Source organism: Humulus lupulus, chromosome 8 (assembly GCF_963169125.1).
Source record: "Humulus lupulus chromosome 8, drHumLupu1.1, whole genome shotgun sequence".
In the NCBI taxonomy this organism is placed as follows: domain Eukaryota; kingdom Viridiplantae; phylum Streptophyta; class Magnoliopsida; order Rosales; family Cannabaceae; genus Humulus; species Humulus lupulus.
The window spans coordinates 146,160,381-146,232,469 of NC_084800.1; the positions used below are offsets into that span (position 1 = coordinate 146,160,381).

The window sequence follows — 72,089 nt, forward strand, 5'->3', positions numbered from 1 at the left end:
AATTGTTCTTAATATTTCTAGATGAAAAATGTAAGTCATTTTTAGGGTATAGAAATTGTTGTAATTGGATTCAACAGAGTTTTGAACAAAAATCGAGACGACATCACCACCACCGATGACACCATGGCACGCACCCCGAAGCCCCCCCCCCCCCCGCCATTTCATCCGTACAGACACCGTACGGATCTGTACGACCTGATCGTACGACTCTGCCCCGCCGCCACTCGTGTGCTTGCCACCATCGTGGCCGACCGAGCTCCTCCTTGCCGTCAGACCCCCTTATCGCCGCCCTTTATTGATGACACACCTAGGGTTTGTGTCATGCAAACCCTAATGTGTTGTTACCTAAAATATTTTTAATTATTTAATTAATTAAAAATTTGAAATTGAATCAAAATTGTTTTTATTTCGTAATTTCTATAATTAAAATAGGTATGATTATTTTCCTTAATTAAAAATATTTTAATTATTCTCTTCCATAATTAAAATATCCAAAATTAAAATAATTTTTACTTTTAATTTAATTTTATTTTTTGAATTCAATAACCCAATTTCAAATTGGGCCTTAGAAACTATTTGAGTGTTAATACCCAAAGTTTAATTATTTTAAAAGGTTGTTTAAAATAATTCAAAGTTGTATAATTTAAAGAGAAATTGGTGAAAATGATATGGAAAAGGGCGGCATTGGCTCAACAAGATTACAGCTATGCTCGAGATCAAGGCGTTCTTCATCACGCCTTAACTAGTCTAGGTTGCATTTTCATGTATATTTTACAAGTGCTGTATTTTTTTCTAGAAATACCCAAAAGTTACCAACACGCATTTATTTATTTATTATTGATGTTTGAATATGATTAAAGTGTTTGATGTTTTGTCATACATTATGTAATGTCATTCATATACCCACACAGTATGCAATTATCATATATTATATTCTTGTAGAAACATGCTATAAGTAAGGTTCTATGTTTTATTATATGTTTATTTATAATAACTCATATAAAAATAAATTTATTCTTAATTGGTTAAAATGGTAAATTAAAATTAAATTTATTTAATTTATTATTTCAATGAAAAAAAAAGTTTTATTAAAATAAAAATGATATTCTTTTAAGAAAAACCAAATTAAAATTAGAATTAAGGGCGCTATTTATTCTTTTTTATTTTTTGCTTAATTAGATTAGTAATTATTAGAATATCATTTGATAAAAATAATTAAATTTAATTTTACAACTAAATTAAAAAATATTGATTTTATGAAAAACACAATTTTTCAAAATAGTAAATGGGGAGGGAGTTATGACAATAAGTCTCATTGTCTCCCTTATTGTTTACCCAAAAACGACTGTTGATGACATGGCAAGGATTTCTCACACGTGGCAGAGTCGAAATAAGGCGGTGTTGTTCAATTATCAACCAGCTACACATTGCTTCGTCAAGCCTGGCTATTAGATATGACCAGGCTAGTCGTATGATTCGATTTATTTCCTTAAAATATTATAATCTTGTAATAACTACGTTGATTATTTCCTCTTTATTGCCTTGATACACAGATATTAAGGATAATTAAGGCCCTTGTAACCCCCCTTGAGCCTATAAATATGAATGAAATAGCTCAAGGAGGGGACTTTTGACCTTTGAATCTTTTTCCTGAATATTGAGAGAGAGAGCATATAGTGCGATTATCCGTCATCTTGTTGTAATTCTCCCAAGGTTTGTGAAACTCAAGAACCCTAGTTCTTTAATCATGGCATTGGAATTTAATATTAATAATAACACTAAGTGGACGTAGGTCATTACCATTCATTGGGGCCGAACCACTATAAATCGTCTGTGTTTATTATTTACCATTAGATTAAACTCTTGGTTATTATCTCATTTCTTGTCGTATTCTTGACTCCGTGTCGTTGGATAAATCGAGGGTCAACATTCTGGTGCTTTCATTGAGATATTGATCAAAAAGCTGTAAGAAAATCTAATGGCAAAGACATCTAAGAAAGTTGGACCAGCTGTTGGCGCTGCATCATCTCAACCTCCTCCTCCAAATGTGGTAGAGAATGAATCACATTTATAGTTTGAAGAGGAGGAGTTGGATACGGAAACACTGAGGGCAACACTGGGGGTGTTGCAAGATGAGTTGGTCAATCTGAGGGCCAATCAGGAGAACGCAGCGGAGACAATGGCACTACAATAGAGAGAAATTGAACGTCAGCGCTAGGAGTTGAGTGAGTGACAGGCGGACATGGACTGTCGGCAGAGGGATGCCATGGCCGCTCTCGAAGTAGCCATTCAATTGGCTTGAGGACAGGCTGCGCCGTCCTCTCAGCCGGATCAGCCACCGAGCGCGCCACCTCAGCGGGCTCCCAATCCAAGTCCTCCGCTCCAGCCAGAAAGCCCCCAAAGGCTGGAGCAGCCACCTGTGGCTCAGGATGATGGCCTAAATCGCGATCCTGAGCAGTAGCCTCAATCTTAAGCTGGTCGAGGCAATCCCCAGCGCCAGAGGCAGAATAGGGTCGTGCAACCGCCCCGCAGCCCTAGACGCTTGGGGGATGAAGAGCCAAATCCATTGAGCAGGGGACAGCATCCTTCTGCCAACGACCAGCGCGGGCCAAATCAACTAAGGAACAATGAGTCAGGCTCTGCGATCAGGGGGCCCCCACGGCCTAATAATGCACGGGGACCCAACGACCAGTGTAGGCCTCCCCCTGACACTCGGGAAATTCCAGCCTGAGGAGGAAATAGAGTGAATAGTCGGTCACGCCGTAGTCGCCCCCAGTTTAGAGACGACTACGATTATAATGAAGCTGACTCTGGCAGAAGGAATGCTGGTTAGAGGAATGAGGAAAGAGGTGGAGGCAAAAGCCCCCCACCTAGAGAAAATAGGCCAACTATCCATAACACTGAGGGGAAACCCAGGAAACAAAACATCTTTGATCGGCTAGGAGTTAACAAGCAGAGATGTAGGGATGATGATTAAAGGGTCGTACTCAATGACTGTCGTGAGAGGCACGATGAGTACGCTCCCCAGCACCGGTCGCCCCAGCAGTCCCAGAAGCGGTTTAGGCTCAGATTGATGCATTGAACCAAGTAGTGCAACAGCTGGTCGGGGGACGAATGTCCCACATAGAGTATGATCAGAGGAGAGGCACTCCGTTTGTGCAAAGAATTGCTGTGGCTGAAAACCCCAGTAAATTCAAGATGCCGACACTGCCAAACTTTGATGGGTACGAAGACACAGTATCTCACGTTAACAAATTTGAGATACAAATGGATATACAGTAAGTGTCAGAAGATGCCCGCTGTAGGATCTTCCCCGTGACACTATCTGACACTGCCCAGGAGTGGTTCTTTAAGTTCCCTCCTGCTAGTATAGTATCCTGGGAGATGTTCGTGAAGGAATTTTACGGACAATTCTATGTGGGTCGCGTACACCCCACAGAAGCGAACCAGCTGGTCAAGATACGCCAAAAGGAGATAGAGCCCTTGAAGGAGTATGTTCAGCGCTTTATGTGAGTAGCGACTGAAGGCAAGATGATGGCCCTAACTGCTGGGGTTAGGCGACACTCCCCTCTCTGGAGTAGGCTAAGAAAGAATGGAGTAAGAAGTACCCAGGAGTTTTTGGATCGAGTTGATTGATATATCAAGCTCGAGGACGTGATTGCCAATGAGGGGAAATTGACAACGAAGGAAAAGGGGCCAAAGGAAGAACCCGCCAAGGCCGCCAATCGGTCGGAGAAACCCAATGGCAACGACGAGGGTAACAGGAATGGCAATGGTAGGAATGGTGGAAAACGGGCGAGCAATGAACCCTCAGCTTCTGAGAATAAATGCCCCAAAGGCAATCGATACGAGCCAAGAATCACCAACTACATGGCCCTTGTCGAAAGTCGAGCGGAAGTCTACCAGGCGATCAGCTCTAATGTGCCTTATAAACGACTCGCACCTATAAGGAAGGATATCTCAAAGAGAGATACGACGAAATTCTGTCATTTTCACAATGACTACGGGCACGACACTAATTAATGCAACTAGTTGAAAGACAAAATTGAGTTCCTGATTAGGCAGGGACATCTAAGGAGATATGTGCGAGTCGCAGGAGGGTCTCAGCAAGAGGCTCAAGGTGGCAACGAGCAGTCGCCTGCACGCCAGCGCTTGCCACCTTTAAAGCCAGCTCCTGTGGCAAGCACTTTACTCACCATCTGCGGTGGCCCACACCTTGCAGGGGAAAGTGGGAAGGCAAGGGAACGATACGCTCGAACCCTACGCCATGACCAGGACATCAAGATGATGAATGTGGAGGATAGAGCACCAAAGAAGGCTCGAATAGAGGAGGAACTTATAACCTTTTTTGAAGATGATGCCCAACACGTACGATTCCCACACTCCGATCCGCTGGTCATGGACATGCAAATTTCCAACATGATGGTGAAGAGGGTGTCAGTGGACACGGGAAGCTCGGTCAACATCCTATACAAGTCTTCGCTGGAGAGAATGAAGCTGTCCGTCAAGGACCTAGAGCCATGCAACCAAACCATCTATGGTTTTTTCGGCAGAGGGCTTGCCCCAACTGGGTCGATTAGGCTTCCAATTACAGCAGGTACTGCACCTGCTAACAGGGCATTACTCACTACTTTCATAGTAGTTGATTGTCCTTCAGCATATAATGCTGTAATTGGGAGGCAAATTCTGGTCGACCTGCAAGCCGTCACTATGGCACCTTGCCATGATATTCCCAACAGACGCAGGGGTAGGATGCGTGTTGGGAAATCATCAGGAAGCAAGGGAGTGCTACAATGCCTCGATAACTAAGGCAAAGAAAGGTGTGTCGAGGGAGGTTCACGGAAAAGAGTTGCAAATGGAAATTGATGTACAAACCCAATCAGGTGATAATGTCACCAAATAGGGCGTTGCCCAGAGTGAGGATAGAGACATAGATCCTCACTTTGGGGATTTTGAGGAAGAGATAGGACCCATCGAGGACCTTGAAGAGGTCCAACTCGATAAAGAAAATCCGACCAGGTTGTGAAAGTCGGTAAAAACTTAGAGACAACAACAAAACAAGCACTGGTGGAATTTTTGAAGGAAAACCAGGAGGTCTTTGCCTAGTGGCATAAAGATATGGTTGGAATAGACCCTGTAGTCATTAGCCATGTCCTTAATATAGACAAAAGTTTTCCACCGGTACAACAAAAAAGGAGGCTACTCGACAAAGATAGATCAAAGGCCTTGACAGAAGAAGTCAAGAATCTTAAGGAGAATCGATTCATCAGGGTAGCATTTTATCCATCATGGGTCTCTAATCCCGTGCTAGTTCCTAAGCCGAACAACAAATGGCGAACCGTGGATTTCACAGACCTCAATAAAGCCTACCCTAAGGATTGTTTCCCACTCCTCAGGATCGACCAACTAGTCGATGCCACTGCAGGGCGCGAAATTCTCTCTTTCATGGATGCATACTCCAAGTATAATCAGATTAGTATGCATCCTCCTGATGAGGATCACACTAGATTTCAGAGTGACACAGGGCTTTACTGATACAAAGTAATGCCCTTCGGTTTGAAAAATGCCGGTGCGACTTACCAGCAACTGGTCAGCCACATGTTTAGGGGATTGATGGGCACAAACATGGAGGTCTATGTCGATGACATGAAGGTTAAGTCGATGAAGGCAGAAAAGCATATAGAGGACTTGCAAGAGTGCTTCAACGTCTTGAAAAAATACCAGATGAAGCTGAATCCCCTCAAGTGCTCCTTTGGTGTAGGATCAGGGAAGTTCTTGGGATTTATAGTTAACTCGAGAGGAATTGAGGCCAATCCTGAGAAGATCAAAGCCCTGGTCAATATGGAATCGCCAACAAATATCAAGGATGTTTAAAGTTTTACCGGAAGAATTGCTGCTCTGGGTAGATTTATTTCCAAATCAACGGACAAGTGCGTCCCATTTTTTAATCAACTTAGAGGCAACAAGAAATTCGAATGGACGGAGGAGTGCGAGCAGGCTTTCCAAGCATTGAAAACTCACATGGTGCAACGACCCATTCTATTAAAGTCGATCGATAAGGAAACGTTATTTGTCTACTTGGTGATCACAGAATATGCTGCTAGTGCTGTCTTAGTAAGAGAAGAAGAAGGCGTGCAGAAGGTTGTTTATTATGTAAGCAAAAGGCTAATTGGAGTGGAGCTGCTGTATCCACCTATTTAAAAGTTAGCCTATTGCTTAATTTTAGCCTCTAGGAAGTTGCGGCCTTACTTTCAAGCTCATCCAATCACGGTTCTGACTGATCAGCCTCTACAGCAAGCTCTTCAAAAGCCAGAAGCCACAGGAAGATTATTGAAATGGATGATCGAACTTGGGCAGTTAGATATCTCTTACTTTCCACGAGCAGCAATAAAAGGGCAAGCCCTAGTTGACTTCATCGCAGAGTTCACTAGGTTCCCAGATAACGAACAATCAGAAACACCTAAAGAACCTGAAGAGCCTGAGCCTCAAAACCGAGCTCCCTCATGGAAGTTATTTACAGATGGTTCTTCTAATGAGTGTCGCGAAGGAGCATGAGTTATTTTGATAATGCCTGAAGGGCATCAATTTCATTGCGCAATCAGGTTTGACTTTACTGCTTCTAACAACAAAGCATAATATGAAGCATTGCTCACTGGGTTAAGATTGGCTAGAGACATGAACATAAAGGCACTTGACATCTACAATGACTCTCAGCTAGTGGTAAATCATATCATGGGAGAATACCAGGCCCGAGGTTTAAAGATGGTTGCTTACTTAAACAAAACTAAGGATCTATTAGCACAGTTTGACAAGTACACCCTTCAGCAAGTATCTCGCGACCAGAATTCAAACGCTGATGCTTTGCCCAAGTTAGCAAGTGCGAAGGATGCTGATACTTTGAACATAGTGCCAGTTGAACGGCTGGCTGTGCCAAGCATCCAAGCAGAGGAGACTACGCTGGTGATCCAGGTGGTGGATACATGGATGGCACCATATATAGAGTATCTGACGCAAGGCGTATTGTCGCGGATAGAAACAAAGCCAGGATCCTTCAGCAGCAGGCTGCTAGGTATATCCTGGTTGATGGAATCTTGTACCGAATGGGATACTCAATGCCACTCCTCAGATGTATTTCGAAAGAGAAGGCCAAAGAATTGATGAAAGAGGTACACGAAGGATTTTGTGGGGACCACGCTGGGGGGCAAAGCTTATCAAGAAAGATTTTGAGGCAAGGGTATTTCTGGCCAACAATGAATGAAGACTTGATGGAATTTTTACGGAGGTTCGACAAGTGCCAGAGGTTCTCCAAAATCCCACGAGCAGCCCCTAATGAGCTGAAACAGATGCAAAGTCTGTGGCTATTTGAAGTTTGGGGTATAGATTAAATCAGATCTCTTGGCGTAGGAAAGGGCGGCATCAAGTATGATGTGGTTGTCGTCGATTACTTCACTAAATGGGCCGAATCTGAGCCACTCGCAACCATAACGACCAAGAAAGTGCTGGATTTTGTAGCCAAAAACATTGTATGTCGCTATGGGTTGCCAAGGAAAATTGCCCCAGACAACGGCATGCAGTTTGATAGTGATCTGTTCACGGATTTTTCCGAACGACATGGAATTATCAAGAGCTTTTCTTTAGTTAATCATCCCCAAGAAAATGGACAAGTCAAAGCAGTCAATAAAATGCTAAAGGATACTCTAAAGAAAAGACTGGAAGAAGCTAAGGGGGCATGGCCGGAGCAATTGCCTAAAGTCCTTTGGTCGTACAGAACTTCCCACCGAACAACTTTAGGCCATACTCCATTTTCCTTGGCTTATGGTTATGATCTTATGTTTCCTGTTCAGTTAGATCCACCTTCACATCGCAGAATAATGTACGATCAAGGCTCTAACAGCCAAGTATTGATGGAATCCCTGGACTTAATCGATGAGAAGCGTGAGCAAGCCCAACTCCGAGTAACTGCCTACCAGCAAAAAGTCGCACGATATTTCAATTCTAAAGTGCGTGAAAGGAAATTCAATGTCGAAGATCTAGTACTGCGAAGATTTTTCTTAAACACCCGACCAGGCTGCTGGAGTACTCGTACCTAATTGGGAAGGACCATACCAAATTGAAGAAGTCCTCCATCCAGGCACCTATAAACTTGCTCGTTTAAATGGAAATCTCATTCCTCGTTAATGGAATGGAGAACACCTGCGCAAGTACTATCAATAAACAATTTGTCTTAAAGAATTGGCTTGTATTAATTTTACTTTTTACAAGTTATGATAAAAGGTTGGTCATTTTATGTGACTAATCGTTATAAGTGTATGATCTTATTGATCACTCATACAGACACATTTTGTCCATTTATTACGAGAAATATAAGGGACTGTGCGCAGCCAGTCATTCTTGCCAATTATTGTATTTATTACAAGTATTTGCTCATTACGTGTGTTGTTTTTCTATATTGTTGTTTTAATTCCTTCACTCCGAGCAGTAATGTTTGAACAGGTTTTGGTCAAGGCAGGTGACTAAGGACCTAAAGCTCCTCAATCACTTGGGGGGCATATAAGGCATCTAGTAAGCAAAGCATATCGAAAGGTATGTAAACACATGAGCAAAATCAGTGAAAGCATGCTAAGGTACTTAGAGTATTTTTTAAAATTTTGTTAAATCAGTCCAAAGTACTATGCTAAGTTCGGTCATGCGAATAGATATTATATTAACATAAAAATATTATAATATCAAAATGAATTCTTTTACACCGCGAGCAATGACTACTCGGATGTAATTGTTTAATAAAAAGAGAAAAGTTGCCCGTGCAGCAATATAAGATTAAAACATAAAATTGTTTTTACAGCATGACCCGTAGGTCATGTAATTCAAAAATAAAAAGATAAAACTATGAAGTAGTCGGGGGGTCCTGTGGCGATTTATGTTGCTGCTGATCGACTGCATCTCCAGCCTCTTCTCGGGCACCCTCAATACCGATTGCTAAAGAAATCTCTGAAGACCATGGAATTGTTTCTTCTTCCAGACGAGCAACACACCTAGCTAGCTCCACCTCCCTGATATGGTCTAGAAGATAGGAGAAGATAGGAGAAATTAGAACAAGTAAAAACACTCGAACGCCGCCCCTTCGTAGTCTTCAAGATTGCGGGCATTCTCTTCCTCCAGTTCAGTGACTTCTTTACGACTTATCTCCAGCTTAGCTTGAAGCTTATGGGCCTCCCGATAATTTATGAGCGAGGTCTCCTTGTACTGCTCCTTAGATGCAGAGATCTTGGCAATACTCGCCTCCTTCTTTTCAGCTCTTCTTCAAGAGAAGCGATTTTGGCCTCAGTCACTTGCAGCGCCTCGAGGTGCTTCACCTCAGCTTCCTTAAAGGCCTCAATGTGCTTCGCCTCGGCCTCCTTAAGTGCCTCAGAATGCTTCACCTCGACTACCTTCAGCTACTCGACATGAGTAGCTGCAGTCACCTTGAGTTGCTCAGCATATTGAGCCTCAGCAGCACTAAGCGGATCGCTAAGTCTCTTTTCGAATTGGGCAGTCAGCGTCCTCGAGCATCGCCAACCAGAAGTCATGGTAAGAACTCCCTGCGATCAGAAAGAGATAAGGCTGTTAGTAGGAGCGAATTGGCAAGAAAATTCATAAAGTACAATAAAGAAAACAACTTACACCAAGCACTTTGTTCAGTGCGCAGTTGAAGACTTGGTCAACTGCCATAGAGCCAGTCTCCTGAATCGCCTCCCGACTGCGACAGTGCTTTGTTATTCTGGAAAACCTATCTTTGGCTGAACTGAGCACCACGCCCATGAGGTCGTCTCCCGAGGCTTCTTCTCGGCGACCAGCCGACTGCTGGACGATGGATGTTGGAGGTGTAAGGTCGGCTAGAGCTAGAGGAGGAGTTTGTCCAACCGGAGATGAGGGATCTAGATTTACAGGAGGCAGCAGGGTTGCATCTCTGGTAGGAGTTGTCTCCTTTGTTGGAGTAGGCACAGGAGGATCATCTGTTCGAGATTTCTTCGCAGGGGGATTGTTGCAGCCCTCCCTAGATTGGCGCTTGTGGGACTTTTTCTTGCTCGCTGATTTGGCGTACAAGTCAAAGGCTCATTCGGCAAGCATGTCTGCAAGAAGAAACAAGCAAATAGTCACGCAATATAATAAAAGGAACTTGCTAAGTTTAGGAAACAAGGGCAGATAAATTAAAAGTATAATACCCGAGCTATAATTACTGGTCTCTACACTATTTACATTACTAGTGCTACACTCACTCTCTGGCCTGAAGAAGTCTGAATTTAAAGCATGTGGGTATTTAAAGTTGTCATCCCGGTCGAAAAGGTGACAGGGAATAGGCAGACTATCTAAAAACAAAAAATCAGTACCGTTCCCGTCCGACGACTCAAGAATAGGCTCTGAGGCCTTCTTCTTGCCCTTCCCTGGAGAGGCCGGTGCAGCAGCAGGTCGCGGGGCACTGGTTGGTTCATTGATGGTCGCCCTGTTGCCCTCCTTGGTGGAGGTTGTGACACGTCTTTTTGTTGCTCGGGGACTTCAGTGCCGGTGGCACTCCCCGCGATAGATTACCTCACATCCTGGTGAGGTGCAAGAAGGCTGACCAGCTTCAGATTGGCCTCTGTGACCATCTGTTTGACGTTTTTCTCTATGTCGCTCATGCTAGCCAAGAGGGCTGGTCGGACTTCCATGTCTGGAGTAGGGGTTGGTCGCATCCATGGGCCTGAAATGCACTAAATCTCTAAGGAAAATAATAAACGACTAGGGGTGCAAAGATATTACCTCCTTGTGTGAAGGCCAAGTTGTTGGCGACCATGTCAGTAGTTAGAAAGTACTCCAGATGGTACTTCCCCACATTGGATATGAAAGTAGTATCACTCAGGAAAGTGTGGGTTGTTTCCTGGTGGCATAAATGGAAGAACCCCGTGTTTTCTTGGTCGGGGTTGGATTTTAGGTCGAACAGGTAGTTGACCTCATGTGGCGTGGGGACCGGCCACTTCTTATGACTATAAAGGATATAGAGTGCAGAGTGCATTCTATATCCATTTGGAGTTATTTGAAAGGGAGCAACCCCAAAATAATTGGCTATTCCTTGGAAGAAAGGATGAAGAGGCAGGATCGCTCCTGCCTCGATGTGATACCTCGACTAGGCGCTATACGCGCCTCCAGGAAAATTCGCTCATTGGTCTCTGGTGGGTTGGACTAGGGTCACCCCAGGAAGCCCGTATTTCTTCATATTGTTGGCAATCATCCTAATTGTTACTCGAATAGGAGGGGCGATGTACCATTCGACATCTGGTCTAATGACGTTTCTAAGTTGGGCTTGAGCTTGGATTCCTGGCTCGGGAGTGCTCTCAGCTCTACCGCTGGTCGAGGGAATTTCCGCATGAGGGGCAGGCTGGTTTTCAGAAGGTTTTGACGTTTTCTTTCTCTGGGCAGTGGATTTTACTCTACCCATGGCTAAAGGGTTTGTGTGAGGTCTGTTAGGTGGAACTCGAGAAAAAGGGATGTCCGGAATGAGTAATGACGGCTGTTCTTCATCCATGAGCAGTTGAGCGAGAAAGTCTTCATCAATTGCTCTCTCACCTCCCCATGGATCTTGCATGAAAATTTGTGAACAGAAAAGGGGAGATGAGAACTTGGAGCCTAAAAGCTTGTGTTGAAAGTGGGAATAACGTTGCTCGCGTATAGAAGTTAAGATTTTATACGACTAGTAGCATTCTAGCAAAAACACTAAGTTTCTTACGAGCAGTTTGAGAAATGGATTAAAAAGCGGAAGTAAAAATCTTTTCAGGAAAAAATAATTTCGACTCCGAGAGGGCGGGAAAAACCCAGTTTTTCAACTAGCTTAAAAATCAAATTTTTACTTTGATTTTATGCCCTAAATCTACAATCTCGACTACCAAACTGACTCCTAACTCCCATGAAACTTTATTTCACTACCCTATCAAACATCGATCAATATGCCCATTTATCCCAAGACAGTTTCGGTCAAGAACATTCAAGAGCTCAGATACGAAACAGATCAAAAACGATTTTGCCTGGCAACTCAAACGACTGAAAGGTTCGTAAAACTTACTTGGATAAAAGGTGGAGTATGAACATGAAAGTTTTGAGCTTCAGAATGGAAGTTCCTTAGATCAGCAGCGAAATTTTCTGGATTGTTTGGCTCGGTTCTTCAGAGTTCTTGAAGAAGAAAAGAGAAGATAGACGAAAAGTAAAAAGTAAAAAGTGAAAATGGGATTTTGGGGTATTATTTATAGTGATTGTGACGGGATAAAAGAGGTAATCATGAGTTACTTTTTCAAAGTATGGGGAAGTGTAATAGCCGTCAGACAAGTTTTTGGGAAACTGAGAAGACTTGATTGGACATGATTGGTTACTTTTTTCGAGAAGGCGTGAGCGGCTCTGACAGATCTGGTGGGGTAAGCGAAGGGCCAGTTTCCTAAGTTTACTTTATGCTGGTCGCAGTAAAGTAAACTTGGGGGGCAAATGTTTACCCAAAAACGGCTGCTGATGACGTGGCAAGGATTTCTCACACGTGGCAGAGTCGAAATAAAGCAGTTCTATTCGATTATCGACTAGCTACACATTTCTTCGTCAAGCCTGGCTATTGGATACGACCAGGCTAGTTGTATGATTCAATTTATTTCCTTAAAAGATTGTAATATTGTAATAACTACTTTGATTATTTCCTCTTTATTTCCTTGATACACAGATATTAAGGATATTTAAAGCCCTTGTAACCCCCCTTGAGCCTATAAATATGCATGAAATAGCTCAAGGAGAGGACTTTTGACCTTTGAATATTTTTCCTGAATATTGAGAGAGAGCATGTAGTGCGATTATCCATCGTCTTGTTGTAATTCTCCCATGGTTTGTGAAACTCAAGAACCCAAGTTCTTTGATCACAACATTAGAATTCAATATTAATAATAGCACTAAGTGGACGTAAGTCATTACCATTCATTGGGGTCGAACTACTATAAATCGTCTGTGTTTATTATTTACCATTAGATTAAACACTTGGTTATTATCTCATTTCTTGTCGTATTCTTGACTCCGTGTCGTTGGCTAAATCGAGGGTCAACACTTATTAATACCTATTCATCTAAATAAATTTTTGCAATTGTCTTGCTGAAGCTGTTGTTCTATTACAACATTGCAATGGATAAATCAGATGAAATGAAAAGAACACTAGGGAAGTTTGCTGGAAGTGTTGGTCTTCAACTGCCTGATGTTTATTGATAGACTTTTCTTAGATTAGAATTAGACCAAATAGAAAATACTCAAGAATAGATTAATTCCCTCACAGATTTCTTATTTAAATCAACAAAGTATACAAATCCTAAGTTTTCGAGAGATTTTTTCTCTCCTACTCCAAAGTTTCGAGAGGTTTGGTCTCTCCAAATGAGAAATCTCGCAATACTTTTGTTGGAAAAAATTGAGTGAATGAGAAATTGATGCCTAAAATGGTAATGATATTATCTAAATATTGTGTGATTTTTTCTTATTGATTTTGGCAAATCACTTTGGTCAAAATTAAAATATCAGAGTAGTGTGTAATTAATTCTGATTGACTGTCAGAAAATTACTTTGGGTAATAACTGATATTACCATAATAAGTGTGATTAATTCTGATTCGTCATCAGAAAATCACTTTGGGTTACTGCTGATATTACCATAATAAGGGTAATTAATTCTTATTGATTTTCAGATATTAAGATACCAGATTTGTTGGATATTTGGGCATTCATGCACTTGATTCACCCACTTTTTCAACTCTCCATGGAGCCTAGAAAAAGAGGCTTCTCCTCTCATTCTAGGACACACTGATACAGAATATCACACAGAGATACAAAATATCACACACTTAGACTTTTTCTCTCTTTAGTCTCTGTAGTATTTTCTGGTGATAGAGGGAAGGTTGTTTCGAGTTCGCCTAAGCAGACTCAGTGGTGCATTCATCCTGCTTGATAGCTATTGTATCCTGGGAAGTGATTGCTCACGAATTCTCTAGCACCATTCAGGTAGAGGGGGCAAATCTGCTTTAAGGAAAGCGTGTTTCTCGTGCCTCGGCTTTGGTTTATTCTTTCTATTGTATTTTTTTTTCATTTATGTTCTTCAATTAAATATATTAATATATATTTCGTTCTTCTCCGCTATATTATTTCTAACAATCTTAAAGCAAATTTTAGACTCCTTTGGAGAAGACAAAAAGATTGAAGGGTGGAAACCATTTCTGTTTTTTTCTTAATATTTATTCGGTGTTGATAAATTTTCTTTTTTTTTTTCTATTCTCACAATTCTTTCTTTGGCTTGACAATTCTGTAGATCAATATTTATGCTATTTGTTTCTCTCACGTGATTCATGTATATTTTATATTCATATAACTATATATATTCTGCAGGTGCATAATTATATATATATAATATGCTTATATATGGAAAAGATCATTTACGATCGTTTAAGCATATATATGATGGTAATAATATATATGCATAATCATATATATATATATGTCTATATATATGATAAATTAATAGATTAATAAATAATACATGCATATATATTACAAAAGTGATATGCACAACATTTCATTATAAATTGATCTATTTATAATGTATGTTTTTTTTACTATGCTAATAATGTAGTTTTAATGCATGTTTTAATTTTTTTTTCTAAATATATGTATATATATTTGTACGTTGGTTTTTATATTGCCATATCAATGTATTTAAATTTACTTATGTATTAAATATATTATTTATATTATATATACATAATGGATATTTACTTTTCATGTGCAAATTTATATTATTTTAAAATATAAATGTATATGTACTTATTTCTTTAAGTATTATAGCACCGTTCAGATATGGCTGAAAATATGGATGTTATTCCTACTGAAAGCACTGAGGGATCTCCCCGTACTCCGACTTTGACCACAAAGAACCAATCCTCAAGGGACCAGCCTGTGCAAGTTTCGGTTCCAACAGTTCTGTGAACCATAATGAGAAACCTGAAAAATTCACTGGTGTGAATTTTAAGACCTGTCAGCAGAAAATGCTATTCTACTTAACAACATTGAATCTTGTGATATTCTTGAAAGAGGATCCTCCCACTGTTGGTGTAACGACCCAAAATTACTAATAAGGCTTAAGGGCCTTGATTAGTGTACCGGGAGGGCATAATTGGAGGTTAAGAGAATTAATGGTAAGAAAGTATGGATATGGTTACTGGATAAGCAGGCGGGCCCTATTTGGCTGGTAAGGGCTTAATCGTAATTTTGGCCCGTTAGGGCATAAATGTGAATGTGTGTGATAAATTGTTGAGACCACATTATTATGTGGATAGATAGATAAATGTATATATGCGTGTACATGTGTGTGCATTTGTAGCTATCGGCACGAGGCGATCTTAGGGAGCAAGTAGCAGGTAAGTCACAACGGGGCTTGATAGCTGACTTTGGATAAGTCAGGGGTATTATAGGTATCGGGTAGTTATTTAGACTATCGGGTTGTGAAAATAGATATACGGAGATATATTTGAGGTTAGGAAGTCTAGGTGGGAATGTTGGGGAAATTTACCATCTTGCCCTCGGGGACGTTTCCGGCACCCCGAGGCTCAGGATTGACTTAACGGTATAAAGGATAGACTTGATTAAGACAGAAGTTAGTGGAAGGAAGATTAGACCGACTCTCATTTTCTCTCCCTCTTCTCTCTCAAGAAAACTAGGGCAAAAACACAAGGAAAACAGAGGAAACTTGGAGGATTTAGACTGGGATTTCAAAGGGTTTCAGTGGGGATTCAAGAGCTTAGCTCAAGGATTATCCAAGGAACACTTAATCAAAATCAAGGTGAGAATCAAACTGTGTTTTTGAGGTTAGAAGCTCTGAGCAGTAAGATAATTATAATTTTGGTGTTTAAGGTTGAATTGAAGCTAGAAACATGGGAACTAGCTGGGATTCTGCTTAGAGAAGGGGTTCAACTGAAAAGGTAAACTGTAATTTATGATTTAGAAGTTTAAATTTGAGTTTTGTATGGTTGGTTTTGGTGTTTGATGTTCTTGAGTTTTAGAGATTGAAACATGGATTGCAATGAGTCTTAGATTGGGTTTCCTGTTATATTATGATGTTAAAGTTGTCTTAAAAGTGTTGGGAATGATTGATATTGAAATAGGGAGTTTTGGGATGATTTTGGGTAAGGTTTGGAGGTTGGAAATGGTGGAAATTCTGGGCTCAAAGGGAAGGATCGCGACTCTGTTCTAGAGCACTACGGCCCTAGGATGAAGATGAGCTAGGAGGGCTCGGCCAAGGGGGGGCGTCGCGGTGCCCAAGGCAAGGGCCGCGGTGCGTGTCTTCTTTTAGGGAGGGCCTTGGTTTTGTTTTAAGGGTAGGGCCGCGACTAAGCTTTAGGGGTTGCAGCCCTTAGACGCATACTTGAACGTTCAAGGTTTTAGAGTACGGGGATCGAGCCTAGGGTGCTCGGGATCAATCTTACCACCGTGCTTTGTGGGATTCGACTTCCTGGAAGCTAGTTTTGTATACAAAAACCTATATTTGAATATTAGTGGAATCCATTATCTTGGTTTTGACTAGGTGATAAGCTAGGGCTCAGGAAGTGGATCGTGCTCGGGGGTCGTCCTTTCTAATTAAAACACTTGGAATCAAGGTAAGAAAACTGCACCTATGTAGGTGGATAGGTTGGGACTAAGTGTTCCCTATATTTGTTTGTATTGCTATGTGAATATGTTGGGACTAAGAGTTCCCTATAATTACATGAATGTCATGAGGTGGTATTATGCCACTGGGACATGTGATAAGCGGCCTAAGGGTGCCGAAATCAACACTTGCGCACATGGCGCAGTTCGGACACTAGTATCCGAGGATAGCTTATTAATCACTGAGCTCGGTTAAGCTGGCCTGAGTCAGTGGGTATGTCACTGGGATTGGCCTAAGTGAGCCAAAGACAGTGAATTAAATAGAGGGTGTGGCATGTGGGCATTAACCCTAGTTATTGCTTGACATATGTTCTATTGTTGATTGTTGTGTATGACTTGATGGGTATCTGGAGTTGAATTATTGGTTATTGGCCAGTGTGCTGCCCTGAATGTACCTTATGGTGTGCTGGTAACTGATTAATGCCTTGTGACTACTTGGATTATGCTCAACAAACTGTTTAGCTGCTATTACTGTTATATTATGATGTTATGTTTTCTTGCTGGGCCTCGACTCACGGGTGCTACGTGGTACAGGTAACGCTAGTTGGCCATGGGTTGGAGAGCTCTGGGGGCGAGGTGTACATTGTCAGCTGCTCGGCCACCACGGTCGGGGGATTGTACAGGGATGAGAACCTAAACTATGAATTTTGCCATTAGAGTGGCTTGGTTGCTTATTTGTTAACAAGAATTTTATATTTATGTTATTTAAACCTTGTTTTGGGATCCCATGTATCAAACATGTATTTTAGTAAAACTTAAACGTTTATAACCAAAATTATTTTTAACCTAACTTGTTATGCCATTAGTTACACATTATGATTTAAATGACTTGATTAGCAAGTCTTGCACTATTTCAAACACACAGTGAAACGGTCTTGGTTATCCAGGGCGTTACAGTTGGAGAGGATGAAGTAGATGTGCAAACTCAACATGCAGTTGAGGCATGGAAGCATGCTGAATTCCTTTGTAGGAATTACATTCTGAATGGCTTGTCTGACTCGCTGTATAGTGTGTACAGTGTAAAGAAAACGGCTAAGGAATTGTGGGAGTCTTTGGACCACAAGTACAAAGCCGAAGATGCTAGAGCCAAGAAATTCTTGGTTTGCCAATTCTTGAACTTCAAGATGGTGGATTCCAAAAATGTGATAAGCCAAGTGCAAGATCTTCAGTTGATTATCCATGGAATACATGCTAAAGGAATGGTCTTGAGTGAGTCTTTCTAAGTAGCTGCTATTATAGAGAAGCTACCCCCTGCATGGCTAGACTTCAAAAATTATTTGAAGCACAAGCGAAAGGAAATGAGTGTTGAAGACATCATTCGTAGACTTCGTATTGAAGAGGATAACAAAAGTGCTGAGAAGCGATCCTCAAATCCCAATGCTGCCAAGGCTAATATGGTGGAGCATGACAAAGGATCCAAGGGGAAGAAGCCTAAAGCCAAGCCATGGTCCAAACTAGGACCAAAAGGTGGAGTTTCAAAGAAGCCAAAATTCCAAGGGAAGTGCTTTAACTGCAACAAGACGGGACATAAATCGTCAGATTGTAGACTACCGAAAAAGAAAGGAAATGAGGCTAATGCTGTGGAAGCCATGTCCCAAGAGATCGCTGACCTAGACCTATGTGTTGTGGTCTCTAAAATAAAAAAGGTTGATGCTAATCCGAAAGAATGGTGGCTCGATACTGGAGCTACTCGTAATGTTTGTGCGAACAAGTCTGCCTTCTCCGATCTTACTTTGGTAGAAAATAGGGATAAGATCTACATGGGCAACTCGGCAACCTCTGAGATAAAGGGGCAGGGTACTGTGTACTTGAAGATGACGTCTGGAAAGAGTGTCAAGCTACAAAATGTGATGTATGTGCCTGACATTCGCAGGAATCTGATCTCTGGAACGCTGCTGAGCGTACATGGGTTCCAGATGGTTTTTGAGTCCCAGAAAATTGTACTGACTAAAGATGGTGTTCCTATTGGGAGGGGTTATGTGAAAGAGGGAATGTGGAAGATGAATGTAATGGCTGTTAAGCCAATGACGATTAATAATAATAATACTACTACTTCTTCCGTTTACTTGCTTGAGTCTTCAAATTTATGGCATGGTAGACTAGGTCATGTTAATTATGATACTTTCCGTAGACTGATTAACTCAAATCACATACCCACATTTAATATTGATTCCAAACATAAGTGTGAAACATGTGTAGAGGTAAAACTAACCATGTCATCATTCCAAACGGTTGAAAGAAATACTGAACCCCTTAATTTAATTCACAGTGACATTTGTGATTTAAAGTTTTCTCAAACAAGAGGAGGTAACAAGCACTTTATTACTTTCATTAATGATAGTACAAAGTATTGTTATGTATACTTGCTAAAAAGCAAGGATGAAGCTATAGAGAAATTTACTCTCTATAAGAGAGAGGTTGAAAATCAACTTAGTAAGAAAATTAAGATGATAAGAAGTGACCGTGGTGGTGAATATGTACAACCTTTTGGTGAATTCTGTGCACAACACGAAACTATTCAGGAAGTCACACCACCTTATTCTCCTCAATCCATTGGAGTAGCAGAATAGAAAAATCGCACTCTAAAGGACATGATGAATGCTATGTTAATAAGTTCTGGATTGCCACAGAACATGTGGGGTGAAGCCGTTTTGTCGGCCAACTATCTTTAAAATAAGATTCCAAAAAGGAAAGAACAAAAGACGCCTTATGAACTTTGGAAAGGTAGGCTACCTTCTTACAAGTACTTAAAAGTGTGGGGGTGTCTTTCAAAGGTTGTAGTACCATTGCCAAAGAAGATGAAAATAGGTCCTAAAACAGTTGACTGTATTTTCATTGGCTATGCGCAAAATAGCAAAGCATATCGATTCCTTGTACACGAGTCTAAAAACCCTGACATCCACAAGAATACGATAATGGAATCCAAAAATGCATCATTCTTTGAACATATATTTCCTTGTAAACCTGATGGGGATGAACCAAGCTCTTCTAAACAAACATTTGAGATCATTGATGAGAATATCCATGAGCAAGAAATAGAAGAGGAGAGTGAAGAAGTCCTAGTAGAGCCAAGACGAAGAAAAAGGGCAAGGATAGAAAATTCTTATGGACCAGATTTTCTAACTTATATGGTAGAGGCAGAACCTCATACATATAAAGAAGCTGTGAGCTCTACTGAGGGTCCTTTATGGAAGAAAGGCGTAAAAAGCGAAATTGATTCCATCATGCAAAATCACACTTGGGAACTTGTTGACCTCCCTCCCGGATGTAAACCTCTAGGGTCCAAGTGGATTTTCAAACGAAAAATGAAAACAAATGGAACAATTGATAAGTATAAGGCTAGACTTTTAATAAAAGGTTACAAACAAAAAGAAGGCCATGACTACTTTGACACGTATTCTCCTGTGACGAGAATAAATTCCATTAGGATGATTTTGGCAATTGCCGCATTATGAAATCTTGAAGTCCACCAAATGGACGTAAAAACTGCCTTTCTAAATGGGGATCTTGATGAAAAAATCTACATGGAACAACCCGAGGGTTTTGTAGCTTCAGGAAAAGAAAGGAAAGTGTGCAAATTGTTAAAATCCTTATATGGACTTAAACAAGCTCCAAAACAATGGCATGAAAAATTTGATAGTATCATGATGACTAGTGGCTTCAAAATCAATGAGTGTGACAAATGTGTTTATATCAAAAATACAAATGATGGATATATTATTCTTTGTTTGTATGTAGATGATATACTCATTTTCGGAAGCAACCAACGAATGGTAAAATCTACCAAAAATATGTTGAACTCAAGGTTTGATATGAAGGACATGGGACTGGCTGATGTAATTCTAGGAATAAAGATTACAAGGACGCCAGTTGGACTTAGTTTAAGTCAGTCACACTATGTTGACAAGATTCTTGACAAATTTGGTAAAAATGATTCTGGTGTGTCCAGAACTCCAATTGACATAAGTCATCATCTGTCCAAGAATTAAGGCGACAGTGTCTCTCAAGCAGAGTATGCTAGAGTGATAGGTAGTCTAATGTACTTGATGAGTTGTACAAGACCAGATATTGCTTACAATGTAAGTACTTTAAGTCGATTCACGAGTAATCCAAGTATTGAACACTGGAAGGCAATTACAAGAGTACTTAGGTACCTGCAGTATACTCGTAACTATGGGTTGAACTATACTAGAGAACCAGCTGTTCTTGAAGGATACACTGACGCAAGCAGGATATCTGACATCCAAGATTCAAAAGGTACTAGTGGATATGTGTTTACTCTAGGTGGCGCAACTGTTTCATGGAAATCATCAAAACAAACTGTAATCACTAGATCCACGATGGAATCCGAGTTTGTAGCTCTGGATAAATGTAGTGAAGAAGTAGAATGGCTGCGTAATTTTTTGGAGGATATTCCAAAATAGCCTAAACATGTGCCCGCAATATGCATATATTGTGATAACCAAGCAACAATTGGTCGGGCACAAAATGTTTTGTATAATGGTAAGTCTAGACACATACGTCGATGACATAATTCCGTTAGACAACTGATCTCAACTGGAGTTATCTCGATTGATTATGTGAAATCAAAAGATAACATTGCAGATCCGCTAACCAAAGGGTTAGACAGAGATCAAGTTGAAAAGACATCAGAAGGAATGGGACTTAAGCCCAAAGGAAATTAAGGTCGATATAAAGGAAACCCAACCTAGTTGACTGGAGATCCCAAGATCTAGGTTCAATGGGACAACCTAGTTATTGAGACTGAGTAGGATCATTTGTGGGGGATTACCCCTACCCATTCCAATGCTAAAATAGTGATGCCCGTTGAAAAAGAGGTTAAGCTCAAGCTTTTAATGACCCTTACACATCGGAAGTCTGAGCAGGGTAATGCGGAATTGCTCTTAGATAAGAGGTCACCTATGTGAGAGAGAAGTGGGGCCGCTTCGAACGAGAATTGTGGGGGCTCAATTCTCTAAAACCTCTCACAGAACGAGGAAGATGTTCACGGCCAAAATGAACATAACCATGAGAACCGAAACTATGCCAGAAAGATATCTGTGTGAGATATATCATCAATTACACAAATGACAGAACAGTTCAAAGACATCGCGTCTACTGATCAGTTAGTAAAGTAAATATATTCTCACAAGGGAAGGTTCAAAGGCTAACACCCACCTATCCTATGCAGGTATCAATCAGAGAACTCTTTCACCTTGTTGTGTCGAGTCTTTATTTCTTAACGATCAATTTCATTCATGTGGGGGATTTTTGGAAAAAATTGAGTGAATGAGAAATTGATCCCTAAAATGATAATGATATTATCTAAATATTGTGTGATTTATTCTGATTGATTTTGGCAAATCACTTTGGTCAAAATTAAGATATCAGAATAGTGTGTAATTAATTCTGATTGACTGTCAGAAAATCACTTTGGGTAACAACTGATATTACCATAATAAGTGTGATTAATTCTGATTGGTCATCAGAAAATCACTTTGGGTAACTGCTAATATTACCAGAATAAGGGTAATTAATTCTGATTGATTTTCAGATATTAAGATACCAGATTTGTTGGATATTTGGGCATTATTGCACTTGATTCACCCACTTTTTCAACTCTCCATGCCTATAAAAAGAGGCTTCTCCTCTCATTCTAGGACACAGTGATACAAAATATCACACACTGACACTACACCAAACACCTATTACCATAACACAAGAAGATAAGACTATTTAAAAAATATTATAGTAAGTATGGTTAAAAAGTGGTAAAGTCAGAAACCAAATGAAAAAAAGGCGGCACTGAACTCCCGCTAAATTGAAATAGCAAGCTTTTGGTCTGACTATAATATAGTCTCTCTACTTTTTTCACCTGTAAAATAAAATAAAATAAAGAAGAAAGAAACTTTTCTCCCACCCGATCTTTCCTTTCTCCCTCTCTCTATATCCTCTCTCTATAGCAAGGTTTGGGTTTTCAGGGAAGGAGATACCAGATCTTCTTTCCCTGTTTTAATACATATTTTCTTTGCTATAAACCCTCGTATAAGGTCATTTCTTTTTCCACTGAACTGAAAATTTTATTTATTTATTTTTCTGGTTTGCTTATTATTTTATTTTTTTGTTGGAGTTTCGCTGTATGCGAGATCGATATTTGATTTTTTTTTCTTTTATTTTATTTTTAATTTTTTTGGTTGGTTCCCTTCAGGTTCAAGAAACAAGATGTGCATTTGTTTGTGAAGGCTAGGCGCTGGCTCTGGGAGATTTTTGGGACTTTGGGGCAGTTGAAAATGGAGGGCTGACATTGGCTCTTTGTTTGGGTGAATCAGGGTTCGATTTCTTTTGGGTTTTTCTTTTTGGGTAGGAGGGTTTGGTTGAGATGGGAAGTGCTGGTGAGACCAGTAACAAGGGCATTGACCCGTCGGTAGGCGGGTTGGTTTAGGTCCGCCGCAGAAACGGGTCATGGTGGCCCAGTAGGATAATGGGTCTCGATGAGTTGTCTGAGAGTTGCTTAGTTTCGCCGAGATCGAGTACCCCTGTAAAGCTTCTGGGTCGCGAGGACGCAAGCATGTAAGTGTTCTCATCTTTTTTTTTTACTTGGGTTCGTTTTCTCTCATTTATTTTTGGATGAGAACTTAGTTTTGATTGTTTATTGACTTGCTTCATTGATATAAACTTATATTCGGCTTATTTGATAATATGCTATTGTGAAATTAAAAATGTCGTTGTTTGTGTGTTTAAGAGATTTGTATATATATGTGATATGTACCAGGTTTTACTTGTTCATTCTCTTGGACTGTTCCAAGTTCCACTCAAGTCACTTGCCTTGGTCTTTGTTTTACTGTGGTTATGTTGCTTTTCAGCACAAGTTAAAAGAACATAATTAATTTATAAACTTGCTTCCAAAGACGGTTGCGAAGCCTTTACAAAATGCTTTCATTCTCGTTGCTTTTCCTCTCGTTGGGGTAAAATTATTTATAGTTGAACTTATAACATGCTTGTATTGGCATTATTTTGTTGATTGTTGACACAATTTTTGTGTTGGTCTTGCATAATTATATAACTTGTAACGCTTATATCAACTGGGATTTTCATTTGACTGTTGTCTTTACAGAATCCATTGCAATGTTGTTATAAATTGAAATTTAATCGGTGGCAATATGCTATACAATCTGAGGTTTTCTCACAGTAGAATGCCAACTGATTTTGAGATAACCTGTCTTTGTAGAAACAGTTGTATTTTTAAGTGGAAAACACTATGTATGTTTATATATGAGTTTGATTGTTTTCCTAGTTTGTAAGAATATAAGATTATAGTAGCAATTAGTTACGATATACTCAACTTTGGATGTAGGTCTCTGCAGCACTTGATGCTCTTATTGACATTAGTGGTGGAAAAGTTAACATCCATGTATTAATGGCTCTAGCGACATTTGCTTCAGTATTTATGGGGAATGCCTTAGAAGGAGGGTTACTTCTTGCCATGTTTAATTTGGCTCATATAGGTAAGCCATGCACAATCACGTTTAAGAATAGCTTATTGTTTTGGAAAAAAAAATTGATTATATAACACTGGAAGGACTGCAGCTGAAGAGTACTTCACCAGCCGCTCAATGATTGATGTTAAAAGAGTTGAAGGAAAATCATCCTGAATCTGCTCTTGTACTGGATATGAATGAAGATAGACTTCCTAACATAACCGATTTGGCATACAAAAGGGTTCCTGTACATAATATAGAAGTGGGATCCTATGTTTTGGTTGGACCTGGTGAGGTATGTGATGTTAATTTTATTCATTTCAGTTTTGTTTGTTGGAATAGTAAGCTAGAATGTTCAAATTCTGAGGTGAAAGGAGTATAATATAGAATTGATTGTTGTTTTCTTAGGATTTATATTCTCTAAACTTAGTGAAAGTCTAGTTGTTGATCAATTAACTTTAAATGCATGTTATGTTCTGAAACTTTTCACATTAATGTGAGTTCTTGACTTGCACTACTCTGTCTCTTAACACTAAAAAATCTATCCATGTACCTGGACTATCATGTGGATGGCTTTTTGCTGCTTGAATGATGGTCTGAAAACAATTTCAAGACTGAAAATGTTGCCAATGTGATGGACTATCAAATGAATGGGTTTATCTATCTTTAAGAATTATGGTGTGAAAACATTAATCCTCTGTTGTAATAGATATCAAGTGGTTACTCATCAATATTGTGATTTTTTGATGATGTTATTGAAAAAGAAAGAAAAATACACAAACACACATACGTATATAAATATATATATACATATTTGTAGCTTTCTGAATTCATTTAGCGATGATCTAGCTCTGTCTATGTTCTTTTCATTTCACTTAATTTAATCATTTCTTTTAGTTTGCCATTGTAAGTTACAAAGCGTTTTTTTTTAACTCATCATGTTAATTAGTAGATAACAGGGATCTTATATGGAAACTGTGATTAACTGATACTTGGAATGAAAGCAACTTAATAGAAGCTATTATTGTGATTAGTCAGTGCCTGTAGACTGTGAAGTTTTTTTCAAGGCAATGCAACCATTACTATCGAACACTTGACGGGTGAAGTCAAACCTTTAGAGATTAAAGTTGGAGACAGGATTCCTGGTGGAGCAAGAAATTTGGATGGTAGGATAATTGTGAAGGTATGTTTATGGACTTTCTCATAGATATATAACACAATGAAGGGAGAATTGGTGTCAATGTTTATGTGAGTGTTTTCCTCTGATAATTGGATTTGTAAATCATAGCTTAAACCGATTGTTTTTCATTATACAATGTCTTATTCTATAATCTTTAGTGAAATTTACTGATTTGCCAATACCTCATGAAAATGAATGGAAGCATGATGTTTGATAGGAATATAGGAGGATTTGGTAATTTTATGAAATTTATAAAGATTATGGTGCTAGTAGTCTGTTTGTTTATGATGAAGGTGCTTGGGTGCTGAAAGAAATGAGATGGTGATATTTTTAAAAAAAATCCTTTTGTTGTTCTTTAATTTGTTAAAATCGTTTCTGATTCAGGCAACAAAAACGTGGAAAGAGTCAACACTCAGCAAGATGATACAATTGACTGAAGAAGTACGCTTGAATAAACCAAAGATTCAAAGGTGGCTTGACCAATTTGGGGAGCAATACAGCAAGGTTGTCGTAGTCTTGTCTGTAGCTATTGCTCTCATTGGTCCATTTCTCTTCAAGTGGCCATTCTTCGGAACATCAAGTAGTATTTAGTTTATACAGTGCCCTCATTAACTCTAATACTATCTATTACATTCTCTTGACGTACCCCATTATGGGATTTAAAATTTAATGAAACACCTACTCTTACCTTAAAATGGTCCTTTTTTATTTGTTGGTTTCAATCAGAGCTCAGCTTTAACTTTTTTTTTAAAAAAAAAAAATTGTAACATCTCTAATTTTTAGTACTTTCAAAAAATTGCTTCTTGTTGTTCATATATAATACATATTACATGCATATATATACTGTAAGGAAATGTTGAGTTGGTCTTCCAACTAGAAGGTGTCAAGATAAAAAATATTCAAATACTTGATCTGTTACATGTATATTCTTTCTTTTTCTTGTTTTTTAATGGTTGACTTTCGAGTTAACTTGTGAATTCCTATTCATGCAACACTTTTTTTTTCCTTCCTAATTTGCACTGTCAGGGAAATTTTCATCTTCTGTTTTTTAATGGTTGACTTTCGAGTTAACTTGTGAATTCCTATTCATGCAGCTCTTTTTTTTCCTTCCTAATTTGCACTGTCAGGGAAACTAGCATTCAAAGCAATTGAACTAATTTATGGACATCAGGCTGGAAACAATAACTCAAATTTGACTACCTGCTGTATCCCGAACTGTGAGAAAGAAGCTCTTGCAGTCGCAGCTGCCATGGAGAAGGGTACCACTCATCCTATCGGAAGGTAGCGTCACTGGACCATAGAATTTACTCATATTGGCTATATCACTACTGCCTTATCATTTATTATCTCGATTTTTTGATCCATGCTCTGTGGGGTTGCATTGGTTGAGAGAAATGAATAAACAAGATCTCCATAATGCATGATCTCAACAAGAATCCATAGAGAATTTTCATATTCTATGGCTAAAAGTGAATTAGGCTTATTGAGGCAAAGTCATACAGTCTCCGGTCTGAGGTATTTTCTAATTCAGAGCTCAATAACTTTATTTTTATTCTTTTTTCTTGAATAAATATATAGTATAAGATATGAATGGGTTTTGCTCAAACATTTTGGATCCTTTTCTTTCAATTAGGGAAGGGTTCTCTAGACTGGATAATTCTGTTTGTGCTCAAGCAAGCAGCAGTCTTTCTGATACATCTAACGAGGATAATATTTCAAATCGAAATGGAGAACCTCAAGAAAATAACTTATATGCATCAACGATTTGGAATGGTATGTGTATGTCTCTTCGACACTTCTTGGATTTTGGTTCTTTTACATATGATGTTTATGTTGCTAATCTTTTTTTCCTATATAGGAGTGGGAAATCATCAATGACATGAGGATTGACATGGCTAGACTACAGCAGAGGATGAATAACTTGCAAAGAATGATGGAAACTTGCATGGACATGCAACTTGAGTTGCAGCGCTCAATAAGGCAAGAAGTCTCTGCTGCCCTGAATAGGCCAGCTTGTTCACAAGGTACACCAACAAATTTAGATCCAATTTTTCTTATAATTAATTTGGAAATAAGATTTTTTTCCATTAAGATTAACATATAATTTGAAAGGACCATAATCATATAAATTGTTCGCAGCTGCTCCAGCATAGTTGTGTGAGGGTGGTTTGGCCGAGGATGACACCAAGTGGGATCATGTTAGAAAAGGAATGTGATGTATATGTTCTAATACCAATATTGACTCTTTACTGTACAGGTTGGTAGAGATCTCATACTTTTTTTTTTTGATAATTATATAGCTTGTTCTAATCAAAGGCTATAATGGATTGAATTTTTAGTACCTGGAAATGATTGTCTTTGAAGATACAGATATTTTGATGATGTCTTTTAGTTTTCTATTTGTATTTTCCAGAGTTTGTCTAGATATGTTGTTTAAATTATTTTCTATTTTTTTCTTTCTTATTTTGTTTCTGGTACTAAGATGTGATTAGTTTCCTCTGCTTATAAGGTTTTTTTAATGTTGTTCTGCATTTGTTTGGACCCAAGCATGTGCTTTGTAGTAGGTTAGCTTAAATTGGCTTCATCTGCTTTTATGATTTTTTTTTTTTAAGAAATCTTCAATGTCAGTGATATGTGCAATTAGAGTTGTTTTGTTTAAACATGATATTAGACTTGTTTTACTGTTCTTGTAGGTATTACTGTTCATTCTATCCAATAAGGTAGTTGGATGCCTAATTGCCGAACCAATAGAGAAGGCATTCAAAGTCATCTCAAATTCAGCAAACAATGATGCTATTAACACAAAAGAACAAAGAACCAAACCAACCATCCTCCAATTTGGGAATATTAGTTTTCAGAGGGAGACAGTGAAAAGATCTCATTCTTCTAGTAATACTAACCTGTTGGATGGAGACCTTGGTAGTGCAGTTGTTTGCGAGGAGGTAGCAGTGCCGGCTGTCTGTGGCATTAGAGCAATTTTGGTGTCTCCTGTCAACAGAAGAAAATGAATAGCCACTCAGTTGCTGGATGAAGTGAGGTAATTCTCTTATGTTTAAGATATTCACTTTGGCAAGTGATGACCAATATATGATTTTTTGTAATTTTTATTTGTACGAGTGCCAAATCCTTGTTTGAGAGAGAGAGAGAGAGAGCGATAGAGAGAGAAACTTTACTTTTGATGTTCTTCAACTTGTGTCATTTTGATGTTCTGAAGTTTGCACTTACATTATCTTGTGTATAGTTTTCCTTGTATTGAATTTCTTCTGCTAGAGCAACCTAATGAGCAGCAGTTTCTAAATGCTAATACAGTACTTGTCTAAGAGTTTTTAGCTGTTGAAATGCAGCTATCACCCAATACCAGTTGTGTTCTCTGAGGCAAAGGGATCATGTATATGGGATCCTGAAGGCAAATGGTATCTAGACTTTCTCTCTGCTTATTCTGCAGTTAATCAGGTAGAAAATGTTGGGAAATTGTGTTTTCATATATATATATATTTGTTACTTGATGACTGAATTTGTTTCTATCTGAGCCACTGCTGCAACTTTTTATCTATTCATATTTCAATGTTCTTTCTTTTTTTCTTTTCAATGATTTTCAATTTTCCAAATTGCTTATTACTGTGACGATTGCTCTTTTTTCTCTATCTCAAGGAAATGCAAATTCATAGAAGATGTAAGGCAGGAAATTTACTGATATTCATTAACAATTGGTATTTTGAACTCCTACACAAGTACTTTTTAATGAACATGCATTATTTATTTCTCATTTTCAGTGCTGCTGCCTCTTCAATGTTTGCACTAAAGCAGCCAACCGTTCCAGTTCAAGCTATCATTGCTAAAGGTGTACCGAGTCAAATGCTAAGCAATTGATTGTGGCTATCATTGCATTATTTTCTTATGATCGAGTTATGGCTATCATTGCATTATTTGCTTCTGAAAATTTGAGAAACTTCATGTTGCAGAAACTATTAGTACTAAAGAATTATGTCAACATGTAATAAGAAGAATCACTATAACATATCTGTTGTGTATGTCTCACAATGTGGTTATCTAGGCTATCAAAAAGTGGTTAAAACAGCTAGTAACCATAACTGTTTTAACAAGATTCCTCAAGTTCACTTTGGTTCAGCTGCAGAGTTAGTTATGTTGATTTTTTAGTTTTGTTTTCGGGTTGGTTCTTTTGTATTTTGGTGCACGTATATAAGTGAACCTTGCATCATTATTTATGTACACAGATTTAGAGAGCACTAAGAGAAAAAGAAGAGAGAAAGAGAGAGTTCAGTGAGTTGTAGTGGTTGGAGTTAAAGAGAGAGCATTATTTGTGTACACTGTTGTTGATGACAGTGTTCAATGTTTTAAACTAATTTGTAGATTGTTAATACAATGTTGAATGTTCTTACTTTTTGTTATTTGAAAATCAAGTTCGTTTGATGATGCTAGTATATATTAGAAAGTTAATTTTAATTATATAAAAAAAATTAAAATATAATATAATAAATTAGTGATATATAAATAAAATATATAATGAGAATTTAAACATATCTAAATATAACAATAATACGAAAATTGAGTTATAATATTTATTACAATAACACTTTTTATGCAAAGAATTATATTATGCAAACTTCATTATATAACACAAATAATGTGTTATACTAAAGTGTAGTATAACACAAAAAATATGTTATACTAAAGTATAGTATAACACAAAAAAATTGTTATATAATCAACTATAAATAACATAATTAAACACTTATCTATATATTAAAATAACACAGAAATTGTGTTATCGTTGACAGTACAATAACACATCTGTATAACGCTGATAAAGTGTTATGTAAAGTACCCTGACCTACGATAACATAGTCGGTCTTAACACATCAGAAAGTGTTATTGTATGTTTTGATAACACATTTTCGGTGTTATTAAAAGCATTTTTTCTTGTAGTGTGATACAGAATATCATACAGAGATACAAAATATCACACACTTAGTCTTTTTCTTTCTTTAGTCTCTGTAGTATTTTATGGTGATAGAAGGAAGGTTTGTTTCGAGTTCGCCTAAGCAGACTCAGTGGTGCATTCGTCCTGCTTGATAGCTGTTGTATCCTGGGAAGTGGTTGCTCACGAATTCTCTAGCACCGTTCAGGTAGAGGGGGCAAATCTGCTTTAAAAAAAGCGTGTTTCGCGCGCCTCGACTTTGGTTTATTCATTCTATTGTATTTTTTTTTTCATTTCTGTTCTTCAATTAAATATATTAATATATATTTCGTTCTTCTCCGCTATATTATTTCTAACAACTTTTTCCGAACCCCCAAATGAGATTCCATTCCCTCTATTTAAAGGCATCAGTCTTTAAAAGACTTAAGCCACTTAGGATTACAACAAATAAGAAAACAAGTATCCTAATTACAAGTCAGACTAAAGTCTTATTGCCTAGCTGTCCAACAGACTATTTTACTCTTATGTGAGAAACCTGATAAGTCCTAGGCCTATCATTAATAAACCTTGAGAGTTTGCTCTTCATTGACATATTGTCTCCAAAGAAACCGTTTTGCATTTAAGAGATTATAATTATCAGATATTAAAAGAAGAAAAAGAAGTAGAAGTCCACAACAGCAGTTCTCTTTTCCTTTCCTTTTCCTTTTCCTTTGCATTTGGGAACCAAGATGATAATAAGCTCCCAATTTGAGCCATCTTTACCGGAGTAATTACATAATAATTGAAAGGAATTTCTGTTAATATATCTGACTCTCTGATCTGGCTATTCTGATATTTGCAAGCCGTTTTGCATGGAAGTTAGTGACCAACATCCTTATCCATGTGAAGCGAAAACCCAAACTACAAGTAATCGTGGCTCTCACTGGAGTGTTTGTCATGTTCTGTACTATGTTGATGGAACTTTCTAATTGGTTAGATCATGCAGGTGTCAGGAAATGCAATGCAGGCTAGCGGGTCCGTGATAATATAAAAATCTTATTGCAGAGAATCGTAAATGAATGTTGACTATCATCTTGTACACGTGTAACATTTTCCGCCTACGTGGCACCAAAAGGTTTATCTAACTGACACCTGTTTTGACTAGATCTTTTTTATCATCCTTCTTTATAATATTCCAAGTTCTGCTATGCTCAATAGATCTTCACATCATACAACTCTTCTGCTTCAAGTTTAGCTCAAATAATTTTCTCCACTTCACCACCACCATGGGCTCAGAAACTTTGATTGAAGTGATATTGGCAATACTCCTTCCTCCAGTGGGTGTCTTCCTACGCTATGGTTGTGCGGTAATAATCTTATACCAAATTGTCTAATGTCTATATATACACATAAACATATTACATATATCTATTCTTTACTTTAGAGGCCTCTTTTTTTTGCAAAGGTTGACTGAATCATTTTAGAATTGGATTGAATATACAGGTGGAGTTCTGGATATGTTTGGTTCTGACAATCCTAGGATACATACCTGGAATAATATATGCACTCTATGTTCTTGTGGGGTAGTTGATATGAGCTTTGTTGTCTAAACAAACAAGACAGTATAAAACAATGTAAAATGTTATGTTTTCATATCATGATTAACTGGTACTGTTTCATCTGTTTTCCTTTTAACTTGTTATTATTTGTCTTCATTATTTTCCTCTTGTCTGATAATGAAGGAAAAAGTGAATAATAAACCCATGTTCCAGAGTTTGGATCATTAGAAAACACTGGAGGATTGATTGAGTTGAAGAGGTGCATCTTTTGTAAATTGTGACTATGCTGTCTAAGATGTTCCTTGTATGATGCAGACTTTTATTTAAATTTCTAAACATAAATATCAACAGATGGATGCATTCGACAACGATCCTGTGAAGAAGTAATCGAGGATTAGGGTAACGAGTCTACATATTTTATTATTTTGAATAACACACTACATACACTTGTGTATTATAGAGATATCTTACAAACAAGTATCTACTTACTAAGAATACATACTCGATAAAATCTACAAAAGGAACAAGAAGGTTATATGTCAATGCCCAGAGTCTCATTCAAAATTTAGGTCTCCGTCATTGAATTGGATGATTTTAATTTAACAACCTAAATAATTTTATTCTATTAAAAACTTTAGGATAGTTTTATATTATCTAAAGGGAATTTACCACCGTTACTACATTTTGCATTTTTTTTTTCATTTTTACTATCCCTAACAAAACTAATAACTTTTATAAAGAATTTTTATCATTAATTTTACTTAAGTTTATATTTTCAGTTTTACCTTTTAGTCATTAATTTTTCTCCCTCTTCTTTCACACTAACCCACCACGCCAACTCTATCTCTCTCTCTTTCATTCTCAAATATTATATTATGATTCAATTGTCGTTTTGACTATCAATTCATTTAATAGAATTTTTTGAACGTAAAATGTCATTTGATTATTTTCTTTTTCTCCTTTAGTTATTAAAGATAAAGAGGAAGACAAATGTGGAAAAGAATGACATATATGGGTAAAATGTAATGCTAATCCTATAAGAGAATATGCCCATTTAATGGGTCAAAATAATTGAGAGATTTTACACAAAGTCATGCACTGCAATTTGTAGAGTGTTTATTTAATTTAACTTTATTGGAATAGGTTTCATAAAAATTTAGTCTAATAAAAGCATTTTCTTTATCAATAATATAATTTTAAGGAAGGTTTTATTATTAATTATTTACTACTATGAAGAAGATTACTTAATTTTTTAATAATAATCAAGTTGTTTTTTAGGATTTTGAGATTTTATATTAGGTTGCAAATGTTGCAATAGTAGTTGCATCTCAAGTTGCAAATATGGTAATGGAGGTTGCAAATGTTCCAAATGAGGTTGTAAATGTTACAGTAATGGTTACAGATATTGCCAATAAGGTTGTAACTTAGGTTACAAATATAGGTTACAAATAAGGATATATTTTGCAACCTCCTTAGGTTGCAAAGGTTATAATAAATGTTGCAAATGTTGCATGGTTGTCAAAAAGGTTTGCTCATGTTACCAAAGAGGTTCTCATATAACCCGATACAACTCATGGCAACTTAAAAACTTATATGTTATTTCATCCTTATGCAACTCACTACAACTTCAAATACAATCTCATGCAACACAATGCAACCTAATACAAATAATAACAACTTAAAAATTTATATGCTAATTTCATTTTTATGATGCATCTAATCTCAAATGCAAATTACAATATTGTAAGCAACATCCTATGCAACCTATAGCTTGTTTTTTTTTCATCATTTTTTAATTATTGTTGCCCATTTTAGCATATAGCTTTATTGCATGTATAATATTTGTTTATACTATAGAGTTTTCTTATGAAAAGTATGTCATTCAGTCAAAAATTACATATTTTACATTCTACTCTCTATAAATGCTGCCAAAACTAAAATATTGGAGAAATGGTAGTCTTCAGTATAGTTCATATAGACTATCCCACAATATATTTATATATATATATATATTTATATAACTGGCTTAGTGAGACCACCATGTTAGTGTGTTAGTTGTTTTCTCACATCTCAATCATATGGGATCTTACAAGAGAAGATAGACCAAGAATGGAGTATAGTAGTTCAAATCGTAATTTTGAAAAAAAAAATTAAGTTATATATTTATGAAATAAATCTTTAGCTACAGTAAAAATGAAATAATTTTTTTTATAAATGTATTAATAAAAGTGTCCCTTATCTAAATTTATATGTTACCAAATAATTTTTTTTGACGAGAAATTTTGTATTTGTCAATAAAATATTTATAATAAAAGAGTGTGCAGGTGTATTGTAAATATTTTTAATATAAAACCATTAAATATTAAATCAAACATAGATAAAGTGTATTCGCTGTCTTCTAGTAAATTATAACAAACATCTAATTTTTGTCAAAGATCTACAGTATCTTGAGTAGGAGAAAGGATAAGAAAGTATATCATTCTTTTCATATTTCTCTAAAATCATAATAATGTATCTCTCTTCGAGGATACATTAATTAAATTTTTATAAACATAAAAAATATATCAATACTCAGTTATTAGCCACATAACACCGTAGCGGTTACCAATTTTTTCTTATTTATTTAATTAATGAGATAAAACATCTGTATATTAAAATCATATATTATTTTAATAAATGCATAAAACGTATAGATAACAAAAATATTTGGTTTGTCTTTTTTTTTAAAAAAATATTTAATGGAATATACATTTAAAATTAATTAAAAATATATATTTATTAATTATATTAATATATATTCAAATATTATAAAATATAATTATATTAATATAAATTCAAATTCAAATATTATAAAATATTATTATTAAAATAATATGTAATACAAAATTAGATATTTAATAATTATATTGATATAAATTTGAATATTATAAAATATTATTATGATAATAATTTATAATCATAATTTTTTATTAATTATATTAATATGAATTTAAATATTATAAAATATTATTATATAGAAGACTAGATATTTAATACGTATATTAATATAAATTTAAATATTATAAAATATCATTATAACAATAATATATAATACATGATTTTTATTTTTATTAAAAATTATCATTTAAAATTTTAAAAATTATCATATTATATATATTCATAAACAATGTTTTCTTTAATTTTTTTTTTAAATTTAATAAAAATAATTAATAAATTATATAAATAAAACTAAACAACGGGCAATACTATCTTAATATTAATTAACGTATAAGATCAATTAATAATATTATCAGCTAATATATATATATATATAGTTTTCAAATAAAAGATATTAGTTAAATTAATTAATTAATTGCTACATATAATTATACTTGGGCTCTTGAAAAATTAATACATTGCAATTTTAGTCATTTCTCAATTTATTTTGTAAATATCACTCACATCCTATACAATATAATAAAGATGTAACTTAGGGACCATTGACCTATAATATTAAGTTCTAATATGTAACGACCCAAATTCACTAATAAGGCTTAAGGGCCTTGATTAGTGTGCCAGGAGGGCATTACTGGAATAATTATGATTTAATGAGTTATTATATGTTTAATGATGCTTATATGATATGTGATATATGCGAGAACCACATTATGATGTGGATAAATCTGTAGCCGGCGACTCGAGGCGATCCTAGGGCTAGATAGCGGGAAAAGTCATAATGGGGTATTATAATTAACTTTGGGCAAGTCAGGGGTATTTTAGGTATCATGTAGTGATTTAGACTATCGGGTGATGAAAATAAATAATTGGAGATATATTTGAGGTTAGGGTGTCTAGGCAGGAATATTGGAAGATTTTACCATTTTGGCCTCGGGGATGGTTCCGGTACCCCGAGCCTCGGGATTAACTTAATGGATAAGTTAGAATTAAGGAAGCCTTTAGAAGAAAAACACAAACCGACTAAGCATTTTCTCTCAGCTCACTTACACGCTCAAAGGAAACCAAGGAGAGAAAAACACAGAAAACTTAAGGGAGAAGCAAGTTGGAATTCTGAGATTTGTAGAGTGGATTTGGGAGTCTAGCTCAAGGGTTTAATCAAGGAACTGGAGCAAGATTTAAGGTAAGCATCTAACTCTGTTTTCTATGGTTGAATTATGAGTTTTAGCTGGGTTTTAGTTAAGTGCTGAAGCAAGTTTAGTTGTGATGTTCTAAGGCAGAATTAAGAAGGGAACTTGGGGACCTAGCTTGGCCACAACTTGGTGAAGTGATTCTACAGCAAAGGTGAGTTCTAACTCCAAGTTTAGAGGTTCTAGATTGTGTTTGAGTGGCTGGTTTGGGTGTTTGTAGCACTTGGGTTTCAGAAATGGAAAGGAGAGGATTAGAGTGTGATAGACTGTGTTTTCTTGGGAATTATGTTGCTTAGATCATGCTAAAGAAATTGGGATTTTATTGGTTTTGAGTTGGGGTCTTTGGGATACCTTAAGGTGAGGTTTAGAGATTGAAAATGGTGGTTTTTTCTGGGTTCGAAGGGTCGGGCCGCGGCATGGTTCTTGGTGAGCCGCGGCCCTTCAAGGTTGTTGCATGCTGAGGAAGGAGGGCGGGCCGCGGCATGGTCCAATCAATGCCGCGGCCCTTACCTGTTTTTATGCCTTGGATGGCTCTGTTTGGGGGCCATGCGGCGGCATGAGTGGCCTATGCTGCGGCGCTTAAGGGATTTTGGAATTTTAAGATTTTAGGCTTGGGAATTTAACCTAGGGTGCTCGGGGTTGAGTCTTTTACCATATTTGGTGAAGTTCAATGTTCCGAGTAGGTGTTAATCTCATTTAAGGTTGTTAATGGTGTCTTTCTTCATGGTTGTGACTAGGTGTTAAGCTAGGGCTCGAGGATCGGATCGCGCTCAAGGAGTATCGCCCGTAACTAACTCATCTGAAAGCTAAAGGTAAGAAAACTGCACCTGGTTGATTATATGAGACGGGACTAAGGGCCCCCTATTGTAAAAGCTTGAAAGGATGGTATTATGTCATGCAAGCCATTTAGTGAACCGAACGGCCTAAGGGTGCCAAGGGTCTCACTAGCGCACAGGGCGCGGCTCAGCCACTGGTAGCCGAGGACAGCTTATTATGCACTGAGCTTGGTTTAAGCGGGCCAGAGTCAGTGGGTTAAACAGAGAGCGCGGCCTAAGTCGTCGGCCCTGATTAATATGTGATATGAGCAGTATATGTGGTAGAATGTATCTTGTATTGGATTGTATGTGCTGATTATCTGTTGTGGACTATCTAGTGAGTATACATGCATACTGAGCTATTTGTCTGTTATTATTGTTTGAGTTATCTGTGATGTTTTCTTGTTGGGCCTTGGCTCACGGGTGCTACATGGTGCAGGTAAAGGCAAGGGCAAGTTAGATCAGCCCTGACTGGAGAGCTCGGCGAGCGGAATGTACATAGCCAGGTGCTCGGCCGCCACGGTTGAGGTCTAGGAAAGGACATGGAACCTAAAGACTGTCTGTTTTGCCTTAGTATGGCTAGTGGATACTTATGTACTTTTGGAAGTCTGTAAACTTATTTTAACTTTGTGTTTATGGGATCCCTTGTTAGTTACAGTTTAAATATATGAAATGAGTCTTTTGAGACCGAAACCTTTTTAACCTTAGATCTTACATGTCTAGTGACACGTTTTCGAATTAATGACTTGACTAGCGAGTCCTGCACCTTTATAAGTACACAGTGTAGCGGTCTTGGCTATCCAGGGCGTTACATAATATCCAAGACTATTAATTAGACTCTCTGGGAAAATCTTATGTGTTGTTGATGAAAACAACATTAGGGTGGTGACGTTTTCATTGTATTTCGTTAAAGCCCAAACACACGACGGAGGGTGCACTGCAATCTCCAACTAGGCGCAAGTGTCTGCTATGTGCGAGTGAGGGAGAGTGTGAATGGACATGACAATGTAGGGCTAGGTGCAGAGGAAGATTGATTTAAAAATGCATGTATCCTATTGTCATTTTCTTTAAACGCATAAGCATTTATCTTTAGTATTAGCTATAAGGTGACTTGTGTATTAAAAAGAAAAAATAAGAAAGAGAGCGAACTACATTAAAAATGGGACAACTTCGAAATTTGACTATTTTTTATGACTTATGGTAAACTTTATGCAAGAATCAAAGCAAAGTATATATATGCAACAATTTTAAATAATCAATTCATGAAATTGTAAAGTATGCATTTTTTTAAACTAAGTCCATACCTTTATTTTTATTCTGTAAATTGCAATAAATTAAATAGAGATAATGTAAATTATGAAAAAAGACATCGTTGCCAAGCATATAATAAATAATTTACAAAATAAACACTAAAAAAAGAGGTATTTAGCTTAAGAGATTTAATCAATAAACCATTAATTTTTCTCAAAACTTTTTTTTATTATTATTGTTGTTTTTTTTTTTTTTGATCAAGAAAAGGATAGTATATTGATCAACCAACAAGTACAAACAAAGGCCGGAGCAGATAACTCCCCCTCAATTACATATTAGAGAAAAAATTTAACATTAACTTCTCCCTCAAATTCAGATTCTTCCTCATACAGCAAAGATTGATTACTCTAGCCTGTACTGAATTCCTAATAAGATCATTAACTTGAGCTACTGAAGAGCAGCAGCTATTCACCCAGCAATTGTTCCTATTTTTCCATATAAAGTACACTGATGCAGCCAAAATAGCTGCCACAAACCGAGCAAGACCAACTGTACTTGGTTCTTCCAGCCAGCAACGCCATTCCTGGAACTGCCAAGGCCAAATAAGATTACCCAGCCACTTCTCAACTGCCTGAAGCACTTTCCTTGAAAAAAGACAGTCAAAAAATAGATGAGCATGGCTCTCCATTTCAATTTCAAAGACCGGGCAGCTATGAGATGAAATTGTTATATTGCAATGATGAAGAAGATCTCTGGTTAGAAACTTCTGGTGATAAGCTTGCCAAAGTATGAACCTGTGTTTAGGCATTGAAAGCATGCACCAAATAAATTTCAGACCTTTGCTAGGGGAACCAGAAATTAAATTCAGATAAAGTGAATTCAGCCTTAATTTTCCCTTGCAAACAGCTGTAGTTAACTCAGTTTCAGACAGTAATTTGCTAACCTTAATTAGCTTTTTCCAATACCAGCTTGTGTCTTGATGAATTTCATAATCCCAGATTCGGATCCCTTTTAGATAAATGCAATTAACCCATTTGACCCACAAGCTATCTTGCTTAGAAGAGATCGCCCAAACGTATCTCGCAAGATTAATCTTATTCCAAAGAACACTCTCTTTAAATCCTAAGCCTCCATAAGATTTTGGCCTGCAAACAAGATCCCAAGATGCTAAATGAAAATTGCTACGAACTCCATTGCCACCCCATAAGAAACCTCTGCATATACGGTCTATTTCTTTGATAACTTTCTGAGGAAGGAGAAATATGCTCATCCAAAAGTTCCTTATCCCCAAGAGAACCGACTGAATTAACTGCACACGCCCAGCATAAGACAGGTTTCGACTAGCCCAACCATGAAGCCTTTGACGAATTTTCGAAATTATTATATCGCAATCCATAGCTTTCCACTTAGTAGGCCTCAAAGGAACTCCTAAATACTTAAGAGGAAACTGCCCTTCTCTCAACTTAGATAAACACAACAGCTTCTCCTTCTCAGCTAAAGTAATACCTCCAAAGTAAATGCTTGACTTAGCTTGATTAATGTTCAGGCCAAACGCTGATGAAAACTCCTGGAACGCCTGTTGCATTATCTGAATTGAACTGAGATGAGCTTTGCACATTATCAACAAATCATCCGCGAAACAAAGATTAGTAATATTTAAAGTTTTACAGAGCAGATGAAATCTGAATTGTTTATCTTTTGCAGCCCCATGAAGAGCTCGGGTGAGATAATCCATAACAAGGACAAATAGAAGGGGGGAAATAGGGTCACCTTGTCGCAGCCCCTTACCACCCTTAAAATCACCATAAAGCTGACCATTCATAAGAATACTATATGAAGAACCTCTCAAGCAGACCATTACCCATTTGATAAACTTGCCAGGGAACTTATAAGCATTTAACAGACTTTCAAGGAAATTCCAATCAATAGAGTCTTAGGCTTTGCTCAGGTCGATTTTCATTAAGCACCTAGGAGACACTCTTTTCCTGTTATAGCCTTTGAGGAGGTCTTGGAGAATTAGAATATTATGGGCAATACTCCTATTCTTAACAAAAGCACCTTGGTTTTGATTAACCACCTTAGGGAGGATAGGAATTAATCTGTTACAAAGCATTTTAGAAATGCATTTGTAAAGTGTATTACAGCAGGCTATTGGCGCGATATTCTTAGGCATTGGAGGGTTGAGTAACTTTGGGAATAAGGGCTAAAATAGTTTTGTTCAGCCTCTTCGGAATGTGGCCTAGATCAAAAAAATCCAACACTGCTGAAGCCACTTCTTTCCCTATATTAGACCATAAACTCTTATAAAAACCAGCCCCAAATCCATCCGGTCCCGGGCTCTTTATTGTCTTTATGCTGAACATAGCTGTTTGAACATCCTTGAAAGTAAAAGGTTTGATTAGGAAAGCTTGATCTTCAATACTAAGGATGGGACCTGAGAGAACTATAGAGGTATCAACCAGCCCAGATGTTGCACTAGTTTCTCCTAAAAATGATTGAAAATGCTGAGTAAAGTGATTAACAACTTTCGGATAATCCACTTCAACACTACCTTGTTCATCTACAAAAGAAACAATCCTATTGAGCCTCTTCCTTTTCTTCATGCTGGAGTAGAACAGTGAAGAATTCTCATCTCCAAACCTCATCCAATCAACCTTACTCTGCTGATATAAGAAACTAGCATAGGCAGCCTCTTTCTTTTTAAAATCCAGGTGAGATACTCTCTCTATATTGCTCAGAATTTGGTTTTTCAGATCAGAAAATAAGTTGTTTTTAGCTTGCTGAAATGACACCTTGCTTTCCTCATACTCCTTAACTATATTACCAACAACTCTCCAATTGAATCTCTTCAATAAGAACTGAAGGCGATGCAATTTCCTCAATATCTGATGCAGACCATAACCCTCTGATGGTAACTCTTTTTTCCAGCTATCTAAAACAGTAGGCTTGAAGAGCGGATGATTAGTCCACATATTGAAAAATCAAAAGGGCCGCAGACCATTTTTAATAACAGAAATATGCTTCAAAACAATGGCACAGTGATCCGAAATTACCTCCCAACTAGCTATTGCATTGACATTTGGAAACATATCAATCCAATCCTCATTTACAAATACTCTGTCTATTTTGGAAAAGATGCGATTATTACCATCTTGGTTATTCGACCAAGTGTAATACGAGCCCAACAATTTCATTTCTTCCACAATCCCAAGATCAAGCCAATTCCTTGCATCCTCAACTTCTTTAGGAGAAATGGCCTTACCCCCAATTCGATCTTCTACATCAAAAACAGAGTTAAAGTCACCAAGTACTAGCCACGGTTTGACAGGAAGAGAGACTGAGGCCAACTCAGACCAAAGATCTTTCCTCAAATCTAGCTGATTTAAACTGTAAACAACAGTGAAGCAGAAAGAGAGACCTATAGCCCATATCAGAACCGTGCAATGAATAAACTGAACATGGTCAACCAGAATATCAACCTTAACCCAGTAACCTTTCCAGATTAAAAGGATCCTACCTTCCAAAGCCTTGCTACTGTAATACTCCCAGTTAACAAAGCTAGTATTCATTACCTCCTCTACTCTATCACCTTTTATTTTGGTTTCCAAAAGAGCCCCAATACCAATCTTATTTATCTTGCAAATATCATTCACTGCTATTTGCTTATTTCTCTTATTCAACCCTCTAGCGTTCCAGCTCACTAAGTTGAAATTGTCCATTCAAATTCAGTAATGGAGAGGGATCATGAAGGAACTGTTGCTGTTCTTGAAGAACACTAAAAGCATTTTTTGAAGTCTGGCCAACATTAGGGGATTTTATCTTCATAGTTCCTAGTTTTTTCGGTGTAGTCCAATCTTTCTCCTTCTGAAGTTCCCCTCTCTGGGAATGTGATTCCTCTACTGAAACCACCTGATTTGTAACAACTATCTTGTTGTTGTTCTTTCTTCCTGAAACAGCAGACTTAATGTTATTATCGGCATCAGCAACTGGGACCTCTTTTCTCCTCCAAACCAGACCTTCCAACTGCTTGCAAGAAGATGATGTATGTCCTAACTTTTTACAGTTAGAACACTTAGTAGGCAGCCACTCATAATCTATCAGTTGATCCATAACTTGGCCTCTCTCGTTGATGTAGTTGATGAACTTTGGAAGAGTTTCTGAAATTTCCATATCAACCAAGATTCGAGCAAATTTAATCATCGAACGATCCTTTGTGACTTTATCAATCATAATTGATTTTCCAATGGTACTAACCAAAGCACTTAAACATTTGGTACCCCAATACTGTAAACCTAGATCAGGCAAACGAATCCAAACAGGTACCGATTTGATCGATTTCAAATTTTCTATATCTGTCGTCCAAGGTCTCAAGATTACAGGCTTCCTGTCAAAGTGGATAACCCCTGCTTCTAAAATCATATCGCGTGTAGCTTCATCTCTGAACTTGACCATTGTATATCCAGAGTTCATCCGTGCTACTCGATCGATCCCAAACTTTCCCCACATCCTGTTGATAAAACCTTCAAAAACTGGTAATGGTGGATTAGCCCCAATGACAACACAAATCAGAGTCGAATTCCAGAATGATGCTTCAACTTCTATCTCCTCTTCAACTTCTATCTCCTCAATATCCAGCTGAGCTATCTTTTGACCTTCTGTCTGGAGAGGTTCCATAAATTCTAATTTCGAACCCCCCTGAAACGGATGGGCTTCCTTGAAATGGGACCATGTAGCCTTAGCCTCTTCTTGGAAATTTTGTGACTCTACCTCTTCCGCCCACGAACTAGATCTATCCTTTGACACTACCAGAGCTTTAGGAGAAACAACTTCCTTCGCCTTATCAGGGAACTCAGGGGACGCTGAGGGAACTTCCTCATCTGCTCGTTTTTCACACACAGGCTCAGACGATGGAGCCTCCAATTGTAACTCTGTGGATGAAGGGAGCTCTTGACAAGGGACCGCCTGACCTAGCTTCTGCACCACCTTTCTTCGCCGCGCCATGGCAAAGAGAGAAGGAGGAGCTCAAGCTTTTTATTATTATTGTTGTTTTTATTATGTATAACAACAGCAGCTTCATTAATGTTTAAATGATATTAATTTTTAATTTGTGTACATTTTATAATTTATGCACAATTATATCAAATTATTATTATTTGATTTTTATGGAAAAATATACCCCAACTTTATGTTAATTTCTATGCTTTGGATCTCAAAATTGCCATTTTTTTATTTCTTTTTTCAATTTTGATTCTTTTCTTATTGTTATTTTCCAAATTGTCAAAAATACACTATTTCACTAAAAAATTGTCATAAATTATATGAGAATTAAATATTCTTATTTATAAATATTAATACATATTTATTATTATTATTATTTGACATTTATTACTCTTAGTTGTTTCAGTTTTATTCACTAAGACTTTAAACTTTTTACATTTAAGATCTTTGTTTTTTAATAGTACATTTAAGATATTAATTGTTTAGATTTAGATTCTCACCATATTGTAGGCATAATTGCTTTTATTTAATGTGGTTTATGGCGGAACAAATTACATCTATTTTTTTTCTTTGTATTGATTGTGACTTCATTATTATGTTTCTTTTTTGTCAATTAATTTTGGAGTGAAGAGTCTCATTATATATCTTCTTTAGCAACACTTTTTATCTCCATAATATATATTTTTACATTTATTTAGTTCTTTTGAGTTTTACTTTCACCCGTTATAGTCTATACTTTTATTGGGCACAATTAAAATTGAAGAATTTACATGTCCTGTGGCCTTTTTTCCCTTTTATTTATTAATATGGGATTTTTTAATTTGTTAATGTTTATATGGCTTTTTTTTTTTAATCTTTTCCAATACGTGGTTTTTTCTTTCCCATGTAAATATTAGCTTTAGAAAATAAGCCATAGTTATAAGTTAGTCACTCTTTTAAGTTGCAATATGTTTAATGGTAGTTTATTTATTGTTATATTGTTTTTGAACACCTATTCAAATTATTTTTATATTTTTCACAATTTTTTATATTCAGTTTAAGTTTTTAATTTAATAAATGAAGTTTATTTTTTCTTTTTCCACCATTTTTTTTAAATTATGAGTTTTTTCTCCAAAACATTTTATTTTGTTATTTTCCCACTTGTTTTACCCATTTTCTTAAACTTTTTTTAATGTTGTATTTCTACTAATTAATCCATCATTAAATCACATAATTTTTAAAAAATTGCCTAAATATATAATAATACCACAAATTATTTGTTCCGCCGATTTCCATGCATTAAAATTATTCTCAGGGAAAATTTCTCAATCACCAAAGCATATTTTATCACACACACAATTGAATTTGAAGTCTAATATATACAAAAGATTTTGTATGAGGAGCAATTGTATACTACATTTCGTGAAAAGAAATTATTTAATCTACATTACAAAAAAAATTACTTGAGCAACATATTGAATTTGTACCTTTGGAAAATGCAAAAAATATTGGGCTTTCATTTCCCTGGATTGTGTTCAACTCCACATTAATTCCATTCGTATAACACATATATAGACATATATTTTGAGAGAAACTTTATTACAAAGTTATTTCTTAAAGAAATAAGTTACTAATGAAAATGAGATAGAGCAATAAATGTAACATAAAAATGTGAGGTAAAGTAAAGAATTTAATATAATGACACTCATTTGTATTATTATGTGTGTTACTTAACACTTGTGAGACAAACTAGTTAAACACAATATTAAAATAATTTAGTTAATTGATGTAATTATTTTTGTTATCTTGTTACTGTTACCAGTTACCTATTTACAGTGGTAACCAATTACAACATTTCTTAGTTAGAGAATTTAGAAAATTATATTTAAAATTATCAAAAATGTAATTACATAGAGTTGTATTGTGTGTGTGCACACCAAACCATATCTTTTATTATTAGAGTCCATAACACAAACAATATAAAAAAACCTAAAGTATAAATTTTCAACTCCCATATTCCTCACAAGTATTGGAAAACAAATTAGGAACCTCCACTGATGCATCTACAACAACAATTTTCAACATTTTTTAAAAACATTGTGGTGGTAGTATGTGTGTGCAGTTTGCAACTAAACGCACCTTAAAAAAACAAGTTTAAAATGAAAAGTTAAAATTAATACATATAGAAAATCCTTCAAAATTTAGGGTATTTATTCAAATTTAGTTTAATTATAAGGTATATTTACGTGACCCCTATGAGAAAAACCTAAGTTGATTGTATAGTTAGAAATCTTTTACCAATAAATATACTTAAATACAGTAATACAAAAAAAATATAAATAAAATGGCTTTAACACATGTTTGATAAAGAAAGGTTAGGAATTTTAATTGTGCCTAATTAAAGTATAGATTATAACGGGTGAAAATAAAACTCAAAAGAACTAATAAATGTAAAAAAAAAAAAAAGAGTATGGAGGTAAAATGTGTTGCTAAGGAAGATATAAGATAAGACTCTTCACTCCAAAATTGATTAAAAAAGGTGAGATAAAGTCACTAAAATTATCTAAAACCTCATAACTTTGCCAAAACGTTAGTTGAAAGAACATGAACAAAGATACCCTACGCATAATCTGGAGTTAGCAGCTTTGGCCTTTGCACTAAAGGTAAGGAGGAATTACCTTTATGGTGAGAAGTGTGAGATATACACTGACCGCAAAAGTCTAAAGTACTTCTGTACGCAAGAGGATTTGAACATGAGGCATACCCGTTGGTTAGAACTGGTAAAGGATTATGATTGTGAAATCCTGTATCATCCAAGGAAAGCCAATGTGGTGGCAGTTATCTTAAGTCGAAATAGTCTGAGATAATTTTTACAGTTTGAGGCAGATATCTAAGAAATTGGCAGAGGATATGACCAGAGCAGGGATAGAGTTAGTGGTAGGCCAGTTAGCCAACCCTGTAGTCTACTATTCTAAAGAAGATAATGGAAAGTCAGTTTAATGAGCCACATATGACAAAGATTAAAGGGGACATCCTAGCTAGAGTGGCTAGGGACCATACATTATCAGTTATGGGTTTGTTGAGATACAAAGGCTGATCTGTGTTTTGATGGATGTTGTCATCAGATGGGAGATTATGGATGAATCTCACACTCCCCAATCTCTTTTCATCCAGACACCATGAAGATGTATCAAGATCTGAAGACTTTATATTGGTGGCCTGGATGAAGAGGGATATAACCGAGTATGCGGCTAAGTGCCTAACGTGTCAGCAGGTCAAGGCTAAACATTAGAGAACAGTGTGGTTATTACAGCCTTCAGATATCCCAGAGTGGAAATGGGAGGATATCAATGGATTTTGTTGTTGGGTTTCCCAGGACTATCAATCAGCATGATTTAGTGTGGGTTATTGTAGATCAATATACCAAATCAGCTCACTTTCTACCAATGAGAACAACTTATATAGTTAACCAATATGCAGATCTCTATGCGAAAGAGATAGTGCGTCTTCATGGGGCTCCGAAGTCGATTGTGTCAGATTGGGACCCCACATTTACTTCCAAGTTCTTGGGAGGTTTGCAGAAAGCTATGGGTACACAACTGAAGTTCAGTACTGCCTATCATCCTTAGACAAATGGACAATCTAAGAGAATAATACATATATTAGAGGGCATGTTGTGAGCATGTGCACTAGACTTTGAAGGGTCCTGGATTAAATATTTACCATTAATTGAGTTTTACTACAACATCTACTACTCAACTGTTGGAATGTCTCCTTATGAAATGTTGTATGGTAGGAATGTAGATCACCCATCCATTTGGATGAAATGGCTGAGAGAAAATATCTAGGTCCTGAAGCAGTTCAAAGGACCAATGAGGCTATTGAGAAGATGAGAGTTCAGATGATCGATTCTCAGGGTAGATAGAAGAGCTACGCTGATCCTAAACATAGAGATATAGAGTTCCAAGTGGGAGGTGAAGAGATTTGGAAAAAATGGCAAGTTGAGCCTTAGACTTGTAGGACCTATTTGAGATCCTAGAGAGGATTGATCAGGTGGCCTATAGATTGGCCTTACCTCTGCCATTGTCAGCTTTGCAAAATGTGTTGAATATTTCAATGCTCCAGAAGTATGTGTCTGATGAGACACATGTGCTGAGTTATGAAGATTTGGAATTGCAAATTGACTTGACTTATGAGGAACACTCGGTCCACATATTAGATAGGAAGGACAAGGTCTTGAGGAATAAAACCATACCTTTGGTTAAGGTATTATGGAGGAACAACAAGGTCGAGGAAGCGACCTAGGAAGTTGAGTCAAATATGTGGGATCAGTATCCAAAGCTGTTCAGGTAAAATTTTGAGGACAAATTTTTTGTTAGGAGGATATAATTGTAATGTCCCAATTTCCCTAATAAGGCTTAGTGCCTTGATTAGGGGGCCATGAGAGCAATAATTGAGTTAACTATGTATTTATGAGGCATGGATATATTATTATGTGAATAGTATGGTTATATGACTATGTTTGCATGTTTAAGTGTATTAAATATGCATGTGGACCTGTTTCTTATTTGAAGGGCATTTTTGTAATTTTGACTCGTTGAAGGTATAATTGTAAATATATGTGATTTATGATTGAGATCGCATTATTATGCGGATATATTTGAGTTATTTGGCATGAGGCGATCCTATTGGGCAATTTAGCGGAAAAGTCACAATGGGGTAAAATGCTCGGCTCGGGGTGAAGTTAGTAGTATTTTGGTAATTCGGTAAATTACCAGGATTTATTGAGTAACGGGAATTAATTAGTGAATATTTGGTTTGATATATTTATCTGAGAATATGTGGGGTACTTGGAGATTAACAAGAATTATGCCAAAAGAATAATTTTCCCTTGGGAGTAACATTTAAGGATAAGTGGGGTAAGGGGCACTGTGGTCATTTGACCACATTGGTTAGCAAAATAGGCAACAACCTTTGGAAGGGGACATACACATTATCTCTCCCTCTCACTCTCACTTGTTGGTTATTTTGGGAGCACTTGAAGAATTCTTGAAATTCTTGTGTTTTTCTGGAGAAAAGAAAGATTTGCTGGGCATAGGAGTTGCTAGTGAGCACTCAAGGGATTAGAGGTACAGATTTGTTCCCATTTGAGGTAAGGATTTTTGAACTTTTTAGGAGTTCAATATGGCTTTGAGTTTTGAAAGGTTGATTTTGGGTGTTGGGTTATTTGATTTGTTTTTTTGGTGTGAAGAGTGCTGGGGTTTGTTGCTTAAGCTTTGTGATATATTTTTAAGGTTGGAATTTAGTTAGAAACATTTGTGTCGGTCAAAATTGGGGTATAGTTCTGCTGGAAATCATAGGTTTTGAGAATTGGGGATGAACATTATGTTCTGGGCATTTTTTGGGTTTTTGGGGCCCTAGCGCGACCGTGCTAGTGTCCCAGAAAAGGTGAAATTGGAATTGGCATTTGGGTCTCGAGATGAGGGGCAAGACCACGCCAATGCCCTGAAAAGTCCAATTTTTCTGTGGGCGCGACCACGCTAAGGGCAGGCACGACTGCGCCAGGTTCCCTGAAAAGTTGTTTTGCTGAATTTTGAGAGTAATGCCCGGGGGCTCAGGAATCTGGTTAGGGAGGCACTTGGGGGCTTAGGGGAAATTCTTAGTGCTCCGTTAACTGGAAGCAGTGGTTCTGAGCGATAGAGTCCAGATTGGAGCTCGGGATCTGAGGTTGATTCCTGATGAATGTATACATGTGCTGTGAATAGGGTTTTCACAAGGTTCGGGTCAGGGATAACGCTCGGGGTCATTTCATCATTCACACAAAACTTGAGGTAAGAATACTGCACCCTGGTTGTGATTAGGGTTCGAGCCCCTGTTAATGGGCATGATTATAATTATGCATGTAATACCTGATTAAGCATACATGAGTGTGTTGTATATGATTATGTAATAACTGAATTATATTTTTGATTACTCCTGATTGGAAAGCTCGGCATATAAGGCATGGTCGGCACTACGCATCCAGAACGCGGGCCACTATGGCTAGGCCACCTTGGGAGTGCGGGTGCTTGGATGCCACTTGAATAAATAGAAGTGTGATATGCACTTGTGTGACTCTGTGCTCGCATACTTGTATATGGTTTCTATTTGGGTATAGTTATTACTACTATTCATGTTGTTTATATTCTGTTGACTATCTGAATCTGTTTAATTAAGTTTTCTTGCAAAGCCTTGGCTCACGGGTGCTATATGGTGTAGGTAAGGGTAAGGAGAAGCTTGGATAGCCATGAGTTGGAGAGCTTTAGGGACGTTGTGTACATATGCAGTCTACTCGATCGCCATAGCCGAGATTTAATACCGGAACCATTAGTTACTTAAAACACACGTTTAAGTCCAAATGACTCATTTAGCAAGTCCATTACTATTTTAAACACATCTAACGATCCTTGATTAGTAGAGCATTGCACTTCCTTTCCCCCAATTCATCCCAGTGAATCAATAATTTACACCTCATTCCATACAAAAGATCGTATGGTTCCAATCCAATAGTTGACTGGTAACTATTGCTTTCGAGAAATTGATCAACGAGAGACACTTACTCTAGGACCCACGAAAATCAACACAACTGTTGTATCCTAAAAATACGGGCTCAATTATCTTGCTCGTGGTTTAGTTGGCACATGATGAATAAATGTTACAAGGCTTCACAGATATCTCGTTAGCTCTTGAAAATATAGCTCGAGGTTGTGTCATTGAGTCTGAGACAGTCCAAGATCCTTCAGATTGTGTGAAATTCTAATGACGAGAGATCGAAGTGTCCTGTGTCCAAATCGCCCTAATCAAGCCTGAGCATTATCTAAGTCAATCCGTACTTCTCTAGTTATATATAGTTCGAGAGTGACATCTAGCTTAAGGCAGTTCAAAGATGCGCATATGGAAGAATCCCTACAAATATGGGCATTAAATGCACATGATCGTTATATACATTTAATGATTGATTTAAAAGGAAAAAGAAATTTACGTATCCATTTATTGATTAATCGAGTTTCTTAATCCCTTATTGGAGAAACACTGTGTCAACACATACGCCCAAAGCATATCTTCCAAAATCTGAATCATCTTCTAATATTGTTCATCTGTCTGTGGATAAAATGCCATGCAAAAATTTAATTTGGCACCTGTAGTGGACAAAATTTGTCTACAATTAAAGTCCATCTAGTCAGCCAGACTAGCTCGCCAGGCCAAATAAGCAAGTAAGGCCCCAAACCTATGTAAATAGGCTCAGCCATCCAAACGAGCTAGCTGGTACCCAGACTCGAGTCCAGGTGCATTTAGTTAGTCAGGGACATTGAAACAATCAAAATGCACACCCCTCTTCCCATGAAAATTAGAGGGAATCACTAAGAACGGGTTAGACGGGTGAGATAGACAAGAGGAGAACGGAACGTAAAGAAGGAACAATAAATAAGACCCTTAGGGGTTGAGAACGGGACATCTGATAATCACTTGACTCTCTTTTATTCTATTATGGAAACGAAGGGTACTCCCTTTCTAAGCAATCCAGTCAAGCAAGTCAAATCAGTCAGTCTGATCTGACCGGACTTGACCCAGCCATTCAGACCCACCGTCGTCACCACCGTTACTTTGACCATTCCATTACTCTTCCATCCATCATTATTTCATTATATACATAATAGTTTTATTACTTTCAATTAGCTTTTCGTTACAACTCGACTAACTTGAGCGTCGGAGTCCCTTTGGCTGACACCCTACCGGTGCTCCCAATTGAACTATCATCTCTCTCTTTGTTCTTGATAGGTTGTCGGTGCCCATCTAATCAATTGTAGGAAATCACATCTACAATTTGGTGCCCACCATGGGGCCCTAGCAACCAGACGATCGTATAAAGAGATCAAGGGGTTCACTTGAGAGCCATGTCAGACGTGACTGAGACATTCGATCTGTCCGCCCAACTCACTGCTCTTACTGCAAAGATGAATGAAGAACGCGAGAAAATGAGGAGGCTCGAAGTTGAGAATGATGACCTGCTCATACGAATGGAGGCCTTGTCCTCTCAAGGCACCGAAGTTCAGCCATCCCGCTTTTCAGGCCCAATTAGCCCTATGCAACCTTTGGTTGACCTTACCCCTATCTCTAACAATGATGGACCGAGTCAGATAGTTCCATCACCCTCGGTAAGGAATTATCAAACTCCACCCACCATGTCTAACATGCAGAATTTTATTATCAATGCAGGTGAACAGGTAACCATGTCTGAACATGGACATTCATCTGCGCTCAGACCACAGCAGATTCCAGGAGTCAGCCAGCCAGCCTCGGCAGCTGGACAACAAAACAGATTCTAGGAGTCAGCTAGCCAGCCTCGACAGCTGGATAGCAACAGATTCCATGAGTCAGCTAGCCAGCCTTGGCAACTAGACAACAACAGATTCCAGGAGCCAGTCAGCCAGCCACTGGACTTGGACAGCACCAGGTTCTAGGTGTCAGCCAGCCTACCATTGGAGCAAGCCAAACCATCATTGGAGCTGGCCAAAATATACCCGAGCAGCAGACAATCGAATTGAATCGCATGAGCAAGCCAGCCCGCCACACCAATATTAGGTCATTTTCAATCCAAGATCCTAAGCTGGCTCGTAAATTTTCCGAGATGGAAGCACTCATCCAACAGATTCCTAGAATGTCAGCCCCTATTAAAAAGAGTGCAGCAAGCTGCTACGCTAACTCACCTTTCGTTGATGATATAGCCATGGTCGAAATGCCGAAAAAGTTCAGCTTCCCCTGTATGAAGACGTTTGATGGAACGCCCGATCCCGATGATCATATCGCTCAATACAGGCAGAGAATGTTCACCGTTGCCATCCCACATGACATGAGGGAAGCATGCATGTGTAAGGGGTTTGGTTCTAGTCTGATTGGACCAGCCCTCCAGTGGTATACTAATTTACCTAATAATTCTATTTATACTTTTGCACAATTAACTGACGCTTTTGTTGAGCAGTTTGCTAGTAGCAGGAAACTTGAAAAGTCTGCAGAAGACCTCTACATCATAGTTCAACAACGGGGTGAGCCCTTACGAGAGTACGTAGGACGCTTCAACAAAGAGAAGGTGTCTATAACCCATTGTAATTAGGACACCACCATCTCAGCCTTCCGCAAAGGACTCTACTATGATCTAGACCTATACAAAGAACTTACCAAGTATCCTTGCAAAACGATGGAAGACGTTCTCGCCAAGGCCTGGGCACAGATCAAATGGGAGGAGGATGAAGCTAATTATTATCACTATTCTCCAAGGAAAGACTCTCGAAGAGACTCAAGGGTAGATAAACGGCATAGTAATAGATGATCTGATCCATACCCGTATTCTAGTAGATCAGAGAACAGAAGGAGGGAGTACAACCGTTCGTCCGAGACACATATCCGAGATGGACCAAAGATACTAGAATACAATCTTTCAATCTCATCAGCCAAAGTCGTTGGCGTACTGAAAGGACTCGGAGACAAAGTGAAATGGCCAGAAAGGATGAGGACTCCATCTGACCAGCGAGACAAAACAAAATGGTGTGAGTTCCACAATGACCACGGTCACCGAACGGATGAGTGCATTGCCTTAAGACTTGAAGTATCCAACCTATTAAGACGTGGTCACCTGACTGACTTGCTCACAGACAAAGGCAAAAGAACATTCCAACAGAGGCAGACAGGTCAGTCGTCTGAAGAGAAGTAACCCCGCCGAAGCCACTTACTCATGAACAGACAGTGAACGTAATAACTGGTGGCTCTGAGGTAAGTGGAGTCACCCATTCAACAGCTAAAAGACATGCCAGGCAAACCAACTGGATCAAAGGAGAGTCCAGCGGGACAGAGAAGAATACCACAACCTACCAGCTCAAACCATCAATTTCTCAACAACAGAGTCAACCAGACTCCTCAACCCGTATCATGATGCTCTTGTTATTGCACTTTACATTGCTAATTGTCTTACTAAACGTATAATTATTGATAATGGCAATTCAACTAACATTTTATTTTTAAGTGCTCTCAAGGAAACGGGGATAGATGAATCAAAGATCATAAAGAAGACTACGATCCTCATCGATTTTAGTGGAGAGAAAAAGAACATACTAGGAGAGATCGAGCTACTTGTCTAGGCCGAAGTAGTCAATCTGTGCACAAGATTCCTGGTATTAGACTCTCTGTCAGCTTACAACGTGATACTATGTCGACCATTGATACATGAAATGGAGGCGGTCCCTTCAACATACCACCAAGTTCTAAGGTTCCCAACTAAATGGGGAGTAAAAGAAATCAAAGGCCAACAGAAAGACTCAAGAGCATGTTACCAGACTACCATGAAGGCCAAACCCGCTCAGTTATAGCAATTACAGGAAGACAAACTGACTGACTCCCAGATGAACCAACCAGACATGGAGGAGTTGGACGAAGTTCAGATACATCCGGACTTCCTATATAACAAAGTCCAAATCAAATCACGATTGGACCCTAACAACAAAACTAAACTCATTGATTTTCTATCTGTCCATTATGATTGTTTTGCTTGGTCCCACGCAAACATGATCAGAATTGACCCCGAAGTAATTGTCCATAAATTACAGGTTGATCCAGACTACCCACCAAGGAAGCAAAAAAGAAGAAAATTTGCCTCTGAAAGGAACAAAGCCATTAATGAAGAAGTTCAAAAGCTCATTGATAATGGGTTCGTGGGGGCATTATCCCAACTGGTTGGCCAACGTAGTCATTGTGAAGAAGAAGAAGAATGGAAAATGGTGAGTCTGCATCGACTTCATAGATCTCAACAAGGCGTGTCCAAAGGACTAATTCCCATTACCACACATAGACATGCTAGTAGACGCCACAGCCGGTCATGAACTCCTAAGCTTCATGGATGCATACTCAAGATACAACCAGATCCTGATGCATCCAGAAGACCAGGAAAATACAGCCTTCATGACCAACTTGGGCATATTCTGCTACAAGGTCATGCCATTCGGACTGAAGAACGTAGGGGCAGCGTACAAGAGATTAGTCAAAAAGATGTTTGTCGACTTGCTGGGGAAGACGATGGAAGTCTACATTGACGATATACTTGTCAAAGCCCTCATTGCAAAGGACCATATCAGCAATTTAAAACAATCTTTTGACATTCTTAGGAAATATAGTATGAAACTGAATCCAACTAAATGTTCTTTTGGTGTGACTGCTGGAAAGTTCCTTGGGTACCTGGTAACTCAAAGGGGAATCGAGGCTAACCCAGCAAATATAGATTCAATCCAAAGGATTCCTTCCACAACGTGCATAAAAGGCATACAGAAGTTAACGGGACGCATCGCAGCACTCAGCCGATTCATCTCAAAGTCATTAGAACGATGTCACCTCTTCTTTAACACATTAAGGAAATCAAAAACCTTTGAGTGGACAGTTGAATGTGAACAAGCACTAGCCCAACTAAAACAATACCTGACCAGCCCGCCTCTCCTCTCAAAGCCAAAAGACAATGAGACACTATACATCTACCTAGCAGTATCCGAGACGACAGTTAGCGTGGTCCTAGTCCGAGAAGAGGAAGGCAAGAAATCCCCAGTCTACTATGTAAGCAAAGCCTTGCTTGATGTAGAAAATTGGTATAGCCAGTTGGAGAAGCTTGCACTAGCACTCATCCACACAGCAAGGAAGCTACGCCCATACTTCCAGTGCCATCCAATAACGGTCCTGACCACCTTCCCACTCAAAACAATCCTTCATAAACTGAAACTATCAGGCAGACTTACCAAGTGGGCGGTAGAGCTCAGCGAGTATGAAGTAACATACAAGCCATAAACTTCCCTCAAATCTCAGGTATTAGCTGACTTCATTGCAGATTTTACACCTAACATGCATGTCCAAGCAGAAAAAGAACTTTGCTGTCTGACTGAGGGACAGTCAGCCGGAATCTGGAAGTTTCAAGTAGACAACTCAAGTAACACTAGAGGAAGTGGACTCGAACTTGTCCTGACTTCACCTCAAGGTGATGTAATCGAACAAGCAGTCTGATGCGGATTCAAAGCTACCAACAATGAAGCTGAATACAAAGCAATGATAACTGGACTTGGACTAGCCAAAGACATGGGAGTCAAAAGGATCGTGGTCTTCAGTGATTCCCAGTTGGTAGTCAACCAAATGCAAGGTAGATATCAGGCTTGAGATAACAAGATGACAGCCTACCTCAACAAGACTAAAGAGTTGTAGTCGGTCTTCGAAGAGATCACTATCAACTAAGTACCAAGAGGGGAGAATAGTCATTTGGATGCATTAGCAAACCTTGGATCCTCCATCAAGACAACCGACCCCAAGACAATACCTGTACTATATCTCCAATTGTCAGTTGTCTGGAATGAGGAAGAAGAGCAAGTTAGTGATATCTCCAACAACCGAATATGGATGACTTCAATAGTCAAGTACTTGGAGCGAGACATACTTCTCGAAGATAAGAACGAAGCACATCGGGTCAAAGCTCAATCAGCCCGCTTCACTATTATACGAGGTAAACTCTATAAACGTTCCTTTTCTGGTCCATATTTGAAATGCATTAACCCTGCAGAGGCCAAATACGTACTGGTTGAGTTGCATGAAGGAGAGTGTGGCAACCACTCTGGAGGACGAAGCTTGGCGCATCGTGCCCTAACACAAGGCTATTACTAGCCAACTATGCGAGGCGACTCCTCTGACTATGCAAGACGATGCGACAAATGCCAATGGTTTGCTCAAATATCCCACCAACCTCCAGAGCGTCTTATCTCAATCACATCCCCTTGGCAATTCATGGAATGTGGAATGGACATAGTAGGCAAGCTTCCAACCGCACTAGGACAGAAGGTGTACATGCTCGCAGTAACTGACTACTTCAGCAAGTGGATTGAAGCAGACTCATTCCACCAAGTCAGAGACAAAGAAGTAAAGGGCTTAATTTGGAAGAATGTAATGTACAGGTATGGAGTACCGAAAGAGATCGTAACGAACAATGGCTCGCAATTCATCAGTTTCGACTTCCAAGACTTCTGCAAATTCTGGAATATCAAGCTCAGCTTCTCCATGCCAAGATATCCCCAAGCAAATGGACAAGCAGAGTCTTCCAACAAGACTATCATGAACAACATCAAGAAGACCTTGAAAAAGCTAAGGGAAGATGGGCTGACGAGTTACCAGGAGTCCTTTGGTCCTATCGAACCACAACCAGGACTTCGATGGGAGAAACACCTTTCTCATTAGCCTACGGGATGGAGGCAGTCATCCCTACAGAGAGTGAAGTTCCGACAGCCAAATATGAGCTAACGACAGACAAAGTAAATTGGGAAAGCATGTGCCATGAACTCGGCACCATCGACGAAAGAAGGGACAAAGCACTCTTAAGAGTCTCAGCCTATCAACGAAGCATAGCCAGACATTACAACAAGAACATCTGTACTCAGACATTCAAAGTAGGAGATTGGGTACTACGAAGAGTGTTCCAGAACACTAAGGAAACTGGAGCAGGTAAGCTCGCCCCGACATGGGAAGGTCGCTACCGGATCACAAAGGTAGTCAGACATGGAGCATAGAAGCTACAAACTAAAGAGGGATGCAAAATCAACAATAGCTGAAACACTATCCACTTAAAACAGTATCACTTTTAACTCAATCTAGTCCCCTTTCATTTTCTTTGATCAATGATCTCATGAGATCTTTATTCAGGCAACATACTGACATTGTCATGCAGGAAGTGTTAGAAATACATTTGGACTTGATCCTAGCAAAGGGTATGTAGGTAGCTCCACGAAGCGCAACCCCCTATCACAACCATTTTTTTTTTACATATACTACGAACAGATCAATAACACATCTATGTATAAATTGACTAAGTAACTTTATACTTAGATACGGGGGAATAAGATACTAATACTTCATAAGTCATACAGCCAACCAACATCCAATACAACAACTTATAGAACACTAGCATAAGCTACAACCATACAACAAAAAAATAGAAAACGTCTCGTGTTTACAACACTACATAATAAAAAATCCATATAATAACTAAAAATACATAAGATGGGATAAACTCAGTCATCCCCCAACAGAGAACTTGAACAAAGGAGGAGTCAATCATCTGCAACTAGGTCATGAGTAGTCATGACGCCAAAAGAAGTGGCTAACTCTTCGACCCGGGCAGTCTCTTCAGCCATCATCTTCTCCAATTCCTCAAAGTCTGCGATGTACTTAGAAACATCCTATCAGTCTTACCATCCATTGGCCATTATGCCACGACACTAGATCTCGGCTTCCAACCCAATCACTAACATTCGATTCTCTAATGAAGCTACCTCAACTTTCAAAACATTCAACTAGACTCACAAGGAAGAACCACCAAATGACTCATCAATCAGTCAGATGAACCATTCATTAAGGCACAATTAAGAAAAAAACAAGTTATCAACAATCATTCAGATAGACAAACCTAACATCAAAGATATACAAGGCCAAAATTTCGTATTAATCAGACAGACAGACTAATATACCAATTAAATTACAAAATGACTAGTTAGTCAATCAATCAATCTGAAAGGACGCTTAAAGCAAGATATGCCTATTGAATAAATTAAATCTCTACTAGTCAGTCAGACAGACCAGTCAGTCAGAAGAGAGAACTATATGGATCAGACATACATAAATTAGACGCGTATACGTGAGGAATACTATCCTAAAGTAACTAAAACAAAATAATTACATTTATCACCACTACAAAAAGATCAAACACAAACTCCCTGATTGGTTGTATAAGGCCATGAATGCAAAGGTGAAAAAATAAGTGGTCAACCATCAGGAGGCCCTACCAAAAGGTACTCAACTTTCCCTAGGAAACACCTAAAGTTTCAAAGATAGATAAAGTTCACGAGAAGTAGGCCATTCGGCCACCCCGACAGAGCCCTCGGCTTGCTCGAACGTCTCTCCCAAGCACACAAGCTCCCCAGCAGGTTACTCGGCTCAAGCACGTGAGTCACTTGGCCACCCCAGTGAAGCACTCGACCCGCTCGAACATCTCTCCCGGGCACGCAGCAGTCTCGGAAAGCCAGTCGGCCTACTCGGCCACCCTGGTGGAGCACTCAGCCACCCCAGCGGAGCACTTAACCACCCCGATGGAACACTCAGCGACCTCGATGGAGCACTCGGCCCGCTTTATCCCGGGAACACATCCGTCTCGACAAGCCACTTGGCCTACTCGGCCTACTCGGCCACTCGTCCAAACCGGCCACTCGACCATCTAGCAACTTCGCCTACTCGGCCACCAGGCCACTCGGACATCTCGGCCACTAGGCCACTCGGTCTACTCGGCCACTAGGCCACTCGGTCTACTCGGCCACTAGGCCACTCGGCCACTCAGCCACTTGGCCACTCGGCCACATAGCTACTTGGGCATTCACCCCGTTTGGCCAGATAGACTTAAGGTCCCATGGTGCTTAGAATTCGACATTATAGACTCTCTAGCAAGAATGAATTCTAACTAGAGAGTGAGGGAAAATTGTAGTGGACAAAATTTGTCTACAATTAAAGCCCATTTAGTCAGCCAGACTACCTCACCAGGCCCAATAAGCAAGTAAGGCCCCAAATCTATGTAAATGGGCTCAGCCATCCAAACGAGCTAGCTAGTACCCAGACTCGAGTCCGGGTGCATTCAGTTAGTCAGGGAGATTGAAGCAGTCAAAATGCATGCCCCCCTTCCCATGAAAATTGGAGGGAATAACTAAGAACGGGTTAGACGGGCGAGATAGACGAGAGGAGAATAGAATGTAAAGAAGGCATAATAAATAAGACCCTCAGGGGTTGAGAACGAGACATCTGATAATCACTAGACTCTATTTTACTCTATTATGGAAATGAAGGCTACTCTCTTTCTCAGCGATCCAGTCAAGCAATTCGAATCAGTCATTCTGATCTGACCGAACTTGACCTAGCCATTCAGTCCCGCCGTTGTCGCCACTGTTACTCTGAACATTCCATTACTCATCCATCCATCACTATTTCATTATATACATAGTAGTTTTATTACTTTCAATTAGCTTTTCGTTACAACCCGACTAAATTGAGCATCGAAGTCCCTGTGGCTGACACCCCATCTGTTCTCCCAACTGAACTCATTTCTCTCTCTTTGTTCTTGACAGGTTGCTGGTGCCCATCTAATCAATTGTAGGAAATTACATCTACAACACCCATCCCCTTCTGAGACTCTCCCAGAAGTTGGAGGTGAATCTCAGATCCCTATATAATATTTTGGATAATCACACCTCGTGTAGTCTAACCATCTCACTTACATACAATAGCACAAGTTGATCCATCATTTAAGTCATTTGTATAACTATACAATTGTAACATCCTCCTAATCCATGACCGTCATTTGGACATAAAAATGTGTAATTGAAACTAACCACAGGTTTAGGTACTAAACTTTTTGGTTAAAATCCAACCATTTCATTAAAAAGGTTTAAGCTCAATACATGGGATCACAACAGAGTTTAAAACTGATACAAATTCAAAATGAATACAAAAGGTGACCTAACAAGAAAAATCAAGGTCCAACCCTTGTTCCAAATCATTACCTTGGCTGTCGCAGTCCAGCAGGACGCATATGTGAGCTGAGATTGATCTAGCTTTTCTTTTCCTTTACCTACATCATTTTGCTCCAGTGAGCCGAGACTCAGAAAGAAAACATAACCATGCTCCTAAGTAGTAAATTATGAAATTACAGAATCAAAATTAGCATGCCTAGCAGTAATAACCCTACTCGTGCATGCAATCAATCCATATAAGTGACTATAAAGCCACGCCATGGCCCATGGCCCAATTCCTTGTATAACTAGCCTTAGAGTTGGCCAAGCATACCTAGAGCTTATTATTTCAGGCGGCCATAGGGGTGTGCAAACGTATATGAGGCTTCAAGGTTAGCTTAACCACATCGGCTGACCTTCAGAATGCTATTGTTGCCCTCGTCACATACGCTGAGCCTTTAAACCCTCGACTTATAAGCCAAGCCTTGCAAACCATCAGCTTATAAGTCGAGTATTTTAACTAGATAGATCCTTGACTAATAAGACAAGATTTAAACCAGATATCATAGATAGATCCTCGAATTATAAGATGAGCTTTTCAGTCGATTATAATCAATAAACTCTCGACTTATAAGATGAAACTCTCAATCAGATATAACAAATAACATTCACTTATAAGTCATGCCTTTCAATCAGATATAAAGACAACCCTCGACTTATAAATAAGCCTTTCAATCAGACATATAGATAAGTAGTCATTACTTAACATAGATAAGAACAACGTAATAACCATGTCTAATAAAACATTCTCAGCATGGTTATAACCATGTTTAGCTGGGTCAAGCCCTAAACATAGACAGGGTGAAGTTTTCTTACCTCAGCTCTTGAGTGAATAGCGTATGACGACCCTGAGTATTGTCCTTTCCTCCCGAGTCTAAAAGTTCACCCTCTGATGGAGTTTGATTCCCAGTATTTAGAACCTTCAACACTGTCTAATTCCCAAAGCCAACTTGCCTCAAATCCATATAATTCAAAATCTCTTCCAAACTCTCAATGCTTAGAGAGAGAGAGTTCTATTTTTTTAAAACGAAGCTAATAAGCTTCATCTAACTTAAGGCAGCCCATTTTCCAAATGACCATAATGCCCTCACTCTCTTCAAATCCTCTCAAAGCCCATCAAGGGCAAAATCATCCTTTTACCCTCGCGTCTCACAATACACCTAAAATTCCTAGTTAATTATGCAAAACCCAGAATATCACTATTTTTCCGAGAATATGACTCATACACTAGTGAGTCTCAGTAACTCACAAAATTTCCAAAATACCCCTTGACTCAACTCGAGTCGGGTTCCCGTTGTGACTAAACTGCTATCTTGCTTGAAAGGACCGACTTCTGCCGAATATCTCAAATATATCCACATAATAATATGGTCTCTATCACATAATATCATATAATCACAAATATACCACCAACAAGTCAAAATTACAAATGTGCCCCTTTAAATAAAAGTTGCTTTATTTTGCACATATAATACACTTAAACATGCGTAATGAGTCATATCATATTATTACCCATGCAATTCACATAATCACATAAATATTCAATTAGTTCACATATAATCACACAATATTTCAATAATGCCCTCTTGGCCCCCTAATCAAAGAAATGGGCCTTATTAGGACGTTACAACTATCCCATCCTTATAGAAATTTCACCCTTGAAATTTACCTAAACTGCTCGGGATACTAATCCTGCATGTTTCACTCTAATTTCCAGGTCGCTTCCTCGACCTTGATGTTCCTCCATAATACATTAACCAAAGGGATGGTTTTATTCCTCAATACTTTGTCCTTTCTATCCAAGAGCTGAACTGGTCGCTCCTCATAGGACAAATCTGTCTGTAGCTCCAGATCTTCATAACTCAACACATAAGCTACATCTGACACATATTTCTGAAATCAAAATATGGATTACGTTATGAACCCTTGATAGTGATGGCGACAAAGGCAACCTATAGGCTACCTGACCAATCCTTTCCAGGATCTCAAAAGGTCCCACGAACCTAGGGCATAGCTTGCCCTTCTTCCCAAACTGCACCCCTCTCAACAGTGAAACATGAAGAAAATAAAGTCCCCAGCCTAGAACTCTATGTCTCTACGCTTGGGATAAACGTAGCTCTTCTGTCTACTCTGAGAAGCAAGCATCTGAGCTCTAATCTTCTCAATAGCCTCATTGGTCCTCTGAACTGCTTCAGGATCCAGTAATTTCCTCTCACCAATTTCATCCCAATTGATGGGTGATTTTCACTTCCTACCATACATCATCTCATAAGGAGCCACTCCAATAGTTGTTTGGTAGCTGTTATTGTAGGAAATCTAAATCAATGGAAAATACTTAATTCAGAACCCTTCAAAGTACAACACACATGCTCGCAACATGTCCTCTAATATTTGTATCTTCATCTCAAATTGTCCATTGTCTGAGGATGATAGGCAGTACTAAACTTCAGTTGTGTACCCATAGCCTTCTGTGGACTTCCCCAAAACATGGAAGTAAAAATGGGGTCTTGATTTTACACAATGGACCTAGGAGAGTCCCATGAAGGCATACTATCTTTTTCACATAGGGATCAACGTAATGAGTCACTTAAAGTTTGACCTCACTGGAAAGAAATGGGTTGATTTGGTATACCGAGCCACAATCACCCATACTGAATCATACTGATCCACTGTCCAGGGTAATCCCTCTATGAAATCCATAGTAATGTCCTCCCATTTCCACTCAAGAATACCAAAGGCTGTAATAGCTCTATTGGTCTATGGTGTTCAACTTTCTCCTGCTGACACATTAAGCACTTAGCCACATATTCAATTACATCTTTTTTCATCCCAGGCCACCGATATAGTGATTTCAAATTCTGATACATCTTCGCGGTGCCTGGATGAAGAAAATACAGTGTGGTATGAGATTCATCCACAATCTCCCATCTAATAACAAAGTCCATCGGAAGACAAATGTGCTCCAGGTGTCTTAGTAAACCCATCTCAAAGATAGTGTAATTCCTAGCCACTCCAGCTAAGACGTCATCTCTGTGCCTCATCAATAGAGGATCATTCATGTGCCCTTCTATAATCCTCTCCAAGAGAGTAGACTACAACGCGATGTTAGCTAACTGGCCCACCACCAACTCTATTCCTGCTTTCGTCATCTCTTCTGCCAATTCCTTTGAATATGTTTCAAGCTAAGCAGTTGTCTCGGACCTCTCCGACTTAAGGCATCTGCCACAATGTTGGCTTTCCTTGGGTGGTATAGAATCTCACAACCATAATCTTTCACCAACTCCAACAAACACCTTTATCTCATATTGAAGTCTCCTAGGGTAAAGAAATACTTCAAGCTCTTATGGTTAGTGTATATCTCACAACTCTCCTAATAAAGGTAGTGCCGCCATACCTTCAAAGCAAAGACCACCGCTGCCAACTCCAAATTAGGTGTAGGGTACCGTTGTTCATAATCCTTTAACTATCGTGATGCACAGGTAATCAACTTTCCTACATGCATAAGGATACAACCTAACCATTGCTTCGATGCATCACAGTAGACCACAAACTTCTCTTGATCTGAAGGAAGACTTAGAACCAGAGAGATGATCAATTATCGCTTCAACTCCTGGAAGTTGTTCTCACACCTATATGACCATTCAAATTTAAGGTTCTTACGTGTGAGCTCCATCAGTGGTGTCGCAATCTTTGAAAACCCTTCCACAAAACATTGGTAATACCCTACCAATCTAAGGAAACTTCTAATCTCTGAAGCACTCCTTGGCCTTGGCCAATCGCTGAATGCCTCAATCTTTGGCGGATCCACCTTAATTCCACCTCTACTAACTATGTGACTGAGGAACGTCACTTGAGATAACCAAAACTCACACTTTTGGAACTTTGCATACAATATGCGCTCCCTTAACCTCTACAATACCAATTGAAAGTGCTGCTCATGCTCTACCTCCGTCTGAGAATAAACCAGGATGTCGTCGATGAAGAATATCAAAAACATATCCAAGTAATCCTTGAACCCTCTGTTCATCACATCCATAAAGGCTGCCAGGGCATTAGTCAATCCAAACGACATGACTAAGAACTTATAATGCCCATACCTGGTACGAAGGGTCATCTTCAGAATGTCTTCATCTTTGATCCTCAGTTGGTGATAACCTGATCAAAGATCAATCTTTGAGAATACAGTCTTGCCCTATAGCTGATCAAACAAATCATTAATCCTTGGCAGTGGATACATGTGCTTGATAGTTAGCTTCTTTAGCTCTATGTAATTAATATACATTCTCAGAGAACCATTTTTCTTCTTCATGAATAAAGTAGGCACACCCCATGGCGAAAAACTGGGCCTAATAAACCCCATGTCTAGTAACTCCTGTAATAGAACCCTTAGTTCCTTCAATTCTGCTAGAGCCATCCTGTATGGTACTCTAGACACTGGCTCTATCCTTGGTGCAACCTCAATAATAAATTTTATCTCTCTATGGGGCGCCAACCCTGGTAACTCTCTAGGGAATACATCTAGAAACTCACAAACTAATTTGTTCTCCTTTGGTCCAACTGGCACAACCCTAGTGATATCCACCACACTAGCTAGAAATCCTATGCAACCACTTCATAATAGGTCTTTAGCTCTCCATGCTGATATCATAGGAATACAGGGTGTGTGCACAATTCCCACAAATACGAACACGTCCTCACCCTCAGGTTCAAAGGTTACCATCTTTTTCTTACACTCTATGGTTGCTCCATACTTGGCTAGCAAATCCATACCCAGAATCATATTAAAGTCCTCCATGATCAAATCAATCAGATCTACTAATAGCTCTCTACTATTCACCTCTACCGGTAATGATCTGATCCATCTCCTAGAGACTACCTGATCTCTAGTAGGAAATAAAGTCCCAAATCCCACTGTATAATACTCACATGGTCTACACAACCTATCAATCAATCTAATGTGTAGCCCAAGAATAAATCAAAACAGTATAAGAAGTTCCAACACTAGAGAACTGACCTATCACTACTGAGGGTCGAGCCTCAGCCTCTGACTATGTCAATGCAAACACTCGAGCTGGAGCCAAGTTGTTCACCTTGTTTGGTTCTTCCTTCTTCGCCCGAGACTGTCCAAGGTGACGTCTCCTACATCTGGCACATTCTAAATAAGTCCTCCAGCTCTCACTGCCACCCCGGCGACCAACCTGTATACCCCGTGGTGTCCTGTTTGGGCCAAAAATTGTAATAATGTTTTGGGTCTTCCTCATCTAGTCACTATGGCCTCCGCCCCTACTAGATCGAGTAAAGGGAGGTCCCGCCCTCCTTGTATCCCTTCTGGTCGCTTTCTTGCACCAGATCTTATTTTCAGAGCCTTCAGCAGTAAGGGCCTTCTAAACTACCTAAGCATAAGTCATCACTCCACGTACTGAAGTAATTTTAACATCCCGTGCTATCATAACATTTAGCCCTTGAACAAATCTCTCATTTTTTATCACATCTGTTGGTACCAAGTCTGAAGCATCTTGGCCAACCAGTCAAATTTCAGAGGGTACTCTTTAACAGTCATAGTGCCTTGCACCAGATTACTGAACTCATTTGCCTTTGCAACTCTGAGTGCATCGTTATAGTTTTTCTCATTAAACAACTCTATGAACTCCTCCCAGCTCAGAGTCTTCCCATTTCTGGTTTGGGATACCACTTCTCACTAGATTTGGGCGTCCTCCCGAAACATGAATATTGCACAGGCCACTCTATCATTACCTGCCACTTCTCAGCTCGTAGTGGATCTGGGCCTCCCTCAAAGGTAGGAGGGTGATGCTTCCTGAAGTGCTCATAAAGAGGCTCCACCTGTTCTTAGCCCTTGACTGTTGTTGTAATACTGGTTCCACAACAAGTGGCACAACTGGTGCAACGTTCCCTGCTAAAACCTGCTGTTTGTCTCAGCAAGTGGATCTCTTCTTACTGCCACTGTAATCTAGCATGCATGTCAACAAGCACTTGTTGCCAGTTCTCAAGAGCTGGCGGAGGGTTTTATCTCTGGTCGTTGTCTCTAACCTGAATTCCAGTGCCGACTGCTTCATTTGATTCCCTGGAAGCATAATTCCAAGTCTATCTACAGTCAATGACTCGAAACATCATACAACAATAATGGTGCCCCAGCACCACCCCACGATCCAAGACTGAACTAATATGCATACACATGCAATGACAATGATAATAAGTAGTTCAATAGCTTTCATTAACCACAATCATGCTAATACGCAAGTCAGTTGATATTCATGCTCAATCAAGGTGTTAATAAGCACGTTCTTAGTATTCATATGCGTATAACAAGGCTAATAAGCATTTTTTTAGCTTTCAGAAGCAGCAATAGTGCTAAGAAGCAAGCACTTAGCAGTTGTAAACATATAACAAAGCTAATAAGCATTTCTTCCATATTCATAGCACCAATGGTGCTAATAAGCACATCTTTTATCATTCACACAGTAGTCAAGGGCCATGCCCTATCAGTATAACTCATGCTTCTTAATCAAGCATGCAAATAAGACATTCATATATCAAATTAGCAAGTAAACACATATTCATATCAATAGTTACTGAACCATGAGTCGAGCTTGTCTTTAGCAGCGAGTGTACATGCTCAACCAATCTTCACAAACCCTTAAACCTAAATCCCCCTCTAATACAAAGTTGTGACATCCTCCTAATCCAGGACCGTTAGACTTTGTAATTAAATAGTGCTTAACTCGCGAAATGAGTCATTTGGACTTAAAACATGTAATTGAAACCAACCACAGGTTTAAGAACTAAAAATTTAAGTCAAAAGTCAACCATTTCATTAAAAATATTTTATTTCAATACATGGGATCCCAACAAAGTTTAAGACTATTACAAACTCAAAATGAATACAAAAGCCAGCCTAAACGGCAAAATCACGGTCAAACCCCCGTTCCAACTGTTACCGTCAGCAGTGGCGGTCGAGCAGGCTGCATATGTACACCTTGTCCCTGAAGTTCTCCAACTCATGGTTGATCCAACTTTTTCTTTTCCTTTACCTGCACCATTTAGCACCTGTGAGTCGAGGCTCAACAAGAAAACACAATCATGCTCATAAGTAGTAAATAATCGAATCACATAATCATAATTAGCATGCCTAGCAATAATAACCCTACTCGTGCATGCAATCAATCCATATAAGTGACTATAAAGCCACGCCAGGGCCTATAGCCTAATTCCATGTATAACCAGCCTTACAGCTGGCCAAGCGTACCTAGCACTTATTATTTCAGGCGACATTTATTATGCTATAGGGCCATTCAAGCGTATATCACGCTTCTGGGCCAGCTTAACCATATTGGCTGGCGTTTAATATGCTATTGCCGCCATCGACTCATAAGTCGAGCCTTTAAACACTCGACTTATAAGTCGAGCCATGTAAACCCTCGACTTGTAAGCTGAGTCTTTTAACCAGATATATCCTCGACTAATAAGCCGAGCTTTCAATCAGATATCATAGATAGATCCTCGACTTATAAGCTAAGCTTTTAAGTTGAATATAATTGATAAACTCTAGACTTATAAGCTGAGCCTTTCAATAAGATATAAAAAATTACCCTTGACTTATAAGTCGAGCCTTTCAATCGGATATAACAGATAACCCTTGACTTATATGCCAAGCATTTCAATTAGACATACAAATAAGTAGTCATTACTTAACAAAAATAAGCACAATGCAATCAACATGTTTAATAAAACATTCTCAGCATGGTTATAGCCATGTTCTATACCAGGCCAAACCTTAAAAACAGACTGGGTGTAGTTTTCTTACCTCAGGTCCTGAGTGAATAACGTATGACGAACTCGAGTAGGGTTCTTTTGTCCCGAGTCTAATGGTTCAACCTCCGATGGAGTTCGATTCCCAGCTATTAGAACCTTCAGCAGTGTCTAATTTCCAAAGCCAACTTGCCTCAAATCCTTAGAATTCAAAATCTCTTCCAAACTCTCAATGCTTAGATAGAGAGAGAGAGAGAAACACGTGAGAGTGAGAGGAGAGAGAGAGAGTTCTGTTTTTTAAAACTAAGCTGAAAAGCTTAAGCTAACTTAAGGCAGCCCATGGTCCAAATGACCATAATTCCCTCACTCTTTTAAAATCCTCTCAAAGCCCCTCAAAGGAAAAATCGTCATTTTACCCTATCGTCTCACAATACACTAAAAATTCAAAGTTAATTATGCCAAATTGGGAATATCACTATTTTTCCCAAAGTACGACTCATACACTAGTGAGTCCTGGTGAGTCACTGAATTACCGAAATACCCCTTGGCTCACTCCGAGCCAAGTATATATCCTCGCAATGACTAAACCACTATCTTGTTCGGAAGCACCAACTCCTACCAAATTTCTAAAATATGTCCGCATAATAATGGGGTCTCTATCATATAATATCATATAATCTCAATTATACCCTCAATGGATCAGAATTACATATATGCCTCTATAAATAAAAAATGACCTTGTTTTGCACATTTAATACACTTAAACATGCATAATCAGTCATATAATAATATAACCCATACAATTCACATAATCACATAAATATTCAATTAGTTCACATATAATCACACAATATTCCAATAATGCCCTCCTGGCCCCCAATCAAGGTAATAAGCCTTATTAGGAATTTGTGGACGTTAAAAAAATATTGATATGGTTGAATATAATGGTTAAGTAGTCTTATACAAGATGGTGTAAAACACTTAACGATTTCACTTAAGTAGAAGTGAAATTATGAGTTTTTATTGTAGGCATCTATAATAGATTTTTCTGGGTCTAAAGTAATACGATGAGGTATCTAAGCATGCACAAAACATTAAGGAAAATTTGTGGGTCTTTTGGGTCACTTTTGGAGAAGTTTCTCAGCCATAGAGTAGATGGGTCGCCTCCTAAGAGGAACACATCGTAGGAAATTTTTCACCTATGCTGAAAACTTAGTAGCCATGCATCGCCTCTAAGTATTGATGCATTGCCTGACTATTCCATACAATTATATTTTGGCTCCACATTATGTATTTATTAAAAGGTATAATCTTATTGGTTAGACTTAATGATAATGCTTACACTATAAAAGGGGTCCTTTGGAATTGTAAAGCCTTGATCGTAGTTTACTCAATCTCTAAACCTTATCTGTAACGACCTGGTTACCCCAGAATAGTTACGGTGAATGGTGAACCAGAAATTTAACTTGCTACCCGAGTTCTTTGGTTAAAAATGTGCTTCTCGGCGTTAACAGGCTAAGGTGGAAAACCAATTAAAAGGAAATGATATATTTTATTTAAAACATAAAACTATTCATGGGCCCATCAAAAACATTTACAAGTTATTTACAACTCAAAATGGTCATTACAGTTTCAAGTTTACAAACCCGCCGACCTAAGCGGCAAAAAATAGGGTAAACCCCCTAGTTCCTCTAAGAACTCCTTGGCCGTGATGGTCAATCGGCCGCATATGTAAACAACACCACCTAAGCTCTCCACTCCAGGCTGGGTGAGCTTTTCTTTCCCATTACCTGCACCACATAGCACCCATGAGCCAAAGCCCAGAAAGAAAACACAGTAATGCATATAAATATTAACAAATGATTATTATTATAATCACACAGAGCTTATAGCTCTGAATAGATGAGTGAATATCACTTGAGTTTCTGGTAAACCATAATGAGTGACTGACAAGCATGTCACTAGCTTAAACAGATGAGTGACTGCTGGGTAAGTCATTAGCTTAAACAGATGAGTGACTGCTGGGTATGTCACTAGCTTAAACATATGAGTGACTGCTGGGTAAGTCACTAGTTTAAACAGATGAGTGACTAGTGGGTAAGTCACTAGCTTAAACAGATGAGTGACTGCTGGGTAAGTCACTAGCTTATACAAATGAGTGACTGATGGGTAAGTCACACAAGCGCTTTTAGTTTTCATCGAACTTGAGATCGGTTTGGCGTTAACGCTCTTCTGAGTCATTTAATGCAGATGTCGATTAGATCTAATCTTTATTGGCTTGCGTTGAACATGTATGAGTCAGCACTGTGTGACCAGTGCCCAGTACCACTGCCGAACTTGACTAATGAGTCACAACTTCACAGTTAATACTGACACTTTTGCCAATTCTGACTAATTAGTAAATGCCATGCACAAGTGAGCAAGATTTGCTAAGCATTAAATAATCAATCCATGTCCACATTTACACATTCAACATGCCTCATGAATAACCATGCATGTCACATATGGGGTGCATTTTTCTTACCTCTGATTCGAGCGAGAAATAAAATAAGAACGACTCCTGAGAACGATCGACCTTTTGATTCCATAGCGGTTACCTAATGATAACCAATTATAACCTCCATTAATGAAAATCAACATGAAAGGGTCTTGACCTAAACCCCACTCTCGGAATCTCGAAACATACCCACACGGTGAGTAGATTCAATCCTGGCCCTTAAGGATTGAAACACCAAGCAAAAAACACTCAAAACGGGATTATGAAGGAACAGAGTAGCGCTATAGTGTTGCTCTCTAGTGCCCCAACGCTATTCTCATAACCTCAAACCACCCAACAGAGCACTGGGTAGCGCTATAGCGCCCCCTGGTGGGCACTATAGCGCTACACCCAGCCAGATCCTCCCTTGAAACCTCTTCCTTCGACTCCTTCAATTCCAACTCGATTCCAATGCTTCCAAACCTCATTTTTGGTGCCAAATGAACCCAAATACCATCCCCACAAGCCCTAAGCATCACAACCACAAGAACCCTAGCCAAAAATTCCCAACAAAACCAATCATCCAACCTAGAAATCTCAACTGAAAACAAAAGCTAAAACAGAGCAAACCAGGAATTTTAATGGCTAGAAACTTACCTTAAGCTCAAATTATGATGCTCTTATTTGGTGGAACACACTCCCAAGCTCTCAAAACTTATTCCTCAAGTTAGGCTAAAAAATTCAAAGAGAAAATGAATGAAAATAGGTACGGGAGAAGGCTTTTCAATGCTATGTTTTTCCCTTCCTTCTACAACCTTCAATGGCTTAAACCTATCCTAGGGGTGAAAAGACCAAAATACGCCTAGGTCAAATAAGGATTTCTAAAGGCTCCCGAGGAGCAAATTGACATTTACCACCTATTTCCTTAATCATAATTAACGCTATCCAATTCCCGCTATTCTCAAAATACTCAAACACTAATAATTCATATCATGTTACCCTTTAATTCCCGGCAACGTTCTAATCATTAAAATCACCTTGAGACACACCTCGGACCCCGAACTTAATCAAGTTATGACTAAACCGCTAATTTATATTCAAAGATCGTCTCATGTCGAATAGCTCGAACAAATCCACATTATAATGTGGTCTCAACAATAGGTCACTGACATGCATACACATATACAATTACACCCTCAACGAGCCAAATTACCAAAACACTCGTGTAAAGAAATTTGAACCCACATGCATGCATTTAACATCATATTATAATATAATTCACATAAACATGCATATAATCATTTAATGGCATAATTAAACAATTATGGCCCTCCCGACCTACTAATCCAGCCATTAAACCGCATTAAGGATTTCGGGGAATTACAACTATCCCCTCCTTACAGAAATTTCGTCCTCGAAATTTACCTGAACAGCTCGGGATACTGACTCTGCATATCTAACTCTAGCTCCCAGGTTGCTTCCTCGACCTTGCTGTTCCTCCACAACACCTTTACCAAAGGTATCATTTTATTACTAAGGACCTTATCCTTTCTGTCAAGTATCGGAACTGGTTGTTCTTCAAAGGAGAGATCTACCTCAAGCTCCAGATCTTCATAGCTCAAAATATGATTCACATCTGATACATACCTTCGAAGAGCTGAAACGTGAAACACATTATGCACGGCTGACAACGTCGGAGGCAAGGCCAATTTGTAAGTCACTTGACCAACCCTCTCCATGATCTCAAATGGACCTACAAATCTAGGGCTCAGCTTGCCCTTCTTCCCAAACCTTCTCACCCCTTTCCATGGCGAGACTTTAAGGAAGGCATAGTCTCCCACCTGGAACTCCACGTTCCTACGCTTGGGATCTGCATAACTCTTTTGTCTACTTTGAGAAGCGAGCATCCGAGCTCTAATTTTCTCAATGGCCTCACTGGTCCTTTGAACTGCTTCAAGACCTAAGTATCTCCTTTCACCTGTCTCATCTCAATGAATGGGAGATCTGCATTTCCTACCATACAACAACTCATAAGGTGCAACTCCAATGGTAGACTGATAACTGTTGTTGTAAGAAAATTCTATCAAAGGTAGATACTTACTCCAAGATCCACCAAAGTCTAGCACACATGCTCACAACATGTCTTCCAATATCTGGATCATCCTCTC

At 38.4% G+C, this 72,089-nt stretch overlaps 4 protein-coding genes and 1 long non-coding RNA gene across 5 annotated transcripts; 3 read left to right on the forward strand and 2 right to left on the reverse strand.

Moving 5' to 3' along the window:
- Positions 1-20,755: 20,755 nt before the first annotated feature.
- On the forward strand, positions 20,756-21,142 carry LOC133796132 (secreted RxLR effector protein 161-like). The gene has a single exon (XM_062233615.1). The coding sequence runs from the start codon at positions 20,756-20,758 to the stop codon at positions 21,140-21,142; it is 387 nt and encodes a 128-aa protein (XP_062089599.1).
- A 6,959-nt stretch (positions 21,143-28,101) lies between these two features.
- On the forward strand, positions 28,102-29,227 carry LOC133794407 (uncharacterized). Its single transcript, XR_009875199.1, has 3 exons — positions 28,102-28,413; positions 28,721-28,829; positions 29,150-29,227. It is a non-coding gene; the product is annotated as an uncharacterized LOC133794407 (long non-coding RNA).
- Positions 29,228-31,532: 2,305 nt separating this feature from the next.
- Positions 31,533-32,079, forward strand: LOC133794408 (low temperature-induced protein lt101.2). Its single transcript, XM_062231636.1, has 2 exons — positions 31,533-31,661; positions 31,798-32,079. Exons 1-2 carry the CDS (start codon positions 31,581-31,583, stop codon positions 31,879-31,881), a joined length of 165 nt encoding a protein of 54 aa, XP_062087620.1. The 5' UTR covers positions 31,533-31,580; the 3' UTR covers positions 31,882-32,079.
- Positions 32,080-38,371: 6,292 nt separating this feature from the next.
- Positions 38,372-39,901, reverse strand: LOC133796134 (uncharacterized). The gene has a single exon (XM_062233616.1). It carries the CDS (start codon positions 39,899-39,901, stop codon positions 38,372-38,374), a length of 1,530 nt encoding a protein of 509 aa, XP_062089600.1.
- Positions 39,902-40,208: 307 nt separating this feature from the next.
- On the reverse strand, positions 40,209-41,612 carry LOC133796135 (uncharacterized). The gene is made up of 2 exons (XM_062233617.1): positions 41,097-41,612; positions 40,209-40,988 (listed from the first exon to the last, which is right to left on the reverse strand). Exons 1-2 carry the CDS (start codon positions 41,610-41,612, stop codon positions 40,209-40,211), a joined length of 1,296 nt encoding a protein of 431 aa, XP_062089601.1.
- Positions 41,613-72,089: the final 30,477 nt, after the last annotated feature.

Bases quoted from the DNA above. Each gene is read 5' to 3' on its own strand.
- LOC133796132 (XM_062233615.1), top strand. From the start codon at position 20,756: ATGTACTTGATGAGTTGTACAAGACCAGATATTGCTTACAATGTAAGT.
- LOC133794408 (XM_062231636.1), top strand. From the start codon at position 31,581: ATGGGCTCAGAAACTTTGATTGAAGTGATATTGGCAATACTCCTTCCT. The intron at 31,662-31,797 runs GTAATAATCTTA...TTGAATATACAG, and splicing joins TCCTACGCTATGGTTGTGCG to GTGGAGTTCTGGATATGTTT.
- LOC133796134 (XM_062233616.1), bottom strand. From the start codon at position 39,901: ATGGTCTGCTTGAGAGGTTCTTCATATAGTATTCTTATGAATGGTCAG.
- LOC133796135 (XM_062233617.1), bottom strand. From the start codon at position 41,612: ATGAATACTAGCTTTGTTAACTGGGAGTATTACAGTAGCAAGGCTTTG. The intron at 40,989-41,096 runs GTAATTTCGGAT...CCGCTCTTCAAG, and splicing joins ATGCAATAGCTAGTTGGGAG to CCTACTGTTTTAGATAGCTG.